Source organism: Bombina bombina, chromosome 3 (genome assembly GCF_027579735.1).
Source record: "Bombina bombina isolate aBomBom1 chromosome 3, aBomBom1.pri, whole genome shotgun sequence".
NCBI lineage: Eukaryota > Metazoa > Chordata > Amphibia > Anura > Bombinatoridae > Bombina > Bombina bombina.
In genome coordinates this window covers 413,672,708-413,744,796 of record NC_069501.1, presented here as the reverse complement: position 1 = coordinate 413,744,796, position 72,089 = coordinate 413,672,708, and the positions used below count along the sequence as shown (strand labels likewise).

General features: G+C 36.4%; 2 pseudogenes; one reads left to right on the top strand and one right to left on the bottom strand.

Annotated features, from left to right (window-relative positions):
• Positions 1-31,367: 31,367 nt before the first annotated feature.
• LOC128654955 (uncharacterized) lies at positions 31,368-31,486 on the bottom strand (annotated as a pseudogene).
• A 10,999-nt stretch (positions 31,487-42,485) lies between these two features.
• Positions 42,486-42,604, top strand: LOC128654811 (uncharacterized; annotated as a pseudogene).
• Positions 42,605-72,089: the final 29,485 nt, after the last annotated feature.

Below are 72,089 nucleotides of genomic sequence, written 5' to 3'. Positions count from 1 at the left end.
CCTCACTACTTCACATCTGGCTACAGAAATATCCATCTGGCTTGTATGAGTAGGGACTATTACACAACAATCTAACTGCTTTTTTACTGAAAACTATAATAATTATTCACCACTGAAACCAATATTAGTTGAGCAATAAAACAAGTAGTAAACATGTTTACTCGTCCCATTATCCACAAAGAGCTAATTAAAGCTCTGTTAAAACAGCTCATTTCATATAATGGTTTTTCAGGAAGCCCACATCATGGCAACTGATCTGCAGAAGGAAAGTCCCTTACACTATACATGATTAAGGTAGATATTGTAAAATAAATGGCCACAAGAACTGATGAAAGAGACATAAAAGTGAGAACAGAAAATGCTCTAATATAATGAAGCATTTTTTTATTGCACTATTGGTGCAAAAGTTAAACACATAGGTAAAGTCAGCTCCAATGCAGCTGAACACATCTGGTGAGCCAATGACAAGAGGCATATATGTGTAGCCACCAATCACCAGCCTACCAAGGTATGCTTTTTAATAAAGGACACCAAGTGAACAAAGTAAATTTGATAATAGATGTAAATTGTAGAATCTATTAAAAGTGTATGTAATATCTGAACCAGGAAACTTTATTTTTGAGTCTCATGTCCCTTGAGCCTATAGAACATAGTTACTACACCACAGGGTACTTTGCACAGCATACCCTGTTGAAGTAGTAGCTACGTCCTACCTTCTGCCTCATGCTGTGGTCCCAGCTGTCAGCTCTGAAAGCTAACAATGCAGCCAGAGGCAGAAGCCATCTGCCTTCATATGGTAAGGGATCGCTGATCGTGCTCTGTTACCATATAAAGGCAGATTGCCAGATCAGTCTGTGTCACTGTCTGTAATGATCACCATTGGTGCCGGCCCAGCAGCGACGGGGGGAGGGAGTGGGAGTGACCCTACACTACAGAAATAAAAATGAAAGAGGGAAGAATGGGACACTATACTATGGAAAAAGAGTGTGGGAGGGGGGCCTCAGTGACAATTGGTTGGGGAGGAGGGGGCCCTACACTACAGGGAAAGAAAATTATATATATATATATATATATATATATATATATATATATATATATATATATATATACATACATACATACATACACACACACACACAGCTGCCAGTACCGAAGATGGTGGCATCTTGTGAGGGGGGTGAGGAGGGTTCCCTAAACTACAGAAATTAAAATATATATTTATATACCTAAACTGCATGCTGGCAGACTTTCTGCCTGCACCTAACATGGTGACGAAAAGTGGGGGAGGAAGAGAGCTTTTTGGGAGGGATCAGGGAGTGGGAGGTATCAGGTGAGAGGGTAATCTCTACATTACAGCTAAAATTAACCTTACAAGCTACCCGATTAACCCCTTCACTGACGGGAATTTCAGAAGGGTGCAGCTGCAATTAGCGGCCTTCTAATTACCAAAATGAATGGCAAAGCCATGTTTGTCTGCTATTTTTGAACAAAAGGGACCCCACACAAGCTTTTACAACCATTTGTCTTATGACTGCAGTAGTTGTGTGTAAATAATTTCAGTGATTAACCGAAAGTTTGTGAAAAAAGTTAATGATTTTTTTAACATGATCGCATTTGGTGGTCGAAACGGTGGCATGAAATATACCAAAATAGGCCTAGATCACTGGCTTTCAAACTTGTCCTCAGGCCTCCGTAACAGGCCATATTTTCTGGATATTTGAACTGGAGCACAGGTGAAATAATCAGCTAATTAGTAAACATGGTTATTAACCTGTTCTCACCCAAGGCAATCCTAAACAAATCTTGCCTGTTATAGAGGCCTGAGGACAGTTTTGAAAACCAATGGCCTAGATCAGTGATGGCGAACCTTGGCACTCCAGATGTTAAAAAACTACATTCCCCATGATACTTAGGCCCACTGCAGTCTAGTCCAGCATCATAGGAAATGTAGTTCTGAAACATCTGGAGTACCAAGGTTCGCCATCACCGGCCTAGACCAATACCTTGGGTTGTCTACTAAATATATATATATATATATATATATATATATATATATATATATATATATATATATATATATATATATATATATATATATATATATATATATCTTTGATAGGTAAATAAAAATAACCAAGGCTCTATTTCTATTTAAATGGCATGATAGCAAAAATGCTAAAAATTGTCCGTTTTTTTGGGCAAGTTTTTCTCTGAAATTCCCAGTCCTTAAGGGGTTAAGCTGCATTTGAGTACAACAGAGCATTTGTGTAATTTAAAGGGACAGTCAAGTATAAATTAAACTTTCATTATTCAGATAGGACTTTTAATTTTAATTGACTTTCCAATTTACTTTTATCATCAAATTTGCTTTTTTCTCTTGGTATTCTTAGTTTAAACTAAACATACGTAGGCTCATATGCTAATTTCTAAGCCTTTGAGGACTGCCTCTTATCACAGGCTTTTTAAATCTCTTTTCAACACAAAGACAGAAAGTACACGTGGGCCATATAGATAACACTGTGTTCAGGCACAGAAAGTTATTTAAGATCTAGCACAATACAATGCTAAATTTAAGACAATAGATAATAAACAGTCACGTGATCAGGGGGCTGGAAGAAGGTTCCTAAATACAAGGTAATCACGAACTGTGTTGGTTATGCAAAACTGGGGAATGAGTAATAAAGGGATTATCTATCTTTTAAAACAATAACAATTCTATGGTTGACTGTTTCTTTAAAGGGACACTAAACCCAATTTTTTTCTTTCATGATTCAGATAGAGCATGCGATTTTAAGCAACTTTCTAATTCAATATTATCAAATTTTCTTTGTTCTCTTGCTATCTTTATTTAAAAAGCAGAAATGTGATGCATAGGAGCCGGCCCATTTTTGGTTAAGAACCTGGGTTATGCTTGCTTATTGGTGGGTAAATGTAAGCCTCTAATAAGCAAGCACTATCCATGGTGCTGTACCTAAAATGGGCTGGCTGCTAAGATTTACATTCCTGCTTTTAAAATAAAGATAGCAAGAGAACGAAGAAAAATTAATAGGAGTAAATTAGAAATTTGCTTAAATTCCATGCTCTATGTGAATCATGAAAGAAAAACATTTGGGTTCAGTGTCCCTATAATGAATACAGATGCTGCTTGTGTGCGCAGAACTTCTTACTATTTATCTACCTTATCTCTTTGTTTAGAAAAAAAAATTCTCTGGATAAAAACATTTGTTTAGATAAACTCAAAGAACACCAGTTAAATGAGTTTGGATTCACACAAAAAAAAAAGTATAGCAGTAATTTTTTTTATAATTAATAAAATGTCCCCCAATTGCCCCTAAAATACAGTGTATTCTGACATTTTGAAAATAAAAAAAATGACGATCTTTTGCCTTTTGTTAAAAAAAAACTGCTCAAAGCAGTTTAAGGTTAAAGTGAGCGGGTCTGGGTGTTAGAAAAAAAAATGGCACTGAAAAGTCCCTTTACAAAGCGGTCTATGGGGAACTGTGTGTTCCCTATAAATATATATGTATATGCTTATATACATATATATTTATATGTTAATATGTGTAACAGCATGAGAACGAGACTCCCATTGGAGGCTATGGAAGAGTGCTCTCATGACCGCAAAGCGAGGTCGCTTTCGCATTGCCCTCAACTTGTAATACCAGCGCACATTTGCGTGCACTGGTATTACTGAGTGGAGCGCAAATATCGCGCAAGCAATATTTTGCTCTCCACTCGTAATCTGGCCCTAAATCTATTTTTTTTAGTTAAAGGGACAGTCTACACCAGAATTTTTATTGTTTTAACAGATAGATAATCCCTTTATTACCCATTCCCCAGTTTTGCATAACCAACACAGTTATATTAATATACTTTTAACCTCTGTGATTACCTTGTATCTAAGCCTCTGCAAACTGCCCCTTTATTTCAGTTCTTTTGACAGACTTGTAGTTTAGCCAATCAGTGCCTGCTCCCAGATAACTTCACGTGCACAAGCACAGTGTTATCTATATGAAATACATGAACTAACACCCTCTAGTGGTGAAAAACTGTTAAAATGCATTCTGAAAAGAGGTGGCCTTCAAGGTCTAAGAAATTAGCATATGAACCTCCTAGGTTAAGCTTTCAACTAAGAATACCAAGAGAACAAAGCAAAATTGGTGATAAAAGTAAATTGGAAAATTGTTTAAAATTACATGCTCTATCTGAATCATGAAAGCTTTTTTTGGCCTAGACTGTCCCTTTAAATCAATGCATAAACTCTATTTAAGGATTGTGATTGACCCCATAGTAAAAGTCAGCTCCAGAGTTGCAAAACAAAAATGAAATACACTAATACGTTAAGGCAGGAATGGCCAACTGATGGCCCAAGGGCCACATGCAGCCGTCTACCCCTCGTTTTTGCAGCCTCTCAGAAACAAGCACAACTAATAATTTTTTGAAAGTGCAATTCACCTAATGTAGACTTATTCTACAGCTTCCTCCATAATTCATCAGTACAGGGCACTGTAATGTTATACCCACGTGACAATGGCTTTTTGTCTATTTACTTGCCAACCTGGTCTTCCTCCAGGTCCCTTCCCTGCTCTCTGCTGCATCCTCCTTTTCTTTACCACATATGGTCACTGAGTAGAGATGCAGCCACCACCAAGCTGACTTGATCTTTCACTGCATCTAATGCTTATGTGATGTTAGACCCAGATTTAAAGGTGTAGTAGCACCTAATAAGGAGATATGTCACACACAGTCCCTATCACAAGGCACTTTTCATAGGAGGCTACCTTTGCAATCTGGTTTCCTGCAGTTGTCTCATGCCAGATATCTCCTGTACCAGATATCACAATGCAAAGCCTGTTCCAGATTAAAAGGATGCCAGTTCTCCAGACATCATTCTGCTGGCCAGGCCTGTTTGTGATTATGGGTATTGCCCAGGCCTGTTTCTAGATATTACATAACTGACCAAGCCAGTTTTTGAGAAAATAACCTGTTCCTTGCCTCTCAGCCTTACAATACATGGAGGGTGTGTCAGCCAACAGCTAAGCTCAGTAGCACCCACTAAGCTAAGGGCTCATCCCAAATGACGGTGGCTGTTAACATGAAGCCTCTGTCAACACATCCTATCATACTATTGCACCAAAGTTCCAGCCATGAATCAGCTACACCTCAGTTTTACCCCAACAGGCTTTTTTTTCACACTATAAATGAATATTTAATATGTCACAGCAACAAAACTCCCAACACTGCAAAAACTGTGCACAAGACTTAGTGCAAGGATATGGGCCATATTGTCTGGGAAACAATATAGGGGATGCATGGGTGGTGTCTAACCAATGTAGAAGCGTTTTCATGATCTTTGCATTATTTGGGATGGTCCTGTTCTCCCCCATAGGGAAAACAGTAAATAATTAGGAGGGCCAGGAACAGATGAACTGACCATTCTCATTTTGGATCATTATTTAGATTATGAGCAAATAGGTGATGATCTGAGCTCTGCTTGGCATTTTTCTTTATTCATCAACAACTCTTACCAAACTTTAGCTGCACTCATTTAGAATTAAATATATAATTGGGATCAGTCCTTGCGTTCATGTATCAATAACTGAACCTAGGAAATTAGGCCTAAAAATAAATCCTACAAATTCATCAAACCAGTCAGTGTTGTCACCCTCGAATGACGTCATTCTATTGAGATGCTAAGCTCATAGGTTTATTTTATTCTCTCAGGATTTGTGTTAGCATGTTTGCCTTATCTAAATGTAATTGCTCTTTGTCTTGCATTTTCTGCTTATCTCTTCCATTTTGGTTCTAGCAATGATTAACATGTCTCATTCAAGCATGTCTTTATTTTAATATTGTATCTTGATTATTTTATATATCTTTTACCTTGCTTGTTTCAGGTGAAACTGACCAGTTACACATTGTTTATTATTCATACTGTTTACCAGTGTATAATAAAAAATGCTAATTGTATTTGTGTCCTGCTTCTATCTCAAGTTTCTGTTTTCTCTTTCTATCTTGCTGTATTTCATTTCTGACATTTTACTTCTTTATTTATCAGCTTTTTCCTTCTTTTCACAATCTAATTTCTTTTATATTTCATCTTTCACATGTTTTAAACAGAAGAATAGATTTGGACAGCAGATAAGAGCCACAAGGGTCCACTGAATCTGCTAATATTTCCTTCTGAAGTGTAAACTAAAAAAGGGACGTGAAAGACAAAATGAAACTTCCATTGTTCAGACAAAGCATGCAATTTTAAAGGCCTTTTCAATCTTTAATTATCTATATTTACTCAATTCCCTTGGTATCCTTTGTTGAAAAGGTAGGCCCAGGAGCATCAAGAAAATATTGGGAGCTAGCTGGTGATAGGTGGCTAGACTCATATACCACTTGTCACTGGCTCACCCTGATGTGTTCAGCTAGATCTCACTAGTGCACCCAAAAAGCAGTACAAGCTGTGCTTTGAGATGTCATTGCAGAAAATGCAGCATGTCTGCGGAAAGAACAGGACACATGCAGGAACTGTTAGCGCTATTGCTTTGCAGCGCTGCTCCACATCAGAATGTTCTATTCAAACAGAACTATGCTCTGGCTGCACTGTGTAAGTTTTCCTTAACATGGTAGCCAGAGCAAAGTGATGTTTGAAGAGAACACTGCAGCAAAGTGGCAGCACATTGATTGATGACTGGCTCTCAGGGAAATATTTCAACTCATCCTCCCCTAGCCTTTCCTGGTCTGCAAAGCCGTGACCCTGAATGTAAGACGTTCTTGTGAGCAATGCACCATTTTTTTTTTACTACTAACTACCTTATAATTATGTAATGTTAGCCCAAGAACAAAGGTAATTAATTTATTCAAGAGACATTTTAAAAACTTTTTTCCTCGCTGTAGCTAATTTGCAATATATTATAAAACTTTAAAAAATTACTTTATTCTTCAGTTAATCAAAACATTACAGTGTTCTCCACAGAAAATGTTGCCAGCTAGTGTAATACTTAACATAAATTTATTTAAAAAGATAAGTATTGAAAATTTTAATATGATCTAATTTTAGCTTAATATTGGCTCAAATTTTACCCGGGAGGTCAATAAATTCAGCTGGGTGGTGCACCTATTAAAAAGATCCTGTGGAAAAAACTGTATTGCAATTGAGGCGGCACGTTAGTGTAACTGCCTCATTTAAAATTTAAAGGGACAGTTTACTAATTCTCCTCTTTAATTTGTTCCCAATGATCCACTGTACCTGCTGGAGTGTATTAAATTGTTTTCAAGTATTTCCATTAAACTTATATTAGCATTTGTAATAGTTGATTTAGCCTGTGGTATCCCCACCTATATTGAAAGTTTTTGGCCTTAAGGCCAAGTTGTGTAAACACAGCCAGCAGAAGAAATTACACTCCCAGTGTGATATAGAAGAGATAAGGTAAAACAATTTTAATTTTACATTGTTCTCTGCAAGTATTGGTGATTGGTTTACGGACAGATATAAGATAAAGAAGCATGAAAATGTATACATTGTGATAAAGTAATGAGATTTGATTATACCTACAAGCTAAACCCATTTTATAAGGTTGTGGCCTCAAAACACAAAATCAGCTAATTCATTTACACAGTCACAAATAAACCATAAAAAGCAAATCTCATCCATTTTACACTCAGCAGATGGTAAAAGAAAAGTCATTGGAAACACGTTAAGGGAAAAACAATTTTACAGTGTACTGTCCCTTTAATTTAATTTCAAAATGACCCACAGAAAAATGTTTACTAAAACAAATCTCATCTCAGAAAGTGAAAAAAAAATTCTGCCTCTGCTTGTGCATTGCTGCTCTGGAGCTGACATTAAATATGTATGTTATTCCTTTGCAGGGGATAAGCACATAGTTAGATGTAAGCAACAGTGCAAGTGATCCTCATTTGAAATGGCAGACCCCCATCATTCAAATGAACCTGTAAGTAGCAGGTGGTCAACGTAAAAATAGCAGTATTTGAAATGCTGTTTAACCTGAGGGGAAGGGGACATAATGGAGACCCTATCATTTCCCTTGTTTGGGCTAGAGGGACAAGTGACCCCTCATTTGAAAGGGTAGACTCCCCTCTTTCAAATGATGTAGCTGATCCCCATTAAAAATGGTGATCGCCTGCCAAACTAGAAAATAGTCCCTATCTCCCCATTTATTTTAATTACAAGTCTATGAGACTGCTCATGTGAAAGAGGGAATTCTCCTCTTTCTAATGAGGTGTCACACGCCCCTCTAATTTTTAGGTGAGCACCATGATACATATATATTTCAATTTGCTGGCCAGCACTGCGTGACTTACCCCCTTCGCTGTGCTAGGTTCTCATGCTGTGTCTCACGGCATCAGAACGAGGCTCCTATTAGAGTCTATGGAAGCGCGCTCTATTGACCGCAAAGCTTCCATGCATTTTATTTGCATGCACTGGTATTACGAGCACAAATTTTGTACTCGCGTAAGCTCAATTTTGCTCTCCCCCGTAATCTAGCCCTAAATACAATTTAACATAGTATTGAGGTTATCCTCCTCCCTCTAGTCAAGGGGGCTGCCATTTTGGAATCTAGCTTTCACTGCATTCCAGTGCTGACATATGTTTGTAAATGTGCAGCAACTCTGCTAAAATGGTGGCACCCCAAATTAGAGGGAGATGCAAGAAATATTTAGTGTTTAATGTCCCTTTAACACCCTGTTTGATACAGTTGTTTGTCAACAGCAAAACTCCACGCATCACATGTCTCATTTGAGGGAGTCAATCCAGATTTAAGTCTGCAGCTGAAAAGGCTAGCTATAACCATTACGTTCATTATTTTGAGGTTGTTATCTGCTAAAGCCAATTAGGAACAGATATGTAGCAGGGATAGCCTTGAGAAGTCTGCAGAGTGTATTTTCAGCTCTGGAAATTAGAAAAGCTGCATTTTTCAGCAATAAATTACATTAAAAGGGTGCAAAAATAAATAATGAAAGTATAATGCAAAATTGTTTTACTATGTGTAACCAAGCATTTTATATAAAAATCTCATGTCTTGATGTTTTATTTTGTCGGCCATGTACCCGATTAGCAGCCCCTCCTCTGAAGAGTCTATTTATTTCCCACTAAAGATACGGCCTAAAATGAATATAAAGCGGCTAAAGAACCTCACTTATTCTGCTGCTAATACCTCTTGCATCCTACTGGTGTTACCCAGTCTGCTGCTACTATAGTGTTAACCTTTCACGTATATTGTTTTCAGTCTTCTCTCTGCTTCCCACAAACTTTCTCCCTTATACCCGTCTCCCCTTGTCTCTACCCCAACTTTCTAATTTATCTCCTCCTTCTCTGACCTCTCTCCCTCTCATATCCTCTCCTCCTTTTATTATCTTCCTTCCCTTAACCCCCCCCCTATCATATCTCCTTTATTTTCCCTCTACTCTTCCCTTTATCCTTATTTTCCATTTGCCTTATTTTCTCCTCACATTAATTACTGTCTTTAACATCTCTCATCCTCCCCCTTTACCTCCTTGCACTCCTCCTGCCTTATCTATGTTCTATTTGCTGGATCAAAGTTCACAGCTGATAGAACAGGTAACAGATGTGATTGAGTAGATTCACTGTACCTGATGCTGGAGATCTGACTCCTATCTGTGCCACAGGCTATCACAGCATGATTCAGTAGGTCAGTATATGAGACCAGGCTGTCTAATCTTTACACATGAAAGACCACATTGGACATTTTACTTGGGGACCAGTAAGAAGTTGAAACATTGTTATAATTGAGTACATGAATAGGTCAGCTGCATTGAAGAGGTGCAACCTCTGCCTAAGCTTTAGCTGGATGAATCATAGGAATGGGTGTTCAGTGTGATGCAGATTGTGTATTGTAGAGGATCAGAGTGGAATCACAGTCACATGCTTCGTAATAACACACAACAAAGTGCTGAATATAATTACCATGGGATGGCATTTATTCCCTTAATTATAATAAGTAGGGTTGCACCGATACCGATACTAGTATCGGTATCAGTACAGATACCAAGTATTTGCATGATTACTTGTACTCGTGCAAATGCACCGATACTTAAACCGATACCTCCACTTCCTACCCATATGCTATCTTGTGGTGTTTTTTCAAACTGCATGTTCTCATTTCATTTTAAACTGGAGACTAAACTAAAAATTGTTTACTACTGTTCTGCCAATACAAATTGCTGTTATTTGTATTATTGTAGGAGTGATCACTGTACCTCATTCAGACAAACCCCTGAAGTACTGGTCAATTAATAAACTGATTTCCAGCTCTGGCTAAAATGGCCCAAAAATATAATTCTGCACCATGCAGTAGTGTGGAAAGTGAAAGACTGTTCAGCTTAGAGTCGAACCTCCATACAAATGTCAGATTGATGTTATATAACAGCCCTACAACCCAATTGCATCACCCCTTTAAATGTAATATTTTATTGTAATATGTTTTATTTATAAGCATGTTCAGTGAACTTTGTGACAAATAAAACTTTTATTATTTCATAATGTCTTTTGAATTACAGCCCTTTATAATTATAAAGAAGGCATCTTAAATAATTAGTCAGCGCTGCGGAATCTGCTGGCGCTCTACAAATACCTGATAATAATAATAATAATAATTCAGCGCTGCGGAATCTGCTGGCGCTCTACAAATACCTGATAATAATAATAATAATAATAATTAGTCTGTATTGTGCTTGGTAAACTGTCACATGACATTAAAAAAAAAAAAAAGTATCTGTAATTGGTATCGGCGAGTATTTGAAAACAAGTATAGGTACTTGTACTCGGTCATAAAAAAATGGTATCGGTGCAACCCTAATAATAAGTTTTGGGGGGAGGGCACATAAAACACTGCAGGAATAAATATATTATTTCCTATAAACTTCCACCTATTTATTGTTTGTTTTAATGTTACTTTTTTATATATGATGGTGTAACTTCTGTTTCATTATATAATAAAGTTTGTCTAAAAAAAAAAAAAAAAAAAAAAAAAAAAACACACCACACACTGGAGAGCTTAATTACAACAGAAAATAGGGTCTCAGACCTACCATGTATCCTGTACTACTATGCAAATAAATTTTCTGTGATTGTTCTCCCAGGGTGGAAAACCAGAGGACAAATACAAAGTGAACAGCGTCTAATTCAATGTTGATTAAAAAAAATAAATATGTAAATGAACTAGTTTCCATTTATAGTATAAAAACTTCAAGTGAATACTAAGTAAATTTGCAATTGAAATAAATAAGAGTAAAAAAACTGTGTGAAAGATCATATGGGTGTGTTTGGGTATGTGAGAGCCTGTGTGTGTGTTTTACAAAAGGCCGCAAAGTTACCTGCATCCTGGAAGTTGTCTTAATCATTTATATTTACACTGAAGAGGGTGTGATAGCATTTTGAAACTGCTTTCACTTTTTTTACGTGCTGTTCTGACATGAATGTACTGTAACCCTTTCGAATCTTGAGTTTAGGTGTAGAAAACATTATGGAAAGCCAAGCTCTATATATTTAAATGGGGGGGGGGGGGGGGGTTTTGAAAGACAAAATTTGAATCTTTGGAAATATAGAATGAAAATTAAAGGGACAGTCTAAAAAGATAGATAATCCCTTTATTACCCATTCCCCAGGTTTGCACAACCAACATTGCTAGATTAATATACTTTATAACATTTAAACCTCTAAATGTCTGCCTGTTTGAAAGGCTCTATAGACAGCCTCTTAATCACCTGCTTTTTTTTATTAGCTTTTCACAACAAGAGACTGCTAGTTCATGTGGGCCATATAGATAACAATGTATTCACGCCCGAGGAGTTATTTAAGATTTAGCACAACAGTACTAAATGCAAGTCAATAGATAATAAATAAATAAAAAGTCATGTGATAAGGGGGGCTGTCAGAAGATGCTTAGATAGAAGGTAATCACAGAGGTAAAAAGTATATAACTGCATTGGTTATGCAAAACTGGGGAATGGGTAATAAAGGGATTATCTATCTTTTTAAACAATAAAAATTCTATTGTAGACTTTTTTTTTATTTCTTTTTTTTTTTATTGTCGGAGGGTGGGACGGTCTGACCTAGAACAATAGGTGAGTATTATGATGTACCAATAGATATCTAAGTGCTCACTGGAGGCTTAACAAATCTGGGGCATCAGAATGCCTTGTCAACTTCCCTGGCTCAGTACTTGAGCTGGCGAGAGATGAAGAACTCACAGCTGCACCTCTCCCCTTCACTGTCGTGCCTCACTTTTATAGATTTTGAATTTGTCAATTCCTTTGCTAAGAGGTCGATTGTTGTGTGATTATCACTTTTACTACAGGCAGTAATCATTTTATGGAAAGGGATGCATTTATATATGTGTGTGTCTGGCTCTATGATTTTTACTGCACCAGGAAGCAGTCATGTTCTAGGAAGTCACTTAATCTCTTGTGTTTGAGAGAAAACAAATAATTAAATCTGTCTTAACACAGTCATTCAACCTGTATTGCTACATTTGGCAATTATGCACTGCTCCCCACACAAACTAGCATGGATTATGAACTGTTCATGATAAATTCTGGGAGTGTTTTTGAAGCAATGTATAGTTTTGCTTATTTTTTAATAACATTGTGCTGATTTTCAGACTTCTAACCAAGCCCCAAAGTATCAGATGTACATGCATGTTTACATAAACAGTAGCAAGCAAAAGTCTGTATTCTGTCTTTTCATATGCAAAGATGGGGGGAGGGGGGGTCTGCTCTTTCTGCTTTCCCAGCCCATTTCATTGGGTGTCCCAGCCTAACCTCATCAACAGCGCTAAACTGGGAGCTTCTAAGTAAGTTTTTAAAAAAGGTTTTATACTGGATTTTTAGATCAGTATCTTTATATATTCTTCTTTATAGTAGTGTGTATTACATGCAGTTATATGAAACTTTGTGTACACTGTCCCTTCAAGTTCACATGAGGATAGTTATCTGTAATGTGACATCCATAGATGTAAAAATAAATTAAGACCTATTTAACCTTAATTATAGTTAACTGATTTATAGAGGGGTTTCTAGAACTCGACTACCAAAACAAAGACTCTGTTGGACAAGATTATTAAAACAAACAAAAACAGTGTTTCCCTCACTGGTTTACATTTGATAAAGAAACTTATAGTCTGTAAGTGAAAGTAGCAATTAGCCATTTTTTTGTGTCCCTCCCATGCTTTTGTGAACTGAACGCCCACTTAGCGCTAAACAGCAAATTGTCCCAGTCCCTGCAACTGAACAAATAATAGACAGGCCATTAAAGAAAAGGCAAATTATTTTATTTGATCATTTAAAAAAAAATAAAAAACTTGTAAAGTATTGTATTATTGTTTAACAATGCATTATTTAACACTGACAACTCATATTGTCATTTACATGTATATCCTTTTCACACACCATTTTGAGTGTGTGAGTGTGTACAGTAACATCTAGCACATGAGTTGTATTTCTCTTTAAAGGGATAGTGAACCCAAATTTTTTCTTTCAGGATTCAGATAGAGCATGCAATTTTAAGCAATTTTCTAATTTACTCCTATTATCAATTTGTCTTCATTCTCTTGGTATCTTTATTTAAAAAAGTAGGAATGTAAGCTAAGTAGCCGGCCAATTTTTGGTTCAGCACCATGGCTAGTGCTTGCTGATTGGTAGCTATATTTAGGCACTAATAAGCAAGTGCGACCCAGGTTCCGAACCAAAAATGGGATGGCTCCTAAGCTTACATTCCTGCTTTTCAAATAAAGATACCAAGAGAAGGAAGAGAAATTGATAAAAGGAGTAAATTAGAAAGTTGTTTAAAATTGCATGCTCTATCTGAATCCTAAAATTTTAATTTTGACTTTAGTGTCCCTTTAAAAGGGCCATAATAGTCTAAATATTACATGCGTTAGAGCATGTAATTGTAAGACTATCGCCCTGCACTACTGTGGTTAAACACAAAGTAGAAGTACCCCTTGGGAGAAGTAGAGCAGTGCTGGTCCCAAGCATAAAAAGCTGCTGATTAGTTGCACGTCTGATTCGTGCAACTCACAATGCTGATTATTAGATCAGCAGGAGTTCCGCTTGGGACCAGCGGTGCTCCCAGTCCCTTGCAGCACTTCTACTGTGTGTTTAAAGGGACATTATACACTAGATTTTTCTTTGCATAAATGTTTTGTAGATTATTTATATAGCCCATACAGTTTTTTTGTTTTGTTTTTAAATGTATAGTTTTGCTTATTTTTAAATAACATTGCTCTGATTTTCAGACTCCTAATCAAGCCCCAAAGATTTAGGAGAATACCGACATATACCTACTCCAGCTTGCTTCTGTTTGTGCAATGGGTCTTTTCATATGCAAAGAAAGGGAGAGGGGGGTGTCTGCTATTTCCCACTTGCAGTGGGTGTTCCAGCTACCTTTTAAACAGAGCTTACCTGGGAGCTTCTAAGTAAGTTTTTAAATGGATTTATACTGGATTTTTAGATCAGTATCTGTGCATATTATTCTTTATAGTAGTGTGTTACATGCAGTTATATGACAATTGGTGTATACTGTCCCTTTAACCCCTTTATAGGGGTCAAACACACAGTAGCGTAGGGACGATAGTCATAAAATGACATGCACAACTTTTATAACTATTAACACCTGATATAGTCCTGCAAGTGCTTTTACTAATTCTCCAGCAGGTTCTACTATTTGGGCTTGGAAGAAGGGCATTAGTTAAAAAACCTTTGTAATCATATCAAAGGAGCTTAGATAAAGGGGCAATAAACACTTTGTAATTGCACAATCGTTCTGCTTTCTTGCTACAGAATAACATATCAGTCAAATCTAAATATTTTTTTAAGACAAAGTAACATCTTTGTGGGAATTGGACAGCTCATCGTTTTCAAAATGAAATTGCAGAAAAGTGGGACAAAAAAAAAAGAATCAAAATACTGTGCAAAATTTTAAATTTTATTTTTTACTATGTATAATTAAACAAATTCTATTACAATTTTAAAGTATTTAACCCTGTCACTTTCACATTTGAATGGGAACTTAAACTTAGTGCCAGTATTAAACAATGCAGTGCATGTACACTGTCACCTATTCCTTGTGGTAACTCTATAGGGTTGACACTTTGCTGTCCCTTAAAAATGTAGCTGATACTCTGAGAACGTGAAAAGCTGAACATTTCAGTGTCCAGTTTTTATGTTTACATTTTACTGGACCCTGAGCAGAAATAATGCACAACCCAGTTGAATACAGGACCACTAGCAAGCCTTGGTATAGTATTGCTATTATGCACTGCAGTCTTAACTCCAGCACTGAACAAAGCTACTTACTTTTTATTGTCATGCTTATGGAAGTGTAACTATATCCACCAACAGAGATGTAAGCCAGTTAGCAATCCCTCCCTTGAAATTACTTGTGCACTTTCAATTAAAGGGACACTAAACACCAATACATTTCTTTTGTCTTGCTACAGAATAACATTTCAGCCAAGTATAAAGTTTTTTGACCCAAACTGACATCTTGTTTGCTGCAATTATTTTTGAATAGTCAAACTCCACCCACTAATTGCCTTATTTGGATGATCCAATACAGGCTTGAGTCTGAAGCTGACAAAGCTAGCCACATTATAATGTTAGTATAAATTGCATTGTTTCGTGTTTGCTATCAGCTAAATTCAATTAGGAAATTATGTGTAGCACGGTTAGCCTAGAGAGGTCTGCAAAGTACATTTCCAGCTCCGAGAATTAGAAAATCCAAAAATTACATGAACAGAGGGCAAAATAAATAATGTTGTTTTACTATATATAATTAAACATTTTATATAAAACATACCAAGGTGTTTACTGTCCCTTTAATGTCAAAATCAATAGAAGCAGCTTTAAAGGGACAGTGTACAACCATTTTCATATAACTGCATGTAATAGACACTACTATAAAGAATAAAATGCACAGATACTGATCTAAAAATCCAGTACAAAACCTTTTAAAAACTTACTTAGAAGCTCCAAGTTTAGCACTGTTGATTAGGTTAGGGGCTGGGAAATCAGTAAGAGGAGACAGTCCTCCCTCCCCTGTATATGAAAAGACCCCAAACAGATGCAGCTGGAGTCTGTAGACCTGGGTCTACATTTGACACTTTGGGGCTTGGTTAGAAGTCAGTGTTATTAAAAAAAAATAAGCAAAACTATACATTTTTACAAAAACACTCTCAAATGGGCTATATAAATAGATCATTTTCAAAACATTTATGCAAAGAAAAATCTAGAGTACAATGTCCCTTTAACTATTTTCATGCATTAAGAAACAAAAAAGGAATATTTTACGTTTAATTGGTGTTTTTTATATGAATTTTAGTAATGGTTTAAGTTTAATTACCGTTTAAGAGATTGGTTGTATTTTCCCAGAAGGGAAAGGTAAGGAAATATATAACTTTATATGTGTCCTTGCGAAGCCAAATAATGTTATGGTATTGTAATTAAGCTGTCTCATGACGCAGGGATTTTATGAGCAAAACACCCATATTGACTTGTGTGACACCAATAAACATCCTAAAAATGTTGCATAATGCACAGCAGCTATTTCCTGCTTAGATTTTTTTTGCAATATACATGAATCTGGCAAAAATGCGCCTTGTAAATGTTTGTTCTGATTTTAAACAGCTGATAAAGTAGTAGGGCTCTTGCAAGTGTATTTTCCACCTGCACATGCTCCAAGTGCTATAACATTGTAAAATGTTCTATAGAACTGTATTAATAATAGTTTAGTATAATTGCCATTTAGATTCTCCTTGAAAAATAAAGAAACACGTGTTTAACCATTTCCCCAAAATCCACTTAAGGGGGGTCAAAAGGGGGGACTGATTTATGAGGATAACTATATCTTTAAAACCAAATATATTACTGACGTGAAAATTGGTATATAGATTCTTCTTTAAAAATAAAGAAATTTGTGTTTTACCATTTCCAGAAAATCCACTTAAGGGGGGGGCTGATTTATGAGGATACCTATATCTCAAAAAACAAAGATGTTAGACACAAAAATTGGTATTTAGATTACAAGAAACAGAGAATTAACAAAAACTCAAGTGCATGTCAGCGAGTGGTCGCCCTTTTCGCTATTTTTTTTTTACAAACCACAAAATTCACATGAGCGAAGTCACAGACAACAGCTATATATATATATATATATATATATATATATATTATATATATATTTTCCAATTTACTACTACTTGAAAAACGCCCCAAATCCGGAAATTCAAAATCCAATGCAATTTTTTGCAAGTCATAATCTTCTCTGCCTATTTCTCTGGTTTGTTTTTTTTGTGTTCTAAAATGCAAATAGTCTATATTTATTTAAAACAAATATTACCTTTCTGATTACAGCACTGTACTATCTTTGTGATGGTGCTATGTATACAAATGAATTACCGGTAAAAGTGATATAAAATTACCTTCAGGTTACATGTATAAGCTGTATAATGTAAATATTGCCTAAATGTCATAAGATATTGTTGCTTACACTTGGTCCTATCCCCTCTCTAAAATGTCCCATTTTACAGATGCAAATATACAAATCTTCCAAAATCCAAACTATCCTGAAATCCAAACCTTTTCTGGTCATAAGCAGTTTGGATAAAGGGCTAGATTTATCAAGCCCCTACGGCAGCAAGTTCTCACAAGAACTTGCTCGACGTGATTTATCAAGCAGCGGTCACAAGACCGCTGCTTCCCTAAGCTGTTCGCCACCTCTAAACTGGTGAAATTCAATCTCCTCGGTCGAGTCCGACCGAGGAGATTGACAGCTCCTGCCCGCGCGTGATTGGTTGTGCGCGCGCAGGGGGCGGGATTGCACGCGAGCGCAAAATTGCGCTTGTGTGCAATGCTAAATACCTGCGGGTAACTTCGCCCCGCCACAGGCGAGCTGAGGCGTGTATACGCGCCCCTGTACGCCTCAGCTATAATAAATCTAGCCCAAAGGGTTTTCAGCAGTGTTTTCCACAGAAAATGTTGCCCCCCCCTTGGTGGAATTATGAAGTAACCATGTGGGGGGGGGGCTGTGTAATACTTTGCAATATTATAACATTTTCAGAAATGTTACTTACACTATTCAAAGCAAAACATAATTGCATAATTTAACATAAATTGATTTAATGATAGTTTGTGCAACAAATATTAAAAAAAAATGTAAACTTGGCTTAAATGACAGTAAAGTCAAAATTAACTTTCATGATTCAAATAGATCCTGCAATTTTAAACAACTTTCTATTTTACTTCTATTGTCTAACTTGCTTTGTTCTCAATGTATCTTTTGTTTAAAAGAAAACCTAGGTAGGCTCAAGAGCAGCAAAGCACTACTGGGACCTAGCTGCAGATTGGTCATTGCACATATATTCTACTTGTCATTGGCTTACCTGATGAGTTCAGAAACCTTCCTGTAGTGCATTGCTGTCCCTTGAACAAAGGATGCCAAGAGAATAAAGCAAATTTGGTAATCAAAGTAAATTGTGTGTAGATACTGTCTCCAATATGCAGGATATTTGTCTGTTAATATCATTTGCAGAAAGACCAGTGACTTTCGAAAAATAACCTAGAAGCTGTAATTGGGTTTCTCTTGGCGGGTCAAGAATGACTTTGTCCCATTTTGCCATAAACATTTTTAACTTACTTTCTTCAAAAATAAAAGGGTCATGTTGATCTAATATCAATTGATATATTATGTACAAAAGAGGCTATACTAGGAGCCTTCTTGTATTTCCAAGCTCTAAGTATCATCTGTCTAGTTAAAGGGACATTGAATCCAAATTTTTTCTTTTTGGACTGCAGCATCTGGGTGCCGCCGCTCCCCCGGGATCACCCCAAAACTGTCACCAATGTGTCCTGGGATTCTGCGAGACTATGGTTGCTATGGAGGCGCGGGAAAACTGTGGCATCGTCTCCCTGTTTTATCAAGATGAGCTGTGTGTATAAAAGGAGTGTGTGTTGTACAATAAAATCAGTTCTTATTTCACCTGAATGCTAGTCTGTCTAGTCATTTAGGTGGGCTCCTGCTAGAATCACTTTCCTGAGCTACATAGCAGGCTGTTCCAGGCAGAGGAAGGACCCTCAGGCAGAGCTACCTAGTTTGGGTAGCTGGGGTCTGCCACAGGGTGGGACCCTGAGTACTGGTGCTGTCGGGCATCAGGGGTGGCTACAGGCTGTGGTCACTTGCCAGCTACATAGCTGCAGTCGGCAGGAAGGAAGCAGGACCCGTTTGGAGGAGCTACCCAGTCGGGGTAGCCGGGGTATCCGTCACAGAGTTGTTATAGAAATATGAAAAATGTTTGTATCAGAGACTGACTTGATAATTTTAAGGCTTTTTGCATCACTGTCTTTTTCTGAGAGAGTTATCTACTAAGTTTATCATATAGATGTGAATCAATCTTATTGTCAAGAATTAGCAAACGCTTTTTGTAATAACGAATATGACTGATGTATTATTTGATATATTTTTGTATTATGATGAATACTCAATAAAAAATAAAAAAGTAGTAAATTGTGTGTAAGTTGTTTATATTTGTTTCTGAATCGTGAAAGAAAAAATTGGGTTTTATATTCCTTATATATGTACTTCTGTTTGTATGTTGTTGAACTGTATCTATATTTCATCACAACATACTGGGGTATGCATGATAGTGCATATGTTTTAAAAACAATTTGGCACCAGCTTTTGCAACAAAGGGGCCGATCAGTCTATGGGGATTTTTGAAGATAAATCATTTAATAAGCTTTTCTAAAGCATTTTGATCAAAAGTGATTATAACAATGATATATATCTAGTGCTCAAGTCACACTCCTAATCCTACCTCAGTATGGTCTCATGAACAGGAGCCAAGATACTAAGAGAAAGAAAAAGTAAACCTGATAATATTATTATTATTATTATTATTATTATTATTATTTATTAATAATAATAAGTCTACACTTGAAAACTAAACCCACATTTTTTCTTTCATGATTCAGATCCAGCATGCAATATTAAGCAACTTTCTGATTTACTCCTATTATCACATTTTCTTCATTCTCTTGGTATCTTTATTTGAAAAGCAGGAATGTAAAATCTTGGAAGCCTGCCCATTTTTTGTTCAGCACCTGGGTAGCACTTGCCGATTGGTGGCTAAATGTAGCCACTAATCAGCAAGCGCTACCCTGGTGCTGAATCAAAAATGGGCCGGCTCCTAACCTTATATTTCTGCTTTTTCAAATAAAGATAGCAAGAGAACGAAGAAAATGCGATAATAGGAGTAAATTGGTAAGTTGCTTAAAATTGCATGCTGGACCTGAATCATGAAATAAAAAAAAAATTGAGTTTCATATTCCTTTAATTGTTGACTTCTATATGCCTTTAAGAAATCCAAAATGAGATATGCATTAGTTTTTTTTACGAATGTCAGTTTGTAACGAAAATGTGGATATTCATTTTGTTTTAATATCCGAATTTACTAATTTAAAGAACAAATATATTTGTTATTCTTTAAATTAGGTGTACTACTTACCTGTAGCGTTCCGAAGAGACGCGCAAATCTTCTTCTTCATAGACTCCAGGTCCACTCTAATGCTCCTATTAGGAGCAGCTCCCCAGCTAGCTACAGGAATATCAGCGACGTGGATCCCTTCTCCTTTAGCGCAGATGGGGGAGGGGCACTCTAAGTCGAGGGTTGTGCTTATAGGAGAATTAGGCCCTGGACTCTGTGAAGAAGAATCTGATTAGCGCAATCCCCCCCCCCCACACACACACCTGTGCTAAAGGAGATGGGATCCGCCGTGCTAATGTACCGGTAGAATGCTGGGGAGGGGCACTAATAGGAGGATTACTTCGGCTCTGGAATCTATTAATCGATACAGGTAAGTATCAAAGTTTACATTTGTTTTAACGAAAACTAATGTAAATGTTAATTGATATTCAGTATTTGCTTCATTTTAAACGAACTAAATATTCTGAAGAACTAAGTTTTCAGAATATTAATTCCAAATTGATTAATCTGAAATTAAACATTCAGTGCTGCACAAGTCTTATATCAATACAAAATTAGATTTTATTTTTTGTTACAAAACACAGTTTACTGATTTTGTTCTTTTTATAATATTTTTTCCTTACAAAAATGTACCTAATAATTAAACAGTCAAATTAATCTTTGAATGGAAAATATTGTTATCCTAATTTTTCATATATTTGTTTAACTTATTTAGTTACCAAGCTGATGTTGTGGAAGCTCAGGAATTCATCCATCTATTTGTCTACCTGCCATTATTCTTTTATTAATAACCGCATGATAATGAGTTTGTTCCTTCCTGATGGTGTCTAAATCATGAGCTCACATTGCAGCTTGCTTTAGGGAAAAGGTCACAATTTGTAAAATATATATGTTTAAATGCAATGTTATATATTGATTTAAATGGCAATTATCATTTACTAAATATATATAGTACACAACAATATCTAAGCACTGCAAAAGCTCTGTATACAAAACTAATAATTTTAGAAGCATTTAAGAGTAATTCAGCAATGAAATTCAGTTAAAATAGTTATACATAAATATGATAAAGTAATCACTGTGTAGAATACTGCAGGGTCAAAGTTCAAAAGTCTGCCAGATCCACTCCAGCCTCTCTCAGGTACAGTGCAAAAAAACTATTTTCAAAGTTAAAAGCAGGTAAAATTAATAATGAAAGTACATTGGATTTTTTTTTAATACTTATAATTAAACATTTGATGAAGGATTACATTTTCAGTCAAATGGGACATAAAATCCAAACATTTTCTGTCATGATTCAGATAGAGCATACACATTTAAACAACTTTCCAATTTACTTATAATATCAAATTTGCTTAATTTTCTTGGATTCCTTTGTTGAAGGAGCAGCAATGCGCTACTGGGAGCTAGCTGGACACACTGGGTGAACCTATGAAAAGAGGCATATATGTGTGCCACCAGTAAGCTGCTAGCTTACAGTGGTGCACTGCTGCTTCTCAGCCTACCTAGGTATGTTTTTTTAACAAAGGATACCAAAAGAACAAAGCAGATTAGATAACAGAAATAAATTGAAAAATTGTTTAAAAATTGCATGTTCTCCACTGAATCATGAAAGTTTCATTTTGATTTTACTATCCCTTCTACTATACATTTTTTCATATAATGAATGGTTGTTAATTTATTAATTATATACAGTTGATTAAAAAAAAAACTAAAACTAAACTAAATAAAAACAATAGTTTATATACATTTTAAGCACACTGTTCATATTAAAGATTATACCTCCTAACATTATGCTATATCAACCTAAGACACGGGTCAACAAATTGTTTAAAATTTAGAAGCCAGTAAGAATATTAAAGTGAATGTCAATTTTGATGCTAAAGTGCCCTGTTTTAAAAAATTTGATTAAAAACAGGGGCACTTTAATTCATCAAAATTTACATTTCACTCTTGTGAAAAAAAAAAAAACTCACCTTTTAATCTTCACAGCAGCTCCAGCTTCCTCCGGTCATTGCAAGCCATTTCTGACGTCAGAAATGATGGATAGGTCATCCTCCGTTCACGGCTTCCCCCCAAGGGGAATCAGTGTCTGATTCAACGCTGTGATTGGAGGAAGCCGGATTCCTCATTTTAGACCCAGGAAGAGGCTTTGCGACGGGTGGAGGAAGCAGCAGCAGCTGTCAAGTTTAAAAGGTAAGTTTTTTTTCTCAACAGGAGTGAAATGTAAATTTTGATGAATTAAAGTGCCTCTGTTTTTAATCGAATTTTTAAAAAACAGGCACTTTAGCATCAAAATTGACATTTACTTTAAGGAGCCAGACAATGTTATTGTATATAGATATATGGAGAATAACCAAAAAAGTTAGGAGCCAGGGGAAACATTCTAGGAGCCAGATGCTCCTGGGTTTGTCAAGCCCTGACCTAAGACATACGCAGATCTCACCACTGTCCCTATTTGAGAGGGACAATCTCAAATCCTGAGCTTTCACTCTAAGATCACCATATCTCCCTATTTGCAGAATTTGCTTTAGCCCCGCCCATTGACCCCCCAGATATGGCCCTTGAACGCCTAGATGGGCCCATTATCCCATCCACTAACCACACGTGACCTCCCGAGTCCCTAGCCACAAATGATGGGAGGTATGAATATATGTATGGTGCGCAACATTAAAAAAAAAAAAAAAAAAATAATAAACAAAATGATATATTTAAAGCACAAAGTAGCCTTAAAATATTATACAGGTGTATATTTTATATAATGTTAGTTTTCCTTTATCTAATCTTCTCTGCTGAGGCCACTTAGGGACATCTATAAATGAGCCACTATGGTGTGTACCAAATGACTGTGTGCAATGCAGCACACTGCACTTCCACTTCTAAACTGGAAAGGTCTGCAATTTTCAAAAGTAAATCACAGGAAAAGGACATATTGAAACATTAAAAAAAAATAAAAAAAAAAATAGATTGATGAAGAAAATAAAACAGGCTTAACAATTCTGCCCATATTTCCTATAAAGAAGTATAAGCTTAAAAAAAGGACACTAAAGTCAAAATTAAATTATCTTGATCCAGATAGAGCATGGAATTTGAGAAACTTGCATTGTCTTTTTACTATGCACTTGTTGATTATGCAATTCTACTGTATTTAATTGTCCTTTTAAACCATTCATGGTTCAGATAGAGCATGCAAATTAAACACATTCTAATTTACTTATTTGATTACATTTTCTTCATTCTCTTAGTATCTTTTGTTAAAAAGCAGAGACGTAAACTCAGGAGCATGCATGTCTGGATCACTATATGGCAGCAGTTTTGCAAGAATGTTATCCATTTTCTGCCATGTAGTGCTTCAGACATCTAGCTAGGTATATCTTCAATAAAGAATATCGTAGGAAAAGTAGCCAATTTGATATTAGAAGCAAATTATTAACTTATTTTAAATTGTATTCTCTGTCTTAATCACACATTTTTATTTTGGGGTTTTATATCCATTTAAAGTATTTTTTATAATTGCTGCAAGCTTTGGAAAAGATCTGTATACAAAATAATTATTTTAAAGTGCTGTCCTTTTGTGAGCCACATTTCACATTGGACCTTCTGCACTGATCATTTGATAACTGTGTAGAATGTGGCAGGGTCGAGCTTCTGAATCCTACTGGATTCACTCCAGCCTATCAGGGCACTGGAAAATCCTACTATTTGAACTGGATGAAATACTAAAATTAGCTATTTTATTCATGAAAAATTACAAAGAGAAAATGTCATTTATAATAATATAAAATTACAAAATTCCCATCCAAAACTCCAAACCTAAAATGATGTAAAGCAAAATAATTAAACAAATCAAAATGAAAGCTGCACGGCTCACTAAAATTACATTTTCATTATATACATGTATAAATTAATTTTAGTTCAGCCACTTTTAGATTTAGATCATAAATCCAAATGCCATTGATGTATCTGTCTTTAAGACGTTACAAATTGTGCATGTGGTAATTACAAATTCTGATAAAAATATAATCATAATCTTTACTGATAAATAGAAGTAAAAAAACTGCCTTGAAAGCAGATTTTTTTGTTCAGCTATGCAATACACCTAATCTATTAAATTAACGTAGAATTTAAATTTCCAGGAAATTACTGCACTAAAAGGGATTATTATGTTTTTGCAGATTAGATTTGCAAAGGAAGAGAAAAAAAGGAAGGATCCAGTTATGTTTATTAGATATAACCCTTATTTCCCCATCTCATACATATGCTTCTTATCCAAATCAACAAGGGTCTAGCTTTGTGTGCAATATAATGCTACAAAATTCTAAGGTTTATATTAACCCATTACTGATAAATAATGACATACATACAACAATGGTTGATAGTTATTTGATATCTTATAAACACTTCTCTTCAATAAAGATTTTATAATTTTGAATGGAACCAAATGACACTAAATGCAAATGTGAACTTTTTATACTTTATGAGGAATATTATGATATAATTTTATAAATGTAGGTCAGTGTATTAAAAGGATATAAAAAATGTTTTTTCATTATTCTGAATAGAGCATTATATTTTAAACAACTTTCTAATTTACTTCTATTATCAATGTTTATTCAATATCTTGGCATTTTTGTTGAAAAAGCAGAAATTGTAGCTTAGGAGCCAGCCCATTTCTGGAACACTCTTGCTATCATTATTTGAAAAAAGAAGGCATCTAAGCTTTTTTTTTGGTTTCAGTACTCTGGACAGCACTTTTTTTATTGGTGGATGGATTTTATCCACCAATCAGCAAGGACAACCCAGGGTTGTTCACCAAAAAATGGGCCGGGCATCTAAACTTACATTCTTGCATTTTCAAATAAAGATACCAAGAGAATGAAAAAAAATTTAATAGGAGTAAATTAGAAAGTTTTGCTTAAAATTTCATGCTCAATCTGAATAACGAAAGAAAAATTTTGGGTACAGTGTCCCTTTAAGTCCACTTGAATCTAAGGTACGGCCTAGTCAATAAAAAGGGGGAAATAAAGAATTTAAAATGGGGCTAGCACCTCTGGGTTTTTTCTAGCTAATAAAGTTTATATGTCGTTCTAAAGAGTTTTATTTATTTCTACTTTGTAACGTTGGTATTTAATAAACAGGCTCTGTGACCAGAATTTTACACAAAAGTGTCATTTATAGTAATAAAGGTGTGGAGTAACTTAAAGGGACACTGAACCCAATTTTTTTTCTTTTGTGATTCTGATAGAGCATGCAATTTTAAGCAACTTTCTAATTTCCTCCTATTATCATTATTTCTTCGTCTCTGCTATTTAATTGAAAAAGAAGGCATCTAAGCTTTTTTGGTTCAGACATTTTAATGCCAGAATGATAAGCGCCGTTCCTCCGCCCGTGATAGCCCTCAGTTGATTGACAGATGACTCATCTGCAATCCACTAATCATTTCCCCCCGGGGCCGTGTGCAAAGGGGCTGAACCCCCTGGGGGGGAAACAATGATTAGTGGATTGCAGATGAGTCATCTGTCAATCAACTGAGGCTATGGCGGGCAGAGGGACGGCGCTTATCTTTACGATAGATAAGGATAAATTAGCGGTTTCATGAAAGTCACTCATTTTTTAAATTATATCCTATGACTTGAGCGGGTACACTCAAGTTTACCTACACTTTAATAATTCTAAATGGGGCTGAGAGTTTGACGACTCATAGGGTCAATATAATTTGAACTATGTTTATCTATTGCTGTTTCATATATATGACAGAAAAAACATGTCCAATATGAGTAATATATCCATTTTAGCTTTTCCTAAAATCCAAACTCTTCCCTTTCTAGGAAACATTTTTCTTCTTACACACTACAAAGCAATTCAGTGGGCTCCAGAGCAGTGGCGGTTTTGGTGGGGGGATGTTAAGTGGTGTAAAGCACCCCCAATTTGTATCCCATTTAGAGGAAAAAGGATAACAAGGTAAAAAAATGTCTACTCCATGCCCCTGTCCTTTTAGGCAGGCCACATCCCACAATTGCCTAACCACACCCCCTATTCCACCTGGCTACGCTCAGGATGTTGTACCCCTCTGGGGTTGGGAGGAAAAACCAATGAGTGACAATACTATTACATTTGAAGTAAAGCTGTGTTTAGGTGGCACATTTTCCAATTCCTTGGGGTTTAAAGGATGTAGTTTTTAGATAACAAAAAGGTTTAGGATAAAAAACATTGTAAGTAAACTGATTTGTTGTGCTATACTAAATAAGGCTGTGCAAGCAAAAACTACTTCCCTAGACTCTGAGTGTTACACAAAAAATGCAGTTATACAACAAATAATAATATTTCAGCACAAATTAATTTAAAGGGGCCCATGAAACCCATTTTTTTTCTTTCATGAATCATATAGAGAAAAACAAGAAAACAACTAAGAAAATGTGATACAAACATACCACAGTCAAATGTCTCTACTACAAGTGCATGATATATATATATATATATATATACACACATACATACATATCCTATAGAGTAATTGTTTTATATTAATAGATATACAGGTAAATAATCCAGTGTGATTTAGCTGGCAGAAAAGAGGTTAATTTAAGGACACGGAAGTTTATCCTACAGGAGGTGGGAAAAAATACAAAATAGACATCCTAAGTATTCATTTGATGTGAGTCACTGTTCTCATCAGGAAGATCAGGGTGGGGAAAAAAACGAGCCATGCACCAGCAAAGTATAGAGGAAGAGTTGGAAAAGAAAGGGTGGGAACCACAATATCGTCTGGGGCACAGTAGTTACGATCACTGTAATGCTGGCTGCCACAGCACACATATAGTTAAAAATAATACTAATAGCACAAGCAACGCTAAACTTTTTCCACTAAAGCAAATATAGAAAATGTATCTATAGTTTTACTTTACATTCCAGGATATACAGTATATATATATATATTTTATTTTTTTCACACCCACATACACACCTTAATTATATACACGTGCACCACCACCAGTGTACTATGAAACATTGCTAACAGAGTAATATGTTACATTATCCCTATTAATATAATACCTGGTCAAGTAAATATGCAGTATTTAAAAAAAATTAATGGCAGAGTAAGAGTTAAATAGTCTTTTTATTAGAAAACACACAGAGCTCTGATTGTTTTCTGTAAACTCTCATGCCCCTCCTTTGTGTGAACAGATATGAAAAGGGGGGGGGGGGGTAGTATTTCAGTGAGCTGGGGGCACTTTACTATTGACTGTCTGTTTCTCTTGCCCCCTGCAGATCGGAGCGTCCAGGACAATTAGCAGCAGTAACACTAGAAGGATCCCTGCAGGGACCAGCACAAAACAGCCTGCCAAAGTATCCAGACAAGAGTGAAGTTGTATGTGAGAATTACACTCCAGCTCTGCAGTGAGGCACATTAAAAGATAAGGGGATGTGTAGTGTCTAAGGGATAAGGGGAATTATTTACCTGTGTGTAGAGCCTGAGGGGGCTGTGTGTCCCCGTGTCACTTGTGTCCCGAGCTACTGATCTGCACTGCACCTCTCTGTCTCTGAAGGCTTTTAAATCTCAGAGATGATGCGCCCTGCGCGATGGGAGCTGGGAGGATTTGCCGACCTGCGTGGGGAGGTGTGTCACTGTGGGACAGTCCACAGGGAAGCTGTGCCTTACTAGAAGTGTCAGAGCTAATTGGCTTTGGTGGAGTATTCTCAGAAAAGCTATTTGTGTTATTTGCCATAAGCTATGTGAGAATAATTTCTAGTAATAGTGCTTATTCGAAATAGTGTCCTTGTGTGGAAAGTGACAATATTATAAATAATACCTACAGAGTAATCAGATGACCTAAAATGTGACTGATTTCCTGAATGAGGTTCCTACATCAAATAGATATATTATGTGTGCATATCAGGTGATGGGTGTATGTCTACTCTGAGAATAATATGATTTTTATTTTAATAGTCCTACACCACAGCCTATCCTTTAAGAAATAAAACTGCTCTTACTCACTAGCAATATCTTCATATTTATACCTCAAAGGACTAATTTAACCATTTTTTTTTTTGCATTTTAAAAACTAAATAATTCACAATTTGACAGATATCCTTTTTTGTTGTGTTTACCCCCAAAATAATTGGAGACAAATTGCTTTGAATTGATGTAAAGCATTTACCAGTAGCATAGATAGATAGATAGATAGATAGATAGATAGATAGTATCTGCAGTGTTTGGATCAGGTCACCATTGGGACACCTTGTAAGTTGGTGACTGTCTAAGCAGAATATGGCCATATTGTGTGAATAAGATCCCAATTTTAATATAAACGCATAGGGGTTTTTTTTGCAGTCAATTATTGCAGTATTTTAAAATGTGTTTTATTTTCAAATGGATATGCACATATAATATATATATTTACACATGCACACACAAAACATGGAAATGGACTTAGCTCTCAAACTGGACTGTGTACACATTTCATGCTACTACAAAACGCACAGCCTTGGGTACTCACACCAGCACTCACAGGACAGCTGCACAGCTTTCAGAGACTCCAGGACTTTATATATAGCACCGTCAGAATGACCAGCACAGTACATGTAATCAGAAAGGTAATAGTTGTTGTTTTATATAAATATAGACTAGCATTTGTGTTTTAGAGCATACAAAAACAAAATCAACATGGTTGTAGGCAGATAAGTTTATGACTTTATAGTGGGGAAAAATGTTAATTTTAAACAGAGAGTAAAATCAGAATTATCTAATAAGGTATACCAAAGCGCCAACTATACGAAGGCTGGGTCTGGACCAAATGCAATATTATCAAACGATTACAATAAACAATTTATTGAGTGCACAAATTAGTTAAAAACATGGATCCATATATAAACAATCAAATTTATACAACAATAATAGCTAAATGAATAGTTTTAAAATAGTTATGTAACAGATATAGCATATTAAAATTGTGCAAACATTGCTCTTAAAAATATTCCTAAAAAATTCCAAATTTAGTATAAGGCTCACAACAGAAATTCAACTTTGTTATTACCACATACACAAATTTATACAGCAATAATAGCTAAATGAATAGTTAAAACAAATAGTTTATATATCATATATGGCATTTAAAATTCTGCAAACATTGCTCTTAAAAAATATTCCTAAAAAATCAAAATTAAGTATAATGCTCACAACAAAAATTCAACTTTGTGTTTACCACATACACATAATAGGTGACGTATATTAGTCAGTTATATAATATTATCTAAACAAATCATGTTCTTGATTCTATGCAATGCTCCTAAATATTGCCAATAGTAACTAATGTTTAAGGCTCTGAGTAAGACCTTTAACTGTGTGTTTAACACATACGCAATTGTCAAGTAAAAAATATTGTGACAGCAATATGCCAATGTAAAAATAATGTGTCAAAAAAATAGTGTGCAAAAATTAATGAACAAAAATTATTAATGGTCAAAAAATAGGTTGATCTTCAAAAATGTGAATTCGGAACAAAGATTGTAAAAAATAAAAAAACAAAAATTTACAAAAACATTGTGGTGTGCTCAAATAGTGATTTATATAAATGTAAATAATAGTCCAAAAAATAGTCCAACAGTGAAAACTTAATAGAAAAAATAATCCAACAATAAATTATAATAAGTAGTGGTCTCTTTAAGAAAAAACAATAATCCTTAAAGTGTTGTGAATCTAACAGCAATAGTCTATGGTGATATATCAGATATGGCATTTAAAATTGTGCAAACATTGCTCTTAAAAAATATTCCTAAAAAAATCCAAATTAAGTATAATGCTCACAACAAAAATTCAACTTGTGTGTTTACCACATACACATAATAGGTGACGTATATTAGTCAGTTATATAATATTATCTAAACAATAATGTTCTTGATTCTATGCAATGCTTCTAAATATTGCCAATAGTAACTAATGTGTAAGGCTCTGAGGTAAGACCTTTAACTGTGTGTTTAACACATACGCATTGTCAAGTAAAAAATATTGTGACAGCAATATGCCAATGTAAAAAATGTGTATCAAAAAAATTGTGTGCAAAAATTAATGAACAAAAAAATAGGTTGATCTTCAAAAAATGTGAATTAAGAACAAAGATTGTAAAAAATAAAAAACCAAAAATTTACAAAAACATTGTGGTGTGTTCAAATAGTGATTTATATAAATGTAAATAATAGTCCAAAAAATAGTCCAACAGTGAAAACTTAATAGAAAAAAATAAGTAGTGTCTCTTTAAGAAAAAACAATAATCCTTAAAGTGTTGTGAATCCTAACAGCAATAGTTATGGTGATTTTCCAAGTGTTTTATACTGAATAGCAGTGTCAGTACTTGCTAGCCGTTTTCCAACCCAAAATTCTATCTTCTTGGCAAATATTTTGTTATAATCCCTGGATGATCCTTCTGTAAAAGAAAGATATAATGGTGTAGATTGTTTTTAGATCAATAGAAAATGAAATTGTGCTTACCAGTCAACACATTTCGGTCACAAAGAGACCTTTATCAAGACTGGTTTTATGGTGTTAGTAGTGGTCTTTTTATACCAGACTGATTGCTGGCCATACAATTGTGGAACAGGAAGTGTTTGTTAAGCACTTCCTGTTTTACTGACCTTAAATGTGTGTTTAAAACATATAGTTTATAGTTTAAAAATTCATTATAATACATTTAGATGGTATCCTTATTTTGTCAAGCTCTGTCTGCATCTGATCACTTTTATTCAGAGAAAATACGAAAATTCATATGTTAGAATACAGTGTTCCAAATTTGGAAAAATATATATACAAACCCAGCCTTTTTAGTTATGACTTCATACCTATTATTTAAAAAAAAATTCCTACCACACCTGGTGTTCCCAGGCGGTCTCCCATCCAGGTACTGACCAGGCCTGGCCTTGCTTAACTTCCAAGATCAGACAGGATCGGGTGCATTCAAGGCAGTGTGGCAGTAGACATTTCTGTGTTAGCCCTATTTCTCATTATGATCTGATAAGAAAGAGAGTTTACTGTCATCTCCAAGCCGTTTTTCAGCTGTTTCTATTGGGTATAATCTCAGTAGGGACTTGGTTTCTATTGGATGGGGCAGGGGTGTGTATAATAGGCTCAATTTCATTGGATAGTAGTCGGAATGTTGTTAAAACATTCCCTTATTGGTCATAATAAAGCCATTTTAGCGTATATGTTAAGGTGTCATTTTTAGATGTCATTTCTAGATGCCAATTTTTAGATATGCTTGCTAATCTAAGAGAATAAAAAGTGGAAACAAGACATATTCTATATAAAGGAAGGACTTGCTAGTTTCATCTTTTACTTATTACACAATCTATGCTGATCGTGTTACAAGGTCTGAAAGAAGAGAGAATTTACTGTCAGACTGCAAACCTTTTTTCGGCTATTTCTATTGGGTATAGCCTAATTATGTAGTGTAATATCTATTGGGTAGGACAAGGTGTGTTTAAGAGGCTCAGTATCATTGGATAGTAATAGGGATATGGTTAAAATTCCCTTATCTATCTTGGTCTGGTTTATTTTGCGTATATAGGTATCAATTTTGATCTTATTACTAGTCTCAAAAAGTATAGGAAAAATATTCCACATAAAAGACAGATTTGTTGCGTTATATACTTATTACCCGATTTAAGCTTTATATTAATTATGGTAAGAAGTGTATGATAATGTTACACAATCTTAGCTCTATATTAGTCATATTAAAAAATGTGTGACTATGTATTATATATCCCTTACAATATTCCTAATGGTGTATATTGTTGTCTTCTATATACTGGATTTTGCTATAGTGCTATGTTTGTGCTGAGGTGTGAATTATTATCCAGAATAAAGAGAAATGTTTTTTTTACAAACAAGGTGAAACCTCAATAGGTTTTAAGTGGAACAGAAACGTATGGGAACCAGATGGTGGTGTAGAAATATTAAACAACCTTTATTTGTTTAACATAAGTATCCAATCGAGTGGGAAAGTGACCTCTATACTAGTAGTGTCTTATCTGGAGAGATATTAGCCCTGATTAATGCGTTATATAATCTAGAAAAACTATCAGATAAACTATCCTCAAATCTTTTTTCAAATTTAGAATAGACACCTATCATTACAAACTCATTGGTGTGTGGCATATAGCGTACCCTAGTGACAAGTGTAAAGCATCTGTGGGTTAACCTAGTTCACCCAAAACTTTTTCTTTTTAAATTATAATTTATAATTATGTTTGTTCCTGTTTATGTACTATATATCCAGAGTATTATGTCTGAGTTTATATATATGATGATTGAATTGCTGTCTTCTTTAAATATGAATATCAAATATTTTTAGGTACTAACCTTGTGAAAATCTATCTAAATCACAAAGTTTATAGAGGGGTATGTAGCTAGCAGTGCTAGAGTATTAGGAATAGAGCCATAATGCAACCAGAAGATGCCCATATATGGGTATACGTCTAAAAACTTTGTCATATATGCAGAGAGAGGTGAAGTTTGTAGCCAGGAGGTATTCATACACAGATAGGGAATTTAGTTTTTTTAGAAGATCGTTGATTATGATACTTGCTATCATGTTTCACCAGCCCGTGTATTCATAAAAGCAAACTCATGTATCTATACTGTTCTTCGCCAAAAAGAGGCACTTCTCATGGGATTAGTAAGATAAACATATCCCCATAGTTTCTCTGGGTTACTTTTGAGAATTTTTCCTTTATATCTCAATCTATAGTTAGTTTAGTTGAGGTTTAAAAGGTGAGATAGATCCTCTTTGTTGTTTAACCCCCCCTCTGGGATATAAGCAAGTCTAAATAAAACTATCCATTTGGATTCTGCTGTTAGTAACTTCTTTTACGTAATTGCCTCCTCTCCAGTTCTTAGTTACTTTTTGAATCCCCATATATTTAAGTGTATTAATATTCCCTTGATGTTTCATAGGGAAATGTTTATACAGTGGGGTATCCATATTGCGTTTTTCAATTTGCAGGATATGCTCACGTATCCTATCTCGCAATGGCCTGGATGTCTGTCCTATGTATTGGAGGCCACATGGACATTGGAGTAAATAGACCACTCCCTTATCTTGGCAACGGATCAGGTTTCCAATTTTGTATTTTTCTCTGGTATTGTTGGAGTGAAATTCATCCGTTTTTACTCCACATTTGCATGCTTTGCAAGTGTGACAGGGGAAGAAGCCCTTAACCTTTTTCCCAAAGACGTCTTGTATTCCTGGAGGATTTTTCTTCTGTATGCTTGGTGCCAGTTTATTCTTTAAGTTGTTCGTTTTTCTATATACAAACTTTGGTACCTGAGGTAATTTTTCTCCCAGTATGTCATCGTCTTTAAGTAGTGCCCAGTGTTTCCGGAAGATCTTTTCTATGATCTTACTGTTTGCACTATACTTTGTAATTAAAGGGATGTTAAGAGTTTCTTCGTCTTTGTTCCCCTTATTCCTCTCCTTATAGTTGGTGAGTGTTCTTCTTTCTATCTGTCTTACCTCATCAATTCTTTGGTCCAACATCTCTTCTTCATAACCCCTCTCCACAAATTTTTGTTTTTTATTTGCGCCTGTTCTTCCCATTTTGATGGATCAGAACAATTTTTTCTCATACGTAAAAGCTGTCCTTTTGGAATATTATTCTTCCATGTATTGTGATGGCAGCTTGTTTTGTGGACATAATTGTTACTGTCCACCTTTTTAAAATGGGTATGTTTTCTAATTTCCCTCCTTTCACTTCTATGTTCAGATCCAAGAATGTGTCGTGTGACTCCATTCATATGTGAATTTTAGATTGGCCGTATTCTTATTCATCACTTCAAAGGTGTATTCCAAGTCTGCCTGTGACCCTTTCCAAACGATGATTATATCATCTATATCGGCGATAGAGGACCAGGTCCGCGCCGGCTGGGCAGGAGTCCCAAAATATTTCCTCCCATTTGCCCATATACAGATTGGCGTAGCTCGGCGCGAACCTGGTCCCCATCGCCGTCCCAAATTTGTCGGTAGAATTTGCCATCATGGCAGAAGTAGTTGTGATTTAGAATATAATGAATACTATCCAAAATGAATTCAATCTGTTCAGATGGAATTTCCGGATCTTTTTCGAGGTAGAATTTCACTGCTTCCAGTCCCTCTTCATGCGGTATGCTCGTGTACAATGCTGTCACGTCACAAGTTGCCAGGATATAATCCTTTTCCCATGTCAGCTCTTCCAGGAGATTAAGTATCTGAGTCGAATCTCTCAAGAAGGAGGGGAGTTGCCTCACGTGTTTTTGCAGATGTTTATCCACATATTCCGATAGGTTGCTACTTAATGAACCTATCCGGAAATTATTGGCCTTCCTGGCGGATTTTGGAGGGATTTATGGATCTTTGGAAGGTGATATAACACTGGAGTTATTGGATGATGTACATTCAAATAGTTGTATTCTTTGTCATTCAATATTCCTTCTTCCTTGGCCCTCTTCAGCAGTGTTACCAGTTCTTCTTTAAATGTGTCCACTGGATTTTTTGATAATTTATAATAGGTGTTGTTGTCACTTAGGATACGTCTGTTCTCTGCTTCATAGTCATCTCTATTCATGACTACGATTCCACCTCCTTTATCGGCAGATTTTATAGTGAGGTTCTGGTTTTGTTCCAAATTCTTAATGGTTTCAAACTGTTTCTCTGATAGATTCTGTTTCTTATTCTTCAGTTTTTTAGAGCTTATATCACGTATTTCTCTGCACACTACTGTTTCAAATGTCTCGATTGCCGTCCCTTTGTGAGTTGTAGGATAAAAAGTTGATTTCGGCCTTAGCTCTGTGTGCTTGTAATTATCATCTACCTTTAAGCTTTTAGCTTCATTAAACCCATATCCCATTCTTTCTGTTGGGGGTCTTAAAAAGAATCTCTTAAGAGTTAGTCTTCTGATAAATTCTTTCGTATTACGAAAGTAGTGAACTTATCAAGGCTTCTTGATGGAGCAAAGATAAACCAAATTTAGAACAGATTTTTCATCTTCATTCAATTCATATAAACTTAGATTAAATATTCCTCCATCGGTGTCTTTTTCCTTGTCATCAGAAATTGTTCCTCCATTGGTGTCTTTTTCCTTGTCATCAGAAATTGTTCCTCCATTGGTTCCCAGATCTTTATCGGCAGACTTTATATCGTTGTTCTTCTTTATTTTTGCTCCTGCTCTTCTCCCTCTATGGGTCTTGTTTTTACTCTTGTTGTTGACTGATTTTGCTCTTTTCCTTTGTGTAGGTATCGATCTACCTCTAAAAAAGAAGAAGAAGGTGATTGTGTAGTATATGTTTTAGTTGAGGTTGATGGTTCTGTCCTCAATTCGGTTCTCTTTATATGTTGTTGTCTTTCTTCATTCCTTTTGATTTCTTTTTGTTTCCTGTTGTCCTCTTCCTCTCTAGGTTTTGGATATCTTTTCTCCCATCTAGGAGTATCATGTGTGGTCTTATTCTCAAAATGATTATCATAGCCTTTATAATAATTCATTGGTTCATCAAAATGTCTATCTTCAGGTGGGGCGGAGCCAACTGCCGAGGCAGCTAGACGTGTGTGTGTGTAGCTCCTGGCTCATAGATATCATTAAATGATTTAATTAACATATACAGAGCCCAAACTTTCTCTAAGTCACTCTAGAAGACTAATGCTACCTATTATACTCCACTAGAAGTCAAAAGAAACTCAACCAAGAAACACAGCTCTGAATCCTGCTTTCAAGTTGCCCCACGCGGATACGCCGGATAGACCCTGTATTGCAACAATACTGAAAATATGGAGGCCCTTGCAGTATGGGAACGACGTACCCAACAATGCTTAGCGCAACACTTTAACAGCATGAAAGATGACCTAATGTCACTGCTACTAGACCTTGCACCGCAGATAATCCATACAGAGGAATGATCGCAGATCGGATACAGCGTGCTGGGGGAAAACAAGACACACAGCTGAGTATGATCTGGAAAAGTCCCCCTGACAATGGAATACCGCGCTCTGAAGCCTGCAAGAAGAGCAGGACCACGGCTCTTTACTTTCCGCCGGCCACTCCAGTGAAACTGGATTTCGAGGAGACTAAGAGTCCGACTGCTATAAGCGCACAAGCTAAGCCGCCATCTTGGGCCCTACCCGTTTTCTATCCTTACTCTTGCCCACACTCGGGTCGCTGCTCTGATCTAGGAAACCACTTATGCGGGGCCCATGTTGACACCGTTTCCTCCGGAGATACAGAACTTGACCGCTGCGACTCTGTTAATAGATGCATACCCCAGACGCCAGCTGCCGCTTTCTCACGAGATGTCTTCAGAATTACAAAGCAGCAACTACCCTTACCCCTCTTCTGCCGCTCACAGTCGATCTGGAGTCGGGTAAGAGAACAGATGACACTGGCTGGTGATAGAGCCTTTTTACAGCTCAACCCGGTATAAGAGCGTTCACAACTAGTCTCTGTCTATCTCTTGCTACCCAGAACATATAGACATTACTATATAAACACCGATATATGGGCATAAGCGGTTGTGATCACTGACTTCAGGAAGGCTCTCGCAGGTGGCTCAAATACAATCAAACCATATCTTGACTCTGGACATTATGACCTTTATTCACAACATTAGCTTACACCCACTAATTGAACGATATTGCAACTCATTTTTTTTTTTGTCAATTGTCTCTGCCTGAAGATACTGCAGAGGAATAGTTGTCTGGAGGATTATTTATGATAGCTGCAATGCCGGAATACCCTGATTCCCCAGTCTTTTTGAGACTCTCTTTAATAGAAGACTAAACCTGCATCTAATAACCTCTCCATTGCTCTTATGTGATTTATGTTCTTTGGCACGGACACTGATAACGTTAGTTTTTGAAGTTTTATGAGGAATATAGTGTAACCTTTCGTTTTATCTAATTTCCCTTTAAGGGTTTCACTTTGCCCTCCAATACAAAATGGGCACTTGATGCTATTTCACAATTTTTACCTAGAGTCCCTGCTCCTCTATATTTAGTCTGGGAAACCCTGTTTCCCTTGTCTTTAACAATAAGCAAAAAATATATATGGATGACAACTCACTTTCAGAACTCTTTATACATAAAGATAAGGTGATTGCTGTATTCAAGGCTGCTCTATTTTTGGAGAACCAGCTTATCACCTCTTCCCTATATGGTTAAAGATGTCACTGTCTGCTGTTACATTTATTTCCACTAAGTAGCTTCACACTGAATAGCATAAACTAACTCATATATATAGTGCCTATGAGCACAGAGTAATTTGTATATACATATGATGCCACTATAGAGCTCTCTAATTCTAATTAAGGGTTTTAAACCAGTTTTCCCATTGTTTTGTTATATGTTGTAGAATATATTTGAAAAGTTAAACGTTTTCATATTACTAGTTTGCTTTCACCTCTCCCTGAGGGCGCTGGCTCGCTCCCCTGGGAGGCAAGATTATATGAACTGGTTTGACCTGTAGAAGTTACGCTGGTCTATACCATTGCTTTTATTCACTTCTCTCCCTATGCATTTACATAAGAATTGTTTACTACATGTTCTACACTCTGTTTTTCTAATAAGCAACTTGCCTTCTAGGGGAGAGAGACCTGATAACCCTTCCCATTATTCACTATTTTTATACCATATAGAGTTTAAACATCCTGCCTAAAACAGAAAGTTAGGTGCAGTATCTCCCTCCTCCCTTTCCCGCCCTGTTTTCCAGGGCGGGTCATATCCAATCTCCCTTTCCCGTCGGTGTCCAGTGGAGGCAACAATCCCTGGAGTGTGATACTAATTAATTACTCTATAATAGCTCCGCCCCCCCCACATATTATGGGTCCTTTACCCTTTTTAAACGTATCTATACCACAAGTAGACACACAGATTCCTAGCTATATAATTACTCGAAACCAACTTTAGTCTACAGGACGTGGTTTGCTAGCCCTAGCTTACTACGAAATAGGGATATAATCTTTGTTCACTCACATGCATTATATCCTATATAAAATTAAAAAGAGACCCTATACCCCTTTTTTTTTTTATACAACTTCACACCTATGTAACTCCAATAATGAAAATATGTTTGTGGAAAGAGCCCAAACTAAACTTCAACTTGCCCATACTAAGATTCAGTTGTCTATTTTTCTATGTTTGAAATTCCTATGCACATACTCTTGTGGAGCTTGTATTATTATTATTTTGTTCTGTTTGTCTCAATAAAAATTTAAAAAAAAAAAAAAATGTCTATCTTTTGGTGATGATGATAAGCTTTCTCCCCATATCTGTATGGTTCATAACCTCTCTCTTTGTTCATATTCATAATGTCTTCTCTCTCTATATGAGTTTGTGGGATAATCTCTTCTGTTTCTTAGACTATTAAACTGTCTTCTATCGCCATCTTTGATTATTATATTGTTTCCGAAAACCGTTTATTTTGAATCTATTGTCAGTATAGTCACCCTGCCTATTACCATATTGTCTAGTGTTTGGTTCCGTAGTAGTGAGTCATATTGTCTGTGTTGTCTTCCTATATGATGATTCTGTCTATAGGGTATATCATAGTTTTCTTCTATGATAATAGTGTGGCTCTATCCTTACTGGGTTTTTTATATTCTCTTTTGGTCTTAATTTTGTTATTGTTTTTATTTTTATGTGTCATCGTCGTCCATATCCCAGATTCACAGTGGTGACTTTCCACATGTGTATTTTCTATGTCAGTTCCTCCTCTTTTATAGAGCCTCTGTCATCATCTCCTTCTTTCTTGTCTAATTACTCTTTATTACCTAATTCTCTCATTAGTTTTTTCGTTTTCTTTCTGAATAATATCATCCCTATTTTGCTTACTTTTTTAACAAGATTCTCTTTCCTCACTGTTATGTCTTTGGATTCTGGTCCTGAATTTTCCAAATTCAAAATTATCACCTCATCATCTTTTATTTCAAGGATCTATGTTTGCTGTTAGAATCTCCCTATACTCAATGAGTGTTTTATCAAATTTCTTGAAGTGTCTATTAGACTTTCTTTCATTGTGTTAGCTATGGGTTTCTGAAAGGGGGAATGCAACATTCCTTATGTATCAGTAATCCCTTAGGTATAATCTCTAACTCTAAGCATTTCTTTAGGAAGGATATCTCCGCTTTATATTTTACCTCTGGAATCAACAGTCTTTCAAGTTCTCTAAAGATCAGCTGTATATCTACAGTGTCCTTCCTCATCTGGACTTGAGTCTGACTCTTTCCCTGTGGTGTTAATATTAATGTCAATTGCTTGTCTTAAAGGGACAGCTCAAGTATAATTAAACTTTTCATTATTCAGATAGGACTTTTAATTTTAATCGACTTTCCAATTTACTTTTATCATCAAAATTTGCTTTTTTCTCTTGGTATTCTTACTTTAAACTAAACATAGATTAGGCTCATATGCTAATTCTAAGCCTTTGAGGGCTGCCTCTTTTCACATGCTTTTTTAAATCTCTTTTCAACACAAAGAGACAGAAAGTACAACGTGGGCATATAGATAAACACTGTGTTCAGGCACATAAAGTTATTTAAGATCTAGCACAATACAATGCTAAATTTAAGACAATAGATAATAAACACGTCTACAGTCATGGTGATCAGGGGGCTGAAGAAGGTTCCTTGATACAAGGTAATCACAAAGGTAAAAAGTACACTAATATAACTGTGTTGGTTATGCAATAACTGGGAATGAGTAATAAAGGGATTATCTATCTTTTAAAACAATAACAATTCTATGGTTGACTGTCCCTTTAAATGTTTGAATGAATCCATTATCTTTACAGTATTTATATAGCTGGCAGCTGAGTGAAAGAAGAACACTCACCAACCTATATGGAGAGGAATAAGGGGAACAAAGACGAAGAAACTCTTAACATCCCTTTAATTACAAAGTATAGTGCAAACAGTAAGATCATAGAAAAGATCTTCCGGAAACACTGGGCACTACTTAAAGACGATGACATACTGGGAGAAAAATTACCTCAGGGTACCAAAGTTTGTATATAGAAATATGAACAACTTAAAGAATAAACTGGCACCGAGCATACAGAAGAAAAATCCTCCAGGAATACAAGACGTCTTTGGGAAAAAGGTTAAGGGCTTCTTCCCCTGTCACACTTGCAAAGCATGCAAATGTGGAGTAAAAACAGATGAATTTCACTCCAACAATACCAGAGAAAAATACAAAATTGGAAACCTGATCCGTTGCCAAGATAAGGAGTGGTCTATTTACTCCAATGTACATGTGGCCTCCAATACATAGGACAGACATCCAGGCCATTGCGAGATAGGATACGTGAGCATATCCTGCAAATTGAAAACGCAATATGGATACCCCACTGTATAAACATTTCTCTATGAAACATCAAGGGAATATTAATACACTTAAATATATGGGGATTCAAAAAGTAACTAGGAACTGGAGAGGAGGCAATTATGAAAAGAAGTTACTAACAGCAGAATCCAAATGGATATTTTATTTAGACTGCTTATATCCCAGAGGGTTAAACAACAAAGAGGATCTTTTCACAAGGTCAGTACCTAAAACATATTTGATATTCATATTTAAAGAAGACGGCAATTCAATCATTCATATATATATATATACTCAGACATAATACTCTGGATATATAGTATATAAACAGGAACAAACATAATTATAAATTATAATTTAAAAAGAAGAAGTTTTTGGGTGAACTAGGTTAACCCACAGATGCTTTACACTTGTCACTAGGGTACGCTATATGCCACACACCAATGAGTTTGTAATGATAGGTGTCTATTCTAAATTTGAAAAAAGACTTGAGGATAGTTTATCTGATAGTTTTCTAAGATTATATAACGCATTAGTCAGGGCTAATATCTCTCCAGATAAGACACTACTAGTATAGAGGTCACTTTCCCACTCGATTGGATACCTATGTTAAACAAATAAAGGTTGTTTAATATTTCTACACCACCATCTGGTTCCCATACGTTTCTGTTCCACTTAAAACCTATTGAGGTTTCACCTTGTTTGTAAAAAAACATTTCTCTTTATTCTGGATAATAATTCACACCTCAGCACAGACATAGCACTATAGCAAAATCCAGTATATAGTAAGACAACAATATAACACTATTAGGAATATTGTAAGGGATATATAATACAGTACATAAGTCACACCATTTTTTAATATGACTAATATAGAGCTAAGATCGGTAACATTATCATACACTTCTTACCATAATTAATATAAAGCTTTAAACCGGGTAATAAGTATATAACGCAACAAATCTGTCTTTTATGGTGGAATATTTTTCCTATACTTTTTGAGACTAGTAATAAGATCAAAATTGATACCTATATACGCAAAATAAACCAGACCAAGATAGATAAGGGAATTTTCAACTATATCCCTATTACTATCCAATGATACTGAGCCTCTTAAACTCACCCTTGTCCTACCCAATAGATATTACACTGCATAACTAGGCTATACCCAATAGAAATAGCCGAAAAAAGGTTTGCAGTCTGACAGTAAATTCTCTCTTCGTTCAGACCTTGTAACACGATCAGCATAGATTGTGTAATAAGTAAAAGATTAAACTAGCAAGTCCTTCCTTATATATAGAATATGGTCTTGTTTCCACTTTTTATTCTCTTAGATTAGCAAGCATATCTAAAAATGACATCTAGAAATGACATCTTAAAAATGACATCTAAAAATAACACCTTAACTATATATTGCTAAAATGGCTTTATTATGACAGATAAGGGAATGTTTTAACAACATTCCGACTACTTATCCAATGTAATTGAGCCTATTATACACACCCCTGCCCCATCCAATAGATAACCAAAGTCCACTACTGAGATTATACCCAATAGAAACAGCTGAAAAAACGGCTTGGAGATGACAGTAAACTCTCTTCTTGCAGATCATAATGAGAAATAGGGCTAATACAGAAATGTCTGCTGTCCCACTGCCTTGAATGCACCCGATCCTGTCTGATCTTGGAAGTTAAGCAGGGTCAGGCCTGGTTAGTATCTGGATGGGAGACCGTCTGGGAACACCAGGTGCGGTAGGATTTTTTTTTTTTTTTTTTTTAAATAATAGGTATGAAGTCATAACTAAAAAGGCTGGGTTTGTATATATATTTTCCAAATTTGGAACACTGTATTCTAAACATATGAATTTCATATTTTCTCTGAATAAAAGTGATCAGATGCAGACAGAGCTTGACAAAATAAGGATACCATCTAAATGTATTATAATGAATTTTTAAACTATAAACTATATGTTTTTAAACACACATTTAAGGTCCAGTAAAACAGAAGTGCTTAACAAACACTTCCTGTTCCACATTGTATGGCCAGCAATCAGTCTGGTATAAAATGACCACTACTAACACCATAAAACCAGTCTTGTAAAGGTCTCTTTGTGACCGAAATGCGTCGACTGGTAAGCACAATTCATTTTCTATTGATCTAAAAAACAATCTACACCATCATATTTTTCTTTTACAGAAGGATCATCCAGGGATTATAACAAAATATTTGCCAAGAAGATAGAATTTGGGTTGGAAAAACGGCTAGCAAGTACTGACACTGCTATTCAGTATAAAACACTTGGAAAATCACCATAAACTATTGCTGTTAGGATTCACAACACTTTAAGGATTATTGTTTTTTCTTAAAGAGACACTACTTAGTATAATTTATTGTTGGATTATTTTTTCTATTAAGTTTTCACTGTTGGACTATTTTTTGGACTATTATTTACATATATATAAATCACTATTTGAACACACCACAATGTTTTTGTAAATTTTTATTTTTCACAATCTTTGTTCTTAATTCACATTTTTTGAAGATCAACCTATTTTTTTGACCATTAATAATTTTTGTTCACTATTTTTGCACACAATTTTTTTGATACACATTTTTTACATTGGCATATTGCTGTCACAATATTTTTTACTTGACAATGCGTATGTGTTAAACACACAGTTAAAGGTCTTACTCAGAGCCTTACACATTAGTTACTATTGGCAATATTTAGGAGCATTGCATAGAATCAAGAACATTATTGTTTAGATAATATTATATAACTGACTAATATACTTCACCTATTATGTGTATGTGGTAAACACAAAGTTGAATTTTTGTTGTGAGCCTTATACTTAATTTGGAATTTTTTAGGAATATTTTTTTAGACAATGTTTGCACAAATTTTAAATGCCATATCTGATTTATAAACTATTAGTTTTAACTATTCATTTAGCTATTATTGCTGTATAATTTGTGTATGTTTATGTGGTAATAAACAAAGTTGAATTTCTGTTGTGAGCCTTATACTAAATTTGGAATTTTTTAGAATATTTTTAAGAGCCAATGTTATGCACACAATTTTAAATGCTATATCTGTTACATAACTATTTGTGTTTAAACTATTCATTTAGCTATTATCGTTCGTATAAATTTGATTGTTTATACATGGATCCATGTTTTTTAACTATATTGTGCACTCAATTAAATTGTTTATTGTAATCGTTTGATAATATTGCATTTGGTCCAGACCCAGCCTTCGTATAGTTGGCGCTTTGGTATACCTTATTAGATAATTCTGATTTTACTCTCCGTTTAAAATTAACATTTTTCCCCACTATAAAGTCATAAACTTATCTGCCTACAACCATGTTGATTTTGTTTTTGTATGTTCTAAAACACAAATGCTAGTCTATATTTATTTAAAACAACAACTATTACCTTTCTGATTACAGTACTGTGCTGTCATTCTGACGGTGCTATATATAAAACCTATATAAAGTCTGGAGTCTCTGAAAGCAGTGCAGCTGTCTGTGAGTGCTGGTGGTGAGTACCCAAGGCTGTGCATTTTGCAGTAGCATGAAATGTGTACACAGTCCAGTTTGAGAGCTAAGTCCATTTCCATGTTTTTGTGTGTGCATGTGTAAATATATATATTATATGTGCATATCCATTTGAAAATAAACAACACATTTTAAAATACTGCAATAATTGACTGCAAAAAAAAAAACCCTATGCGTTTATATTAAAATTGGGATCTTATTCACACAATATGGCCATATTCTGCTTAGCCAGTCACCAACGTACAAGGTGTCCCAATGGTGACTGATCCTAACACTGCAGTACTTTCTCTTTATGTATATGTATAATATATAACACATTTTTACTCCCCACAGTAAATATTATTATTATCAGTTATTTGTAGAGCGCCAACTGATTCTGCAGCACTAAATATATTTTTCAATATTTTCTCTCTCTCTCTTTCTTTCTTTCTTTCTTTCTTTCTTTCTTTCTTTCTTTCTTTCTTTCTTTCTTTCTTTCTTTGTTTCTGTCTTTCTGTGTTTCTCTCTCTTTTTTCTCTCTTCTATCTTTTTCTCTTCTCTCTCTTTTTCTATCTCTCTCTTTCTCTCTCTCTCTCTTTTTCTTCTCTCTCTCTCTTTTCTCTTCTTCTTCTTTTTCTCTCTCTCTCTTTTTCTCTCTCCTCTCTTTTTCTCTCTCTCTCTTTTTCTTCTCTCTCTTTTCTCTCTCTCTCTTTTTCTCTCTCTCCTCTTTTTCTCTCTCTCTCTCTTTTTCTCTCTCTCCATCTCTTTTTCTCTTTCTCCTTTTTCTCTTTCTCTTTTTTCTCTCTCTCTTTTTCTCTCTCTTTTTCTCTCTCTTTTTCTCTCTCTTTTTCTCTCTCTTTTTTCTTTCTCTCTCTCTCTCTCTTTCTCTTTTTCTCTCTTTCTCTTTTTCTCTCTTTCTCTTTTTCTCTCTCTCTTTTTCTCTCTCTCTTTTTCTCTCTCTCTTTTTCTCTCTTTCTCTTTTTACTCTCTCTTTTTTTCTCTCTCTTTTTTTCTCTCTCTTCTTTTTCTCTCTCTTTTTTTCTCTCTCTTTTTTTTCTCTCTCTTTTTTTCCTCTCTCTTTTTTTCTCTCTCTTTTTTTCTCTCTCTTTTTTTTCTCTCTCTTTTTCTTTCTCTATCTCTCTCTCTATCTTTTTCTCTCTATCTCTCTCTCTATCTTTTTCTCTCTTTTTCTCTCTCTATCTCTATCTCTTTTTCTCTTTCTCCTTGTATTAAAATAAAAACACTCTGTGTTTTCATGCATGCAGCAAAGCAAATTTCAGATTGGCACATGCACCTAGACCTGGCTATCAGAAAAAGGGTGGGCCTTGTACAGATCTGTGCACTGAAAGGTATATAGCTCTTTAGACCCTATAGACATTTATACACATAAATACAACCCATTTACATGTAACGTGTATATACCTCTAGGTAATAGGGTTAATATCTGTCTAACACAATAACATAATAAACAGTTAAAGGGACAGTCTACACCTTAGTCATCTTTAAGTCTTACCTTAGATTAGGCTGCAAATAGCCTCCTGCACCATTTCTATATCATGCTGCAGGAACAGTAAAAACATTATTTTAAAATTAAAGTGAAGGTAAAGTTTTACCTATCTCTAAACACTAATGAATTAGTCATAGTTAAAATAATGCAATCGCTAACTTTTTTCCACAATGCATTATAAATTTATATAATCCAGTTTTATATTTCCCTACCGTTATGTTCCTTACTCCTCCCATCAGCCATTTTCTTATCTTAGAGAGAATGACGTATAGAGCAGTCCCACCCGCTCTATACGTGTCTCCAAAGCGAGTTCATGAGGATCCAATGAGTTCACGAGGATCCATAGCGTCGACTACACTCAGCAATGCGCATGCGGTGATCTATTTTTTCCAATGCGCAGGCGTCATTCTTCGTATTATGGCAAATCAATAATGATTCAATAGGCATGCACGAAAAGGGGAGCGCGCTTGTCTTGCAAGCCCAACAAATAATTCTAAACGCATGCGCAGATCCATGCACGAAACGGGAGCGCGCTTGTCTTGCAAGCCCAACAAATAATTCTAAATGCATGCGCAGATCATCCAGGAGGCGGATGACGTAGATTGACGGCCGCCTAATGGCCAGAATTTCAATTGGCTGCTGAAAAAACGTGAACTGCCATAAAAAAAAAAGAGGGGGTTGAATTTACAGATCGAAAAAAAGGAAGTATAAACGGCTAAAACTCAGTTTATGCTTAGAATTAAAAAAAATGATGAATGAAAGTACTATTCATTTAGGGGAACAAGTTTAATTAAATAATGCAAAAGAGCCAACTTTACCTTCACTTTAATATTGTTTCTGGCCTGTTTGAAATGGCTGCAAAGCTCAGCCCACTGATGACATCACTATCTGGGCGGCATCTAGGCACCCTGCTGAATAGCATTGACAGTCTGTTGAATTCAACTAGTGAGCCTTTTGTGATTGAATGCCATTTGCAGCCCAGATCATGATGTCATTAGTGGGCAGAGCTTGGCAGCCATTTCAAAGTGGCCAGAAACAATATTCATTTTAAAATAACTTTTTCACCATTCCTGCTGCATGATATAGAAAAGGTGCAGGAGGCTATTTGCAGCTTAATCTATGGTAAGACTTTAAGATGACCAAGGTGTAGACTGTCCCTTTAAGCAGTGAGTTCTCACACAAAAAATAAATAAATTGTAATAAAAGTGATATGCTGGCACTGTGTAACACTGTGTATTGTTAAATTATTAAGGAAATAGTCCAATTTTTCAATCTATGTGAAGATCCAAGTGACCTCAAAAGGAAAGGGAGAAAAATTGCAATAGTAAAGTTCTGTTTAGTACATGGAACAGGTGTAGCAGGCAGGACCTTACTCACTTTTTTTAGAGTTAATCACTTAGCGTATTATATCAAATCCCATCCAGGAATAAGCAGCAGCCAAATATAGCAAGTTAATATTTTAATTGAACTTAAAACAAACCGATTATATACAGAGGAAGTACAGGACACAAATACACAGTTCTACGGATAGGATAAAAGGGGGTTAAATAGGATTAGATTGCGTTTGGGGTTGTGGCAGTTTAGATTTAATATTTATTATTTTCAAGTAACTTATATTTTTTTTTACAAAGTTAAAGGGACAGTCAAGTCCAAAAAAAACTTATGTTTCAAATAGGGCATGTAATTTTAAACAAGTTCAAAGCTAAACCTAGGAAGGCTCAAATGATAATTTCTAAGCCCTTGAAGACCGCCTCTTATCACATGTTTTTTATTTGCTTTTCACAACAGGGGAGAGCTAATTCATGTATACCCTATAGATAACATTGTGATCACGCCCATGGCTTGTGGCAGACACTGCACTAATTGGATAAAATGAAATTCAATAGATAATAAATAAAATGTCATGTGATCAGGGGGATGTCAGAAGATTCTTAGATACAAGGTAATCACAGAGGTAAAAAGTGTATTAATATAACTGTGTTGGTTAGGCAAAACTGGGGAAGGGGTAATAAAGGGATTATCTATCTTTTAAGCAACAAAAATTATGGTGTTGACTGTCCCTTTAACTTAGGGAGTTTAGTTTAGAGGGGGCTTGGGTGTTAGGTATAGTAGGTTAGGTTAGTTTGCGTTTGGGGTATATATCGGTATAGGGGTTAATAGTTTAGATACTTGCGGTGGGTATGTAGCAGTTTAGGGGTTAATAGGATAGTTCTTGCGGTGGGCTAGTGGCGGTTTAGATCTTTATAAGTGTAGTGATAGTTTGCAATTGTGGGGTACTTTGGTTTAGGGGTATTAGGATTAGTGGTTAGGCACGGCAGTTCTATTGCAAAGGATCCTTTACTATACATTGCCAATATGGGTGGCCATGCTGGGCGTTACCTATAGCCAGCATCCCCGACCAATGGCATGTATAGTAAACGCCTCTCTGCGATGCCTCTATGTCGGGAGCTTGGAATATTTCGGCAGGCTCGCTCGACATTGGCGGATTCTTTAGAATATTTTGCCACCTCGTAGCACTTTCGATCATCGGGGCCTGAGTATAAACCTTTGGTTTAGAAACAGATAAGGAAGCAGGTGTGTGTACACAAAGTGATAACATAATGAGATCTGATATTAACTGCAAGCTCAACCCATTTCAATAGGCTGTGGTTTAAAAGCACAAAACCAGCTAATTCATATACACAAACAAACCTGAAATGCAACTTCTCATACATTTTATACTCTGCAGCTGGTATAACAAGTCATTGAAAATCTATTAAGGGAAAAACTATTTTACAGTATACTGTCCCTTTAAGTATTTTTTATGTCTGCCTCTCTTTCTGGTATTCTACCTATCTTCAAAACAATTAATGCATTTTCTACCAACTTTGCACACATACAAACTCTCACACATGCACACACACGAACGCGCACACACACAATATTACACACAACATTTAGTTTACAAAAAAACTTAATTGTAGAGCTTATGGTTACAAATTATAATAAACAAATACCCATGTATCTAACAATTAAAGGGACAGCAACCACCCTGCAATTACAAGACATTTCTGTTGTGTTGCTATAGAATTACTTTTTTTTTTTAAAAACATAACAAATGAACATCCTTTTTAGTGCAATTATTTTTCAATAGCCAAACTCCACCCACAATTTTCCTATTTAGGAAGAACCAATCTGGGCTTTAGTCCCCTACAACAAGTTTAGTCACTGTCAAATAATTAGTTTAAATGCATTTTTTTGCAGTTGCTAACGGATAACGCCAATTAGGGACAAATATGTAGCAGAGTTAGCCTTGATAAGTCAGCATGGTGCATTTCGAGTTCTAAGAGTTAGGAACTGCTCAATTACATGAAAAGGGGACAAAATAGATCATGAAAATATATTCCAAAGTTCTTTCATTATGCATAACTAAATATTTTATATAACAATCTGAATCTGTTTATCGTCTCTTTATTGTCTATTTAATGCATGTATCAACTTAGCAAGCAAAGCATGTACTGTACATTTAACCATTTGTTATTTGCTTCTGCAGACTGGCTATATCTAAAGAGCAATAAAATCTAAAAAAAAACATACATTACAAAATATTTAATTAATTATAATGAATGCAAATCCATAGCAGAAAATAAAATAAAGACAAACAAAACATATGCTATTTATGAAGAATATTCAGAATATATAATAAAACCGGTTAAACCACTTAAAACATTTTAACTATTGTGGTGTTTTTCATTGAATTCTCTTTGTTGAGTCTCCCATAGCTTTAGATCCAGTTGCAAAGAGTAGAACATTTATTAAACTGGAGTGTTCCTTTAATAAAACACGTAGAAATACATTATGGGCTAAATTACGAGTGAAGCGCTATTTATCTGCTAACTGCGCTTGACTTACAATATTCCGCATTAAGGTATTCTCCCATAGACTTCAATTAATTATTTCACATTCCAATGTTCTCCAAATAGCATGATATGTTCTATTTATTCATAAATACATATTTATATATATATATATATATATATTATAGTTTTATTGTAAAATATATATGTATATGTATGATTATATATAGGTATATCTATTTAAAAATACTTGAACATTCCCCCATGTGAAGAACATTAGAATGTGAAATATTTACAGTACAAACACAGTTAAACACTTCATTAAATATGAATATTGCATAAACATTATTTTACATGTCTTCAGCTAATTAAAGGGACACACAACCCAAATAGTTTCTTTCATGATTCAGATAGAGCATACAATTTTAAGCAACTTTCTAATTTACTCCTATTATAATTTTTTTTTATAACTTTATTTTAGGATCCAGACACATCATGACATGGAAAACATGAGCAGAAATAGCATAATTACAGATAATAGTACAGTGGCTGTGATACACCTCCTGCTTTGCAGGGCAGAAAAGTATTACCAAATGTCATCTCCACTCCTAGACGCAAATCTGGTTTTATCGTTTTTTTCCCCCCTTTTTAAGACTATATAAACATAAAAAAAAAAATACATAATCAACATAGTATAACATCATAACGAGAGCCACACCATTCCGGGCCCTCTGCTCCAGGGGTGGGGGGGGAGGTTTGGAGACCTCCCGGCACAAACATTTGGATTCCAAATGAAGGCTCTTAGTCTAAGTCATATATGGCCTCATTGTATAGAATGGGGGGGCACCATCTGCCAGCTAAGTTCTTCTCGAGAATGAACAGTGAATTGCGGAAGGGATGGAGTATCCTAGTAGGAGAGATGTACAGTAGGTATGGTTCCCACTTGTGGACAAAAGCCTTGATTCTCTTGTCTAAGTCATCCTGTACATCAGCTTGTTCTATAAGAATTTGGGCTCTTATTGCATTTGTAAGTTTCTTAAAGGGAGGGGCTTTGGTAGATATCCAGTATTGAAGAATAAGCCGTCTAGTGAGCAGAATGGCAGAATGTAAGAGGGGAGGGTTAAGAGGTTGGCATGTGGGAGATAGGCTAGGTGTAGTGGTGATATAATGTCTAGTTCCACCAGTGGGCAGAAATGGTTAGAGCAGGTCAACCATTCCAGAACTATCTTAGCAAGCGTCGCCCAGTTATACCATTGTATGTTGGGGAAAATGAGACCCTCTGCGTTCAGTGGCATGGACAATTTTGTCATGTTGATTCTATGCTTTTTTTTTTATTCCATACAAAGGAGGCGAAAGTAGACAAGAGGGTTTGTATATCTTTGTTGTGAAGGAGGAGGGGAAGCATTTGTAAGGGGTATAAGATCTTGGGCAAGGCTATCATTTTTATCAAGTGGATTCTCCCATGGAGAGAAAGAGGGAGTCCTCTCCATCCCCTAATGAGGTTCTGTATAGCAGCAATAGATTTGGGTATGTTAAGGTGATAGATACACGTAGGATCAGCATGCAAGAGGAGACCTAAATATTTAAAGGAACCCAACGTTATTTTAAGATTGGTATCGGAAAGATTCGTGCCACTTTTGTTCTGGAGCCACGTCACCTCGGACTTATCTATATTTATTTTATATCCAGTGAATCTTCCGAATTGTGCCAGGATATCTAGTAGTTTTAGGAGATTTAGTGCAGGTTCGCCAGCGTACAACAACAGATCGTCCGTGAACAAGGAAAGATGCAGTGTGTGCGTATGGATCTGGAGGCCAGCACAAAGCTGGCGTATGTAGCAGGCAAGCGGCTCAATGGCCAAGTCAAACAAGAGGGGGACAGCGGGCATCCCTGCCTCGTTCCTCTCTCCAGACTGAAGGGAGAGGAGAGGCCGCTGTTACTGATGAGGGACGCTGAGGGCATGGAGTAGAGTCTTTGAATTACATCAAAGAAATGACCCGTTATACCAAATTTTGACAGGGAGGTATACAAATGGTCCCACTCCACCCTGTCAAATGCCTTTTCGGCATCGACAGAAAGCAAGCAGGCGTCTGCTACGGGGTAGTCAGGTGGGCCGCTACAAGCCTGGTGGTAATGTGAGATAACTGCAAGCGCCTTCCGCAGGTTAGCAACTGAAGAGCGCTGTTTAACAAGTCCAGTCTGGTCTGCTAAGATTTTTGCAAAATTTAATAATGATAATAATGAGATTGGCCTGTAGGACGAGGGCAGAGTGGGGTCCCTATCTGGCTTTGGTATGACACAGATGCAGGCATCCGTGAATCTAGGGTCAGGCACCGATTGGCCTGAGAGATATTCAGAGAATAGTGTCGCTAGGGTAGGTGCTATTTCGGTGCATAAGAGTTTTAAATGCTCTGCAGGAAGACCATCAGGTCCCGCCGCTTTGCACAAATTGGCATGCTTAATGGCTTTTACTACCTCCTGCGCATGAAGGCGTTAGGGCAGGGATGACCACATTGCCCCAGAAGGAGTGCTTGTCAGATTCTGAAATATCTTGTTTGGCATATAGCTTGGTGTAGAAAGAAACAAATTCTCTCATGATTGTGGGAGTGTCAGAACACAAGCCTCCCTCTGATACAATCGCTGGGATGGTAGATTTAGGCGCAATAGTTTTGACCATGTTCGCCATCAGTTTGCTGGCTTTGTTCCCAAACCTGTAGAACCTACCCTGCCGATGTGCTGTGTGTATGTTATCTACAATTTGTATATGGGTGTCCCTTTCTTGTTTCAGGTTATAGTAAAGTTCTCGGGTCTGGGGTGTGAGGTGGCTCAGGTAGTTGTACGCTTCTGATAATTTTTGGAGTAATTGGTTAGTTATATGTTTGGCCTGAGCTTTATGATGTGCAATATATGCTGTGATCCTACCCCTCAATACAGCCTTTGATGCATGCCAAAAAAGGTCAGGTTTAGATTGATGTTGCGCATTGTCCACAGTATAGTCGAACCAGTAAGAAAGTAGTTGCTGGTGAAAGTCTGCACTATTGTAGAGGTAGGCAGGGAATCTCCATGTTCTGCGTGTGTTATCTGACTCCTATTATAAATTTTACTTCGTTCTCTTATCTTTATTTGAAAAAAGCAGGAATGTCAGCATAGGAGCCGGTCCATTTTTGGTTTCAGCACCTGGGTAGCGCCCTGCTAATTGGTGGGTATACGTAACCACTAATAAGCAAGTGATACCCAACGCGTATTAAATTCAATTTGTGCTCAAGCAAACACATTTACTTGAATACAAACACTACTTCCGACATGTGCAAACAACCGCAATAAATGCAATATTACTCAAACGCAACTGTTAGCGCTCCTTTTGTAATCTGGCCTTATATATGGTATAAAAAAGCACTCCTGTCTTTAATGTGTTATCTCCAAGACAGAACAACTTCCAGAATAGATTATCAGAAACATTACAAGGATTACTAATACAAATATAAGACATGACACACTATCAATTACGTTTTTTTAGTTGTATTAGTAGTAAATACTATTGAGTGTGTGAGTGGGGAGGGGGCGCAGTGCAACAGAAAAATAATGGTTTCTCACCTTTTACCTGCAAAGCAAACTCCTTATGGTAACATTCATTAAGAGGTTTTTCTAGCCTCACCAGCTACTCTGGACTTCCATGTCTCACTAGTTTGTATGTTATTTACTTTAGCTGACTCACTAAATGATGAACAGATACTTTAGTGAATCAGCTGCTTAGAAAAACATAGGAACTGGTGGAGAGGCATTTAATGAATTTTATGTAGCGTAATATAATCCAGCTCCAACCTATAACCACACAAACTTCACACAAAAAAATCTCAAGTGTCACAGAAGGCCAAAGTCTGATTGGGATAGTAAATACTAGAGATGTGCATTCGTTTTTGGAGTGCACATTCGTCACTAATATTGAATTTTTGTTTTGTTCTAAAACAAAAATCTGAATAAAGGCACCAAAATTAAAGAGAATGAAAAACATGCTGACAAAAATCTTCAGTATTCATTGTTTCCTTCATTATTTTTTTAAAGCATTTAATACTTACCTTAGTGAGCGCTACATGCTCTGGAGTGCTCATTAAGGTAAGTATTGTAGCTACATGTGAACTTTTCACCTGTAGCTTTGAAACATCTACATTCATTTTAAGGAAAACAAATATAAATGTTTAACAAAAAAATCTATTTTCATTTAGTTTTAAACTAAACAAAAAGCCAACGAATATTCGGGGAAACGAATTTCCCTGAATATTCGTAACAAAATTTTCTTCCCTGCACTTCTCTAGTAAATACTATTCCATCAGGTTTATTATAGAAAAATAAAAATGAAATCACAATAAAATAAATAGATAAAATAAAATATATGTGTATATATTAATAAATAAACAAAACATACACCAATGGTAGCTAGTTATCCTTTAATTTTTAAACTTTAAGGCATTGGTTTGGAGGGAACCCCAGAGGAAGCCCAGACTGGGGAGAAGAATAAGTTAAGAGGCAATTGTTACTGAGCACCATGATTATATATACGTATAGATATATACAGATATATTGTATCTCACAAAAGTGAGTACACCCCTCACATTTTTGTAAACATTTTATTATATCTTTTTATGTGACAACACTGAAGAAATGACACTTTGCTTCAATGTAAGGTAGTGAGTATACAGCCTGTATGACAGGGTGAATTTGCTGTCCCCTCAAAATAACTCAACACACAGCCATTAATGTATAAACCATTTGCAACAAAAGTGAGTACACCCCTAAGTGGAAATGTCCAAATTGGGCCCAAAGTGTCAATATTTTGTGTGGCCACCATTATTTTCCAGCACTGCCTTAACCCTCTTGGGCATGGAATTCACTAGAGCTTCACAGGTTGCCCCTCCACTACCACTCCTCCATGACAACATCACAGAGCTGGTGGATGTTAGAGACCTTTGCGCTCCCCCACATTCCATTTGAGGATGCCCCACAGATGCTTAATAGGGTTTAGGTCTGGAGACATGCTTAGCAAGTCCTTCACCTTTACTCTCAGCTTCTTTTGCAAGGCAGTGGTAGTTTTGGAGGTGTGTTTGGGGTCGTTATCATGTTGGAATACTGCCCTGTGGGCCCAGTCTCCAGACCAAGGGGATCATGCTCTGCTTCAGTATGTCACAGTACATGTTGGCATTCATGGTTCCCTCAATGAACTGTAGCTCCCCAGTGCCAGCAGCATTCATGCAGGCCCAGACCATGAATCTCCCACCACCATGCTTGACTGTAGGCAAGACACACTTGTCTTTGTACTCCTCACCTGGTTGCCACCACACACGCTTGACATCATCTGAACCAAATAAGTTTATCTTGGTCTCATCAGACCACAGGACATGGTTCCAGTAATCCATGTCCTTAGGCTGCTTGTCTTCAGAAAACTGTTTGCGGGCTTTCTCGTGCATCATCTTTAGAAAAGACTTCCTTCTGGGACAACAGCCATGCAGACCAATTTGATGCAGTGTGCGACGTATGGTCTGAGCACTGACAGGCTGACCCCCCCCCCCCATCCCTTCAATCTCTGCAGCAATGCTGGCAGCACTCAGTTAACGAGCAACATTAATATATTGTATTCACATGCAACACTGGCAATATAATTTCTTTATGCCATTTGCACACTTACTGTATAGTAGAATCACACGATCCACCTTTATTTAATATAATTAATATACTTTCTCTAAGCTTTCATTAGCGCTACCCAAATAATACTTTTTGCATTTCTTAGAGTTCTTTGCCATGAGGTGCCATGTTGAACTTTCAGTGACCAGTATGAGAGAGAGCGATAACACCAAATTTAACACACCTGCTCCACATTCACAACTGAAACCTTGTAACACTAACGAGTCACATGACACCGGGGAGGGAAAATGGCTAATTGGGCCTAATTTGGACATTTCCACTTAGGGTTTTACTCACTTTTGTTGCCAACGGTTTAGACATTAATGGCTGTGTGTTGAGTTATTTAGGGGACAGCAAATTTACACTGTTATACAGGCTGTACACTCACTATTTTACATTGTAGCAAAGTGTCATTTCATCAGTGTTGTCACATGAAAAGATATAATAAAATATTTACAAAAATGTGAGGAGTGTACTCACTTTTGTTAGATACTGTAAATATAGAGAGAGAGCGCCGCACTCCTGAGATAGAACAAAAGCTAGAATAACTTCCATGCCTGATCATTTCCATTGCAACTCAGGGTGCATGCTCTTTTAGCACACTATGCCTTTTCACAGAGAAAAAATATCCTGTAGATCAGTCTGACCCTGCCTTATGACCACCAGCACCTAAATACCAGTCAATTCCTCTCTGAACAAGAGAAACAACAACCCCAGATGATTGTTTCGGCCTTCGGTGGGCCTCGTCAGTGAGGTGCAGTTGTATCTCTCTTGGGGATTACCTAACTAGTGGATATAAAAGATGCCGGCATCAAAAAAGGATACTTACAAGTGTATATATGGTACTTTGTAGTATGAAATAATCACAGATTTACAATATAAAAGATGGAGAATCTACAATACTGTAACATAACATAGTGAACTGTAACAATATTACTCAGTTAACTGTAACATTACATATTACTATGAACAAAGTAGCAATAGGAGCGTATCGGATAGGATTAATTTGCATAAAGTACCTAAAAATATAGTAAAACCAGTCCTTGTGGTTATAGATTAAATAATCCACTGGTATAACCATATATGGTGAAACATTTAAGTCTCTTTATAATGAAATCCAATAATCTCGGTGGTACATACGTGTATATTTATAAGATTTCTTCTGGAGCATGTTCGATTAGTAAACTATAGTTGTTCCTGTTGTTATGGTAACTTATTTCTGTGACATTATATAGTCCATCGAATCTGGTTTGAAATAATATATCTAGCAAATCCTGGGATTGGGATTATGCATGTAGAGTACACTTGTGGAATTATAAAGTGACTCAATGCACCTGTCTTATTGCTAGTATTACCGTTACCAGTGTGCTTTTATTTTGATCCTCTGAAATCCGCGAAGAGAAAGTACAAGTTGCTGGATCCTTGGATTTGCTGGAGACAAACACAAACACCTGTTATAGGAGATGTATGGCAGGTTATGGGACGGAATTATGCATATGGAGTACACTTTTGACTCTAAAAGTGACTCAATGCACCAATCCTATTGCCAGTAATCTTAGAAGATATGTGAGTAAGTATTTGTGAGCAGATCTACGCGTTTCAGCCTTGGCAGCCTTTATCAAGATGCTCACAGGTTGCAGCAACTGAGTTTAAGTATGCTGGGAATTCTTCTCATTGGTTGTCCAGATAGATGTTAGCAGCCAATCCTGAGGCCACAATTCAGACAATACCTATTTTTTAAGCGGTCTTTTTAATCTTGTTGTAGGAGTTTAATTTAACTATTATGAGTCTGGGTTCCAAATGTGGAGCATTGTGTATTCATCTATACACATATTTAAAAGTTAGAAAATTTTTACGGGATGTTTTTCTTAGAGATTATTTTCTGAGTTTTTCTTAGAATGTTTTCATGGTTTCTTGTTATATACTGTACATATTGATTCTGATATTTCTGTAATACTAAATTGCAAGTTTAAAATCAAACTAATACAACATAATTATACAATCCAAAAAGTTTATAACTAAAGTTTTTTTATGATGTGTTTATGAGTTTGGGATAGGTATCGTGGAGTTAGGTGTTTTTTACAGCATTTTTATGAAAAATATGCACACAAATGTTTTGTTTTAGAGGTTAAAGGAACAGTCTACTCTAGAATGGTTTTCATTTAAAAAGATAGATAATCCCTTTATTAACTATTCCCCAGTTTTGCATAACCAACACAGTTATATTAATATTCTTTTTACCTCTGTGAGTATCTTTTATCTAAGCCTCTGCAGACTACCCCCTTATCTCAGTTCTTTTGACAACTTGCATTTTAGTTAATCAGTGCCCTATCATATGTAACTCTACGGGGATGAGCACAATGTTATCTTTATGTCACACATGAACTAACATCCTCTAGCTGTGAAAAACTGTAAAATGCACTGAGATAAGGGGGCCTTCAAGGGCTTAGAAAGTAGCATAGTAGCCTACCTAGGTTTAGCTTTCAATAAAGAATACAAAGAGAACAAAACGCATTTGATGATAAAAGTAAATTGGAAAGTTGTTTAAAATTACATGCCCTCTCTGAATCATGAAAGTTTAATTTAGACTAGACTGTCCCTTTAATATTAGCCATGCCTATCCTCAGTATAACAATACTTTTTCCCTTGCATTGAGAATGTTAGAAGTTCTAACTGCTCATCATCTTCTTGTTTTCATTTACATTTAATTTGTGGGTGTATACTGGGTCCCTATATAGTGTTGTTGCATTATTTGTATCCCGTTGTATTCTCTCTAATTGTTGATGAAAATTAAAATAAAACACAATTAAAAAAAACAACTGCAAACATGCTTTTTTCTAGGCATAGCAAAAAGAACGTGTAAACAAATATAAAATAGGCAGAGAACTGAATAGAGTGCATAATAAAAATGTAACTCCTTCTAAACCTGTTTTCAACATAAGAAGGCACCACCTTTACTAATACAAGGCCAAATGGTTGATTTGTATGTGATGATATCTGGATTTGTTACATGATAATCCTCTTTGTTAGCAACTTCAATAATGTTTAAATAAAAAAATCACATGGGCAACTTCAAACAATACTGACGTAGATTTAATAAAACTCATTGGGGATACTAATATTTTGCAGTAAAAAAGCTGCCGCAATATTGCAACGTGAAAATTGCACAAATCAAAGGGATTTTGTACACTCTTCTCAACACAGTCACAAGTTGCATGTTCAAGTTCATTACAATCAATGGACCTTCAGACTTCAGCTATCTTGTAACGGGACACTAAAGTCAAAATTAAACTTTCATATAGAGCATTCAGTTTTAAGAGATTTTCCAATTTACTCCCATTATCTCAGTCTTTTTATATGCACACTTTCTGAGGGACCAGCCACTACTGGGCAAGAGCTCATAGTGTATACGTATATGAGTCTATGATTGGCTAATGGCTGTCACATGATACATGGGGGCTGGCAAATTAAAGGAATTTTTGAAATTTGTTATAAAGAAATATATTCCTCATTTAAAATTCACAGTAAGTGCTATTGAATTGATTTTTTTTTTATATTATGCAATACTACTGTATTTAATGGTCCTTAATGTCCACTCCTCATTGCTTAGAGCAAATTTTACTGTCAAGTATACTGGCGTCGCAAAACCGCCTTTGAAAACCTTATAACACAAAGAAATTGTAATGGGAAAAAATAAACTTTTCATAAAACAATCCACTATAACATATACACCAAAAGAAACTTTGTAAAAGTAAATCAAAAATCAAAGAATAATAAATACAAGACAGATTTGAAATAGTGTGACACGCCTGCAAGGAGCAAAGAAGTCTTTATGAATTCTTTTTGCTGTCCTGAGGTTTAAGTAAAACCCCCCATCATGCCCCTGAAATGTCCCTGATCAGCAACCACGCTGTGCCTGAGAGGTTTCATAGACGTATTCTATCCAGTGAGACTACATTTCTATAACAAAACAGATATGTTACAATTCTAAACTTACAAGCATATACAGTGTTTTAAGGTTATTTCTAAAATTGTTGAGGTTACAATTGTTTTAACCACTTTAGTGCATCTGGGTAGAAACCTACATACATGTAAATATAATGGTTCCTAGCACTCTGGATAAAACAACACTCTAAATGAAAATGTTACCAAATCCTTTTGCATGTTACCCCAAAGTATTATTAGAATAAGATAATGCCAGTCATGTATAATTAGCGAAAGTACAATTAACAATAATGAACCAATAACAAAGCATAGCAAAATAAGTGTAGTAATAAAGCAGTACATCAGCAAACTTATGCTGCGTCATAATAATGCAACAAGTGTGATTATACTATTGGCAAACCAATTACATAATAACAGAATTATGCAATAGTAACTGCAAGTGTTATATATTTTAATTATGCAATGCAACAATATAGATATAGAGATAGTGTTTGCAATGATTCTATAGAAAATGCCAAACAAAAGAATAAAAGTACAAATGTCTGTAGCAGTTTGGAGATAAGACTGTGTAATGATAATGCAACCCTTGTGTATTTTACACAATGGCCCCTATTTATCAAAGATCTTGCGGACCTCATCCGACAGTGAGGATCAGGTCCGCAAGACCTCCCTAAATGCGGAGAGCAATACGCTCTCCGCATTTAACATTGCACCATCAGCTCACAAGAGCTGCTGGTGCAACGCCGCCCCCTGCTGACTCGCGGCCAATCGGCCGCCAGCAGGGAGGTGTCAATCAACCCGATCATACTCGATCGGGTTGATTTCCGGTGATTCCTGTCCCCTGCTGAGAGCAGGCGGACAGGGTTATGAAGCAGCGGTCTTCCCTACGGAGCAGTCTTCCATATGGAGTGGTCTTCCGTACGCAGCGGTCTTCCGTACGGAGCTTGATAAATATGGGCCTTTGTGTGATGCATTTACAAATATACTAGGAACATTACTGCAGTATAAAGAAATTGTTATAATTAGCAACATAACATTTTGATAATCATTATACAATTTAGCTATACCAAGTAAAATGTATTATTTTGATGCTACATGTCTATTTCTAGGCCCTAGAAAGAGACATTGGGGTTGATTTTATTGCATCGAATACCTATCATTTCTGGTCTGCCAGGAATGGAAGTTAAAAAGCTCCTTAACTTCTTCGCCACCTTTTATGTGGCGGACGGAAATCATCCTGATCCGATCCAGATGATTGACGGCCCCTGTTAGCGGCAAATTGGCTGCCGGTGAGCAGGGGGCGGCATTGCACAAGCATTTCACCAGAAGTGCTTGTGCAATGTTAAATGCCGACAGTGTATGCTGTCGGCATTTAGCAAGGTCGAGCAGACATGATTCGCTACAGCAAATCATGTCCGCTTGACCATTAATACATTTACCCTATGGTGTTGTAGAGGTAAATAATTATAATCATATCAGCCAAATAATAGGGAGCAAAGGAAAAATAAGTAAAAGTATTTATATTATAGGTACAAATTCCCAAATCCGGAATTCCAAAATCAAAACTTATTCTGAAAGCCAAACTTTTTCATAATTTTTAAAAAAAATAAAAATATAAAAAAATTACAATTTCTGATGGTGCTATATATACAAAAGTATTAAAAATGATATAAAACTACCTTTAGGTTGCATATATTAACTGTATGATAACATATAAATATTGCCTAAATGACATAAGATTTTGTTGTATACACTTAGTTCTATCCCCTCTCCAAACTGTCCTATTTTACAGAGGCAAGAAATGTACAAATGTTCTGAAATCCAAAATATTCCAAAATCCAAACCTTTTCCGGTCCCAAGCATTTTGTATAAAGGGTTTTCTACCTGTATTTTGCAGTAATAGTACCATGTGGCAAAGTTTTGTGCGGGGTCATGTGTGAAGTAAAGTAAGTGAAAGTAAAATTTATACAGGTAGAAAACCTTTTATCCAAACTGCTCTGAATTTTTTTGGATTTTGGAATAGTTTGGATTTCAGAACATTTGTATATTTGCTTCTGTAAAATGGGACAGCTTGGAGAGGAGATGGGACCAAGTGTAAACAACAATATCTTATAGACACATACACCTAGATTACGAGTTTTGTGTTAACAGGGGTGCAGTGCTAACGAGCAGTTTTCCCTCATCGCTCACTTGCAGACAACGCTGGTATTACGGGTTTTTACAAACCCAGCGTTAACCGCAAAAAAGTGAGCGAAGAGCAAAATTTAGCTCCACATCTCACCTCAATACCAGCGCTGCTTACGGTAGCGGTAAGCTGGTGTAACGTGCTTGTGCACGATTTCCCCATAGGAATTAATGGGGGAGAGCAGGCTGAAAAAAAAAACATAACACCTGCAAAAAAGCAGCGTTCAGCTTCTAATGCAGCCCCATTGATTCCTATGGGGAAATAAAAGTTATGTCTACACCTAACACCCTAACATGAACCCCGAGTCTAAACACCCCTAATCTTACACTTATTAACCCCTAATCTGCCGCCCCGACATCGCAGACACCTGAATTATAATATTAACCCCTAATCTACTGCTCCGGACACCGCCGCCACCTACATTATATTTAGGAACCCCTAATCTGATGCCCCCAACATCGCCGAACCCTACATTATATTTATTAACCCCTAATCTGCCGCCCCCGATGTCGCCGCATTCTAACTACATTTATTAACCCCTAATCTGCCGTCCCCAACGTCGCCGCCGCTATATTAAATGTATTAACCCCTAAACCTAAGTCTAACCCTAAACCTAACCCCCCCTGACTGAAATATAATTGTAATAAATCTAAATAAAATTACTATCATTACCTAAATAAGTCCTATTTAAAACTAAATACTTACCTATAAAATAAACCCTAAGCTAGCTACAATATAACTAATAGTTACATTGTATCTATCTTAGGGTTTATTTTTATTTTACAGGCAACTTTGTATTTATTTTAACTAGGTACAATAGTTATTAAATAGTTATTAACTATTTAATAACTACCTAGTTAAAATAAAGACAAATTTACCTGTAAAATAAAACCTAACCTATTTTACAATTACACCTAACACTACACTATAATTAAATTAATTACCTAAACTAAATACAAGCAATTACAATTTAAATAAATTATCTAAAGTATGAAAAAACCCCTACTAAATTACAGAAAAAAATAAAATAATTACAAATATTTTAAACTAATTACACCTACTCTAATCTCCCTAACAAAATAAAAAAGCCCCCAAAATAAAAAAAGCCCTACCCTACACTAAATTACAAATAGCCCTTAAAAGGGCCTTTTGCGGGGCATTGCCCCAAAGTAATCAGCTCTTTTACCTGTAAAAAAAATTACAAACCCCCCCAACATTAAAACCCACATCCCACACAACCAACACTACTCTAAAACCCACCCAATCCCCCCTTAAAAAAACCTAACACTAACCCCTTGAAGATCACCCTACCTTGAGAAGTCTTCACCCAACCGGGCCAAAGTCCTCCACGAAGCCGGCAGAAGTGGTCCTCCAGATGGGCAGAAGAGGTCCTCCAGACGGGCAGAAGAGGTCCTCCAGACGGGCAGTCTTCATCCAGGCAGCATCTTCTATCTTCATCCATCCTCCATCTTCAAGACATCCGACGCGGAGCATCTTCTTCAAATGACGTCCAACTGAAGAATGAAGGTTCCTTTAAATGACGTCATCCAAGATGGCGTCCCTTCAATTCCGATTGGCTGATAGAATTCTATCAGCCAATCGGAATTAAGGTAGAAAAAATCCTATTGGCTGATGCAATCAGCCAATAGGATTGAAGTTCAATCCTATTGGCTGATCCAATCAGCCAATAGGATTGAGCTGGCATTCTATTGGCTGATCCAATATTCTATTTTCTGACCCAATCTGATTGCATCAGCCAATAGGATTTTTTTCTACCTTAATTCAAATTGGCTGATAGAATTCTATCGGCCAATCAGCCAATCTGAATTAAGGTAGAAAAAATCCTATTGGCTGATGCAATCAGCCAATAGAATGCCAGCTCAATCCTATTGGCTGATTGCATCAGCCAATAGGATTTTTTCTACCTTAATTCCGATTGGCTGATAGAATTCTATCAGCCAATCGGAATTGAAGGGATGCCATCTTGGATTACGTCATTTAAAGGAACCTTCATTCTTCAGTTGGACGTCGTTTGAAGAGGATGCTCCGCGTCGGATGTCTTGAAGATGGAGCCGCTCCGCGCCGGATGGATGCAGATAGAAGATGCCGTCTGGATGAAGACTTCTGCCCGTCTGGAGGACCTCTTCTGCCCGTCTGGAGGACCACTTCTGCCGGCTTCGTGGAGGACTTCGGCCCGGTTGGGTGAAGACTTCTCAAGGTAGGGTGATCTTCAAGGGGTTAATGTTAGTTTTTTTTAAGGGGGGATTGGGTGGGTTTTAGAGTAAGGTTGGTTGTGTGGGTGGTGGGTTTTAATGTTGGGGGGGTATTTGTACTTTTTTTACATGTAAAAGAGCTGATTACTTTGGGGCAATGCCCTGCAAAAGGCCCTTTTAAGGGCTATTTGTAATTTTTTCATACTTTAGATAATTTATTTAAATTGTAATTAATTGTATTTAGTTTAGGTTATTAATTTAATTATAGTGTAGTCTTAGGTGTAATTGTAACATAGGTTAGGTTTTATTTTACAGGTAAATTTGTCTTTATCTTAATCTTAAAGGGACAGTCTACACCAGAATTGTTATTGTTTTAAAAGATAGATAATCCCTTTATTACACATTTCCCAGTTTTGCATAACCAACACAGTTATATTAATATACTTTTAACCTCTGTGATTATCTTGTATCTAAACCTCTGCAAACTGCCCCTTTATTTTAGTTCTTTTGACAGACTTGCAGTCTAGCCAATCAGTGCCTGCTCCCAGATAACTTCACGTGCACAAGCACAGTGTTATCTATATGAAATACGTGAACTAACACCCTCTAGTGGTGAAAAACTGTTAAAATGCATTCTGAAAAGAGGTGGCCTTCAAGGTCTAAGAAATTAGCATATGAACCTCCTAGGTTAAGCTTTCAACTCAGAATACCAAGAGAACAAAGCAAAATTTTTGATAAAAGTAAATTGGAAAATTGTTTAAAATGACATGCTCTATCTGAATCATGAAAGTTTATTTTGGCCTAGACTGTCCCTTTAACTAGGTAGTTATTAAATAGTTAATAACTATTTAATAACTATTGTACCTAGTTAAAATAAATACAAAGTTGCCTGTAAAATAAAAATAAACCCTAAGATAGATACAATGTAACTATTAGTTATATTGTAGCTATCTTAGGGTTTATTTTACAGGTAAGTATTTAGTTTTAAATAGGAATAATTTAGTTAATGATAGTAATTTGATTTAGATTTATTGTAATTATATTTCAGTTAGGGGGTGTTAGGTTTAGGGTTAGACTTAGGTTTAGGGGATAATACATTTAATATAGTGGCAGCGACATTAGGGGCGGCAGATTAGGGCTTAATAAATGTAGGTAGGTGTCGGCGATGTTAGGGCAGGCAGATTAGGGGTTAATAATATTTAAATAGTGTTTGCGAGGCCGGAGTGCAGCGGTTTAGGGGTTAATATATTTATTATAGTGGTGGCGATGTCCGGTTCGGCAGATTGGGGTTAAAATATTTATTTTAGTGTTTGCGATGTGGGGGGCCTCGGTTTAGGGGTTAATAGGTAGTTTATGGGTGAAGATAAATTAAATATTGTATCATTCTGATTTTATTTTTTTGTAATAACAGTTTTGCTACTAATGAAATAGGAAAAACAAAATACTTTTAACTCCTGATGCTACATATACGAGTATAATAAAGTATGAATAAAGATGAAAAGAAAACCATCTGTGTGATTATATTTATCACATCATAGAAAATAAATCTCTTTTCTTGGTCTCTGTAGCCACAGAATACCCTGGCTACACTCGCTTTTGCATTAAGCGGTTAGCGGTTCAGCTCATGATGGATGTGGTTAGGGTTGGGGACACAAGGGGGATCAAAGTTTTTATTTTATTTAATAAAATATGTTTGTTTTTTACTCACGGGCCTTAGCCTGCACATTGTTCTGGACCTAGGCTCTGCTCCCTATGGCTCCCTTTCTCTCTCCTTCACTTGATTTTCAAGTGGCTGGAAACCACGAACCTTACAAGCTATTTGGGTCCAGTTTTAATTCTTTATATGCCAGGAGGTGGATGAGTACCCTCATAGGAGCTGCTGAGGGGGGTTGGTAATAAAAACATTTTTTTAGGGAAATTATTTTGCTTTTTTCTCTGTCTTCTGGGGTTCTGAGGTGTTTAATATATGCTGTTTGTTGTATTTTGTTTAAATACATTGATAATTGAAAGTTTTGGAATATATCTTTATTTCCAATTACCTGCAGTTTTGCTTATTATTTTGCAGTCATGTCTGACCCATTAGAATGGACCCCCTAGGGAACATACTGCTACCCAAACACTTTCTGCAGTTTATTTTCCCTATTTATTATGCATTTATCCACTGTTCTAGTGGACCAAATTAACAAGTTATGTACTAATTGTGTTCCATATCTCCAATGCGCAAGCGATAACCCTGACAGTATGACACCTGGCAGACATTTAGTGCCCATGTCTGTTTTTGTGGCCCAGGGGTATTCCACTGGCTTTTCTCCAAAGTTTAAATCCAGTCTTCAAACTACGATGACAGAGATTTTAGCGGCTATCCTCAAATCAAGTAAACGTAAGCGAAAATCAGGAGATTTACCTCATACTACCTATAATACGCACAGTCCTTTCCCCAGGCTTAGTTACCACTAACCTTACAAAGTTCTGACTCAGCTGAATTTCTGTCTGAGGGTTCTGAGGTGAAGTCTCCTCTGAGGACTTTGAATCTATAACTGAGCCTGAGGTTTATTCCACATTTAGATTCAAAAGGGTACCATATCCGCTTCCTACTTCAGGAAGTTGTGAATATCTTGAACCTATCAAAACCAAATCTAGAGGATTCCAAATATGTAAATAGGTTAAATCAAGTTTTTAAATCTCTTTTGAAGCACCAGACTTGGTTACAGACTGTATTACTATGGTTACTTGGTTACAGATTAGGTTACTGCCAAACAATGGAAGAAGCCAGGCATTCTCTTTTCACATTCAAACAGGTTCAAAATAATGTATCCACATTCAGAGAAGAATTTAACAGCATGGGAAGTAGTTCCACCTTAACTAGACATACTACTATTCCTAATGAGGATAGTTCTTCATTTAGGGATCTAATGGACTGCAAATCTGAATCATTGCTTAGGAAATTATTCTCCTAATCCAACCTTAATCCAAGCTTAGACCTGCAGTAGCAATCACCTGTGAGGCCACTGCAGCATCCTTCTGGTGTGATTCGCTTTCTCAAATGGTTTCTGATCAATCTTTTGAGGATATTACCAACTGCATTAAAGTCTTTAAAATGGCTAATTATTTAATTTGTGATGCAGTCTTTGACATCATCAAAATTGATGTAAAAAATATGTCCATTGATGTTTTATTAAGGAGAGCTTTATGGCTTAAATCTTGGTCAGCTGGCATGGTCTCTAAGAATAGTCTATTATCAGTCCCTTTTGAAGGGAATACACAGGAGAGGTGAAAAGAGGCAAACTCCCAATAGGGGCGCTAATAAAAGAGAGAAACCAACAAATGCTGGTGTATACTGGTGGTTTAAAGTGGTACCAGCAGGTTACTATGCAAATATAAAAAAGACACGTTATACAAAGCTATATGATTATAAGCAAATGTGAATAAAAATAAATATAAACAAAAAAAGGGAAAGGATCAAATTCCTGGCAGAATAATGTCCCAATATGAAGGATGATAAGGCAGTTTCAAATAGATACGAATGTCATCAGGAAGGCTTATTCATCCTTTTGTGGCGCAACCAGGAAACATGCTTGTTCAGCGTGAGATACACAATACTTTAACATTACTGGGAGTCTTATATTACGCCAGATTGGTGTTTTTATCTATCAATTTTCTACATTGGATCGACCCTTATTACAGATTGTTCCTTTATGAGTTGCTGGTTACGGTTGAACTGCGGACCGGTAGGAGCAATATATAATAATTTTTATTTGCGTAAAATCTTGCTAAATCCTTAATCACTATAAACAATGAATTAGTTGAAATTTCATATTCTCCTCATGTGTATATATTAATTATTTGCACACATCAAATGGTTTAGATTGCACATTTCTAAACCATAAGTATGCACTATAAACCAAGGGTTAATGTTTTTGGGTTTCCTCCCTTGTGAAGGAGGCCCCCAGGTGTAACTGTTTTGAATGGTAGAGCTCATTATATTTAAGGGCTAATTATTGTTAACACTATATGCCTGATGAAACAGCGTTTGGATACGCTGAGAAACACGTTGCATAGTTTGAGGAGGGTGAGCTAGCATACCCTTCCTTATGGTTCCAGTTTTTATCATATTTCAATTTTAATAAATTAATTTTATTTTTTACAAAATGGAACCTTGTAATGTTTAACACTATCAATGATTCCACTGGGAGTAAAGAGCTTGGACAATCAAGTGTTCCTGTATCCTGGAGATCAGTTAGCTGTGTTGCTGTAAAAACATCCAGCCTGCACCTGATAGCACTGTCTGGGTGCTTTGAAGAAATGTAAGTACCCTGTATCAGGGGCTTTTTGTTTCCATTCTATTTGCTATACTGATACACACAGGTGCCTCTTTTTTTGTTTGTCTACATCCCCTTTTGAAGGGAAGATGTCTTTTTGGTGAAAAGGGGCGTTTCTACCTCAGGACAAGAAATCTAAGGGGAAGTACAGACAAACAAATCGTTTTCACTCTTTTCGCTCCCCTAGAGATCAAAAGTTCCCCTCCAACCAGAAGTCTGAATACTCCAAACCTTCCTGGATGCCAGGATCTTCTTGGTCTAAAAACATACAGAATAAAAAGCTCAATTCCAATCAGAAATCTACATGAAGGGTTCTCTGGTAGGGGGCAGATTGATTTGGTTTCAGAAGGTCAGGTCTTGCTTACTTCAGGATCCCTGGGTTCTCAATATCATATCTCAGGTTTATCGCATAGCCTTTTGCACCAGTCCTTCCTAGGAACGGTTTCATCTGTCTCGCGTTCCAAAGGATCCTACAAAGGCGGCTGCCTTTGTTCAATGTGTTCAAGACTTAGAGAAAATGGGAGTGATCCAACCTGTTCCAATCTCTCAACAAGGTCTGGGTTTCTACTCCAACCTCTTCATTGTCCCAGAAAAGGAATGCACTTATCCTATCCTGGACTTAAAAACTAAGAACAAATTTGTTTGCGTGCCCTCTTTCAAAATGGAAATGATCCTTACCATAGATTTAAAGGATGCATATCTGCATATTCCAGTTCACAAGGATCATTTCCAGTTTCTAAGGTTTTCTTTTCTCAACAAGCATTACCTATTTGTGGCCCTCCCCATCGGTCTGGCCAGCTCCTGTCGCATCTGCACAAAGAAATTAGGGACTCTCTTAGCAGTTATCAGAGCTCAGGGAATCTCTGTTGCTCCTTATTTGGGTGATATCTTGGATAAAGCTCTGTCTCTTTTATGGCTACTGCTCATACCCACAGAATGGTATCTTACCTTCAGGAACATGGATGAGAAATCAGTGTCCCCAAAAGTTAATTATAACCAGCCACAAGGGTGTTTTTAATCGGTTTGTTGATAGATTCAGTTTAAATGCGCTTATTTCTCCTGGAAATTCAGAGAAAAAACTTTGGACTGCCTGTCGTTTTCTACAGATGGCTCTAGCACACTGTATGTAAGTAGTAGGTCTTATGGTAGCAGCATCAGACGAGGTACCTTTCATTTTTGTTCATCTTCGTCCTCTTCAGTTTTCCATGCTTCAACAGTGATCAAAGGATTGTTTCTTTTGCATGATGTACCGAGTCCACGGATTCATCCTTACTTGTGGGATATTATCCTTCCTAACAGGAAGTGGCAAAGAGAGCACCACAGCAGAGCTGTCTATATAGCTCCCCCCTTAACTCCACCCCCCAGTCATTCTCTTTGCCGGCTCTAAGCAGGAAGGGTAAAGTGAAAGAGGTGTTAAGCTGTTAGTTTAATTTTAACTGCAATCAAGAGTTTGTTATTTTTAAATGGTACCGGTGTTGTACTATTTACTCTCAGGCAGGACATTGATGAAGATTTCTGCCTGGAGGATTATGATCTTAGCATTTGTAACTAAGGTCCACTGCTGTTCCCACAGTAGCTGAGGAGTAAAGGAAAACGTCAGTGTGAGGAACGGTTTCTTGCTATGCAGCAATGAGGTATGTTCAGTCATATTTTCTGCAGAGACTGTGTTAACTCAGAAAGGCTGACAATATCCCCATTAGGGGAAGGGTAAGCAGTAATCCTAGTATGAAAGAGGCTTTACTAGCTTGCATGAAGGGCTAAGTTTTTTGGGCACTTAGTTTGTTTATTAGAAAGTGACAAACGTTTGTGTGTTCTGGGAGTAACGTTTTTTTATGTTTATGGGAACGTTTGCTTGAGGGGTCATTTGGCTTATTTAGGGTTGTTATAACCCACATGGTTTTCAAACTTTGCTGGAACAGCAAATACAGCTCAGTTCTTCAGTCAAACATTCTCTCTTATGGTGGAGGGAAAGTCCCTATTTTGACCCTTGGAGCTTCTTTTCTTCAGCCTGCCTGGACCGTAGTCACTACGGATGCAAGTCTGATAGATTGGGGAGCTTTTTGGAGGTCTCAAAGAGCGCAAGGACTTTGGTCCCCTCTAAGGCGAGGTTACCTATCAACATTCTAGAACTTTGTGCGATTCTTTGGGACCTTCAGGACTTTCACCTTCTCAAACAGGAGAATGTAATTTTGTTTCAGTCAGACAACGTCACTGAGGTGGTGTACACCAATCATCAAGGAGGGACCAAGAGTCACTTAGCTATGCGAGAGGTATCTCACATTCTGTCTTGGGCAGAGAAAAACCACTGCACCCTATCGGACATTCACACTCTGGGAGTGAACAGTTGATAAGCAAATTACTTAAGTCATCAGTCCAGCGGAATGGTCTCTTCATCAGGACATGTTTGATCAATTAATCCTGAGGTGGGGTCTTCCAGAAAGAGATCTCATGGCGTCCAAATTGAACCTGCAAACTTCCAATTTATTGCGCCAGGTCAAGAGATCCAAGAGCTCACATGATAGTCTGCCCTTGGAACTTTCGTCTAGCATATCTATTTCCTCCATTTGTTCTTCTTCCAAGAGTCATTGCAAGAAACAAACAGATATCAGCTTCTGTAATTCTCATAGCTCCGGTGTGGCCCTGCAGAACTTGGTATGGGGACCTAATACAGATGTCATCTCTTCTTCCATGGGCTCTACCCTTAAGGAAAGATCTGCTGTCTCAAGGACCCTTGTATCATCCAGATTTCAAATCCCTGAATTTGACGGCATGGAGGTTGAACAACTAGTTCTCAAAAATAGAGTTTTCTCAGATTCTGATATCTCTACTTCACTGCAAGCCAGAAAACCTGTCACACAGAAAATTTAGAGAGAATAAAAACACACAGGCGCCAATATGGTCTAGTAACGTCTATAAAGAGGATTATGCAGGTTAAAGAAAAATAGGTACTCACAAAGGTGAAGCACCCAATGGTGCAGGCGGAGCAGACTGGATCATTATCAGTGGCCCAGCTCATTGTGTGCCAAATGTCCAGGCACCCGAAGAGATGGTCAGTGGGCAAGGCAATGGAACCTGTCAGTGATAAAGCACAGCTACCATAGCCTAGTACAGTACAACTCCAAAAATACTGACCCCAGAAATCCGGACAACCTGAGAATCTGGACTCTGGAGTGATTACAACTTCCGGGTGTTGGTTTGTCACTGCGCATGTGCAAATTGGCATTCAGAGCTGCAAAAAGCAACGGCACACGAAGGCAGTGAGAAATCTGAGCTCCACAACTGTACACTACAGTTTGCCATACATGACCGGTACCTGTGCAGGTATTTACCATCTTTACACTGCACAGTACCGTTATACCTATATATTGTACTATATTGTACAGTAGTGTACTGTACCAATGTTTCCTAAAGTGGATAAGGGTTCTAAACAGAAACAGAGGAGAAACACTCTGAAATCACTGGGCACAGCAAAAGCTCCATCCACAATTGCGGTTCACCGGGTGCAGCAGATGCTAGCGCTCCGTGAACAAGCAGTTCAGCATGTGCCAAAGAAATACCTGTAACGGAAAGGAATGTACATATGCAGGTGCATTACTCTATTTTAATAAACAAGGTGATCTGTACAGTATTTATTTATAATAAAAAAACATTAGCACGTCTTCTTTTTTATTTACAGGTATTTTATCAGCAATGTCCGAGAATCCGGAAAATCTGAAAATACGGACCAGGCAAATCCCCAAGCAGTCCGGATTTTCGGAGTTGTACTGTACAGTGGGAACAGGTGATGAAACAGCCTGTGTGCTGAGAAACGCGTCGCTTGTTTTTACTTGTTTTTATATAGTAAATATTACTTTTTTTATAAAACACTTGCTCTTGTGCATCATTTGGACCAAACCTTGGCCTTCATTGGGACCTTTGCTGTTTGCTTCCTGTGGGAACCCTGTCATAGTCTGTTGGGTGACTGTATTGATCCCATCCTGCCTGATTTGCATCACTGGAGATGCTTTACCAATTGTGAGTATA